The sequence below is a fragment of the Symphodus melops genome, assembly GCF_947650265.1.
Source record: "Symphodus melops genome assembly, chromosome: 3".
In the NCBI taxonomy this organism is placed as follows: domain Eukaryota; kingdom Metazoa; phylum Chordata; class Actinopteri; order Labriformes; family Labridae; genus Symphodus; species Symphodus melops.
The window spans coordinates 12,558,229-12,630,317 of record NC_136693.1 but is presented as its reverse complement, the minus strand read 5'-3'; the positions used below and the strand labels follow the sequence as shown (position 1 = coordinate 12,630,317).

The following is a 72,089-nucleotide window of genomic DNA, read 5'->3' as shown; positions in this document are numbered from 1 at the left end:
TGCTCTGTGAATCTCAGGGTATTGTGTTGTGTTTTTGAATTTACTGTTACGCCAGTTATTCCAACAAAGCCTGGGGTTTCTAAGAAAAGTTTCCTTATAACACAGGATACACAAATAAACCAATGCTACCCTCTAATTCCTCAATAATTAAAAAATAAGCCTGTGTTCACCATGACATGACTCTGTATCCTGCGATGGGTTTCAAGGCCTCTGACGGCTCTCATGGAGGATGGAAACAAAATCTTTTGGGTTTGATGTGTAAAACGTTTCATGATTTTGAGAACAATGCAAGTTGAAAGAGAATCTTATTTAGACCACTAAGTGGTTGGTTTTCCATGCTGTACCTTCTTAAAAACAAAACAAAAAAATACATTAACTGTAAATGTGTACTGATCTGAAACTTCTGCACTTTAATCAAAATCCTTAAAATTATTAGTATAGCTAATAGGAATGTTGTTTTTAGGGTGCGGTCACACTGGCAAGCCGTACCGTGCATGATTGGCCTCCTGCTACACCATTCCCCCACTGGTCAGCATGGTCCACGGTCACATTGCACCAGGATTAACTGTGCCTGAGCACAGCACATGCATGCTTTATGTTATTATGAAGCATGCTTAGTTTAAAAACAGGCGGACTCAAGAAAAAAAGAACCTCTCTGCCGTATCTACCCACATGCCTGTGCTCGTGCATAAAGTGTATCATGCCGAAGCACACCTCTCCAGAGTGTGCCAAAGCCAAGGAGCCGTGCCTGAGTGAGGTGCAGAGTGGTCACACGAGCCAAATGAACTGGACTTTAGGGTTGATGCGTGATTGGGTACGAACTGATTGCAAGTGTGGCCGCACCCTGAGTTGCAACATGCACCAAGTTTGAGTGTTAATGCTTGCAGTTAATAGACAGTGGGTGTAAAGATGAAGGTCCAGCAGGTGGTCAGAAAACTCCAGACTCATGGAAATGTTGTGTCATAACTGCTGAATAAAGTTCTTGGTTATTTGTGGGTATTGTTGAAGTTACATGGGGCGGCTGTACAGTCCGTTGTCTCTCAACTGAAAGCTCAGGGGTTCATTCCACAGCCCCTGCATTCACATGTTGAAGTGTCCATGGGCAAGACACTGAAGTCCAAATGGTTCCCGCTGCTGTGTCAGTGGTGTGTGAATGTGTATGAATGGGATAAGTTAATCTTGATGGTCACTGTAGGTCGCAGGCATCACTCACACATCAGTTTGTGAATGTGGTGAGATTGGATTAATGTGACATGCTGTGTAAAAAGAGCTTTGACTAGTCGGAAGACTAGAAAAGGACTTTACAAGCTCAAGCCCATTTAAGAAGTCAATTTACTTGAGCAAAAAAAAAACGAGTAAACAGACGAAGAATTATAACAGCTCATCAAGTTTTCAACGTTAGCAAACACTTGCCTTTTAGGGAAAGAACAACACGAGCATCCCGTGTTAATTACTGTAGAAATGTGCAACATTATAGCCTTTAATATTCACATGTTAGCCTTGGTTAGCAGAAACTTTGCATTCTTTTTCCATTATTATGATTAGAACAAGTTTAATGTTACTGGGCAGAGAAGATAACTTACATGCCTATATACAGTTCAAAACAATAGGCCACATCCCAATAAATGACACTCCACTGTCGTTGTTTTTGGCACAGAGTGAAAACTGATCGTCAGAAAGACTAACAATGGTACCAACCCATTAGAATTACAGCATTTCTGTTTTGATTCAAACTTAGCTTGATCAATGTTAAGCCTGGTGTGTATAGTTTTGTCAAATAAGGACTGCTGCAGCACAATTAGAATGACAATGATTCAAGATCAAGAAGAGAATGATCCTTCAGAAAGGTGCATCCATAGAAGAGGAGAAATGGTTTTGTTCCAGCTAAAAAAAAAATGAAACCAAGACTTGTTCCCCTTTATAACCTCAATGAACTACATAATTACTTTTTATCTGTGGTAATTACTTCTTGATTATATGATGCATGTCTCTCATGCAGAGTATCATAAGGTAAGTAGCCATGAGTCTAAAAAAAAGCCTATAGAGTAGCCTAGAGTACAGCTACAGTCTGATTTTCACATCTTGTCTCAAGTCTGCATACTTAACTTTCTTTTTCCATAAATGCCCTTTTGTGCACTTTCTGCATGAGCACAGCACTGTCCATTTGTACTGCGATGATGGCCTCCTACGAATACATCATCAAAGTCTATACTAGTACTATTACTCTGAAACTGCCATTAACGTGATTAAGTCATACATAATCTGAAAGCTGAAATTATACTCTGTTACTTAGGCTGCCATTTTTGACAAAATTACTTTAAAAAAAGTGTCAGTTATCAAATGGACAATTAGTTTTCAAGTGAGGTACTAGTGCTCTTTTTTCATTTTCTTATGTCTACAGTCCGACCCTCATCAGCTCGCCCCCCCCCCCCCCCCCCCCATAGAAAGCCTCTTATGGTCACATTAGTGCAACTAATTACCATGTCAATCACAAGTAATGCTTATTAATTGCCCCTCAAAAAGGGGCTATTTCAAACAGTGAGCAGTGCCTTTAAAAGCCCAGCTGAAAGGCTGACTGTAGGGTAGGTTTTCAGAGAGAGAGAGAGCCATGTTTCAGCCCCACTGCTGGCATTAGTCAATCTGCTGTCCAGATGTCTTCCACAGGTGACAGCTGCAATAGCCTAACAAGCAAATTAATCACGGAGCTTTTGTGGCGCTTCATTTTAGGGAAACTCATTTCGTTTCATAAAAGGCTTCATCTCGTGTGAAAAATGACAAATTGCAGCCATGGAGTGATGTGGAGGACCAAGCAGCCGGCTCTCATTTCTGTACCGTGCCTGCAAGGTAGTGAAGAATAGAGAGGGACAGAGAGATAGAGCAAAAGCAGAGAACTGGGCCAGAACCAGCCACGCAGTAATGAAGCCCAGCTCTGCCCCTGTGGGCTCGAGTTCTGACGAGCCTCACAGGTGGCTCGGTCAGATTAAAACCCAGCATTATAAGGACCAGGCTTTGAAGGAGGGGATACACTCTGTAGTCTGTCAGTCATTGTCCACAAATTGCAACATGGAGGACATTTTGAAAAGCTAGCCCAACACGGCTCTGGGGGAAGGGACTTTTCTTTGATTTAAAGCCAGATGGCTTATTTGACTTTAATGTTTGATCTTTTTTTGGGTTTAGATATGATGTTTAATCTCACAATTTAGTGGTGGTTGGGATATTGATGTGTGTCCCTACCAATAACCAAGAAGAATTTGAGGAAAAGGCGACCCCACCTAAAACATAAATTGCTTGCCGTGTAACAAGACTGTCCCCCAAAGTCAAGTGAAGTCACAAAGATTGTGGATGAATTTGATGGACATTTCCCAGCTTTCCCATATCTATTTATGTCTTTTATTGTTGAGACATTACATTGGACATTTGGGAGACTGCTGATGAGTTTCTAGACTTCATTGTTGTTGCTCTTTAACCATGACCACAGTTATAACCTTAACCTACCTACAATAATAATAATCGGTCCATTAACACAGAGTGCAATATTAAAACACACCGTGCAACAATCTTGAAAATGTGTACATTGTCCTCTCTCTCTGCAGTTTTGTACAGCACAAACGTATTGCTTGATATTTTAAATACTTTCTTTTAATATTAATACTTTAATGTATATGACTATATTATACTGCTATTTTGTGTTTTAGAGGAACTGTAACTACCCAATTTCTCTTCAGCATTAATAAAGTATTTCTGATTCTGATTGAAAGTGGATTCTTATCAGATTTATCCAGAGTTGTGGAAAGAAATTGATGACAAATATGTCATGCTCGTTGGATGTTAATTATAATATATACTGTGGAAATATAATGGGCTTTTAACTTGAATACATTTTGAAGCACAAAAGATTGACACCAAGACAAACCGTACGTGCACTCCACTTTTTGATTAAAAGCTGAACATTGTGTCTTTATACTTTGAGAAGCTGCTAAACTGTGGAAATATTTTCTAAGACAGAACATCAAGGAGAATGTCACATATTTAAGGTGTTTCAAACCACAGTATGCAAAATTGAAAACTCACAATGGCCACACAGAAGCAACAAATTAAACTTTTTGGATTTAAAAGCTTCAGAAAGCCATTAATACAAAAAGGAGATAAACCCTTGAAAGCCGTCCAACAAAAACTGTAATTATCATTGTCAGTAGAAAAGAAAAGAGGACAGGAAGGCAAGAGGATTACACTCCTTCACAACACAAGAATGTTCTGTGTTTATTTCTCTTCATTTGCTAAAAGAAAGTCTGGGGTGACAGATGTCAGCAACACTTTATAATTTACCATAATTATCATGTTCACTCTGTTCTACCGGTGCATATTGTATTCCACCTTCTTTTCTTCTACTTCTTACTTCAACTCTGTCTGTGTAGAAACTCATTCTGACCATGGCACATAACAAGAGTCCTTTACGTAGCAACATTAGCTGCTTCATTCATGGAGTTGTTGCAGTAAAGCTTAAGAAGTTGGAATGTAATTTACTATTGTTGAAGCCTTCAGCAAACTTTCTACTGCTGTAGTCTGTGTTTTGTTAAAAGGACCATCCTCTATGACTTTGAGGTCATCAAAATATTCCTCGATAAAGAGCTTCTTTATTAGGATAGTCAAGACATGATTTAGTTTGAAGGCTGTTCACAATTTTATTTGACTGAAACTGCACTTGAGTTGACATGTTTTTGAAATAAGGTGAAATTCAATTATGACGCCTGAACACCCAAAACAGTATGTCTTGTATTCCAGAAAAATGTGATAGACAGAAAGAAAGAGAGAATCATCTTAAATATGCTACATTACACACATTTTGTAAAATGATATATCATTATCGTGAAATTCAAACCAGTGAATCAAAAAGACCTAAGACTCACAGTATGTAAAATCTTCCAAATCTTCCAGGAGTCTCTGAATCTAAACAATAACTTGGTGAAAACAAACTATGTTTTAACCGTCGGCAATACGAACGGGCAAACCAACATGAGAGAATGTCATTTACAAGACATTTTTATCACAGTAGGACATGCAGCAACAGTTCGGCAGCTTTCAATAGCAGCTTCCACTTTTGTATTCCTTGGCAACAATAAACATTTCATGTCTAGCATGGCGGCTGCCGGGACAAGACACATGACGTTACAACTAAAATTATGGAATTTTATGGCTGTAATAACTGTTGGAAATATTTGAGATGACATAAATTTAGTCGATTTTTAATTTAGATTGAGATAATTGAACAGGAACGTTGTCATAAAATTCTACATACTACACCTTCAATTTAGGGAAAATTTTCTGAAGCAACTCACGTCACATCTTAAACAAAATGTGAACGTTTAACTATGGCCACAAATTGAGATTAGGAAGGTAACAGTCAAAGTGATGGCTTGATCTCACCTTGCAGAGTATCTATCGCTATGGGAACCCCAAGCCCTGACGCCAAGATGCGTCACCTTCCCAGGAACGGAGATACGGCAAACCTCTGACTCTTCAACGTGGTCCCACTGGCAGATATGCTCTTATCAGGACAGACTGCAGCATACATCTCCCAACAGTCAAGCACAGCTATAGAGAAAAAAAGGGACCAAAGTAGTGTGATAGGTGAAAACCTACAGGTGACTTGAATGTATGATCCACTGAAGTGCAGCCAGAACAAGATTATAGACTGTGCTGAACAATCTGTTAAAAGCAGATGTATGGTTAATTTTTCGGAAAGGTTTTTTAAGAAGTTTTGTTGAGAGTTCTTAGAAGTGTTGATATAAGTTGCCTTATAAGCTCAGTTTAAGAAGTTTAGAACAAGGAGAAACATCTTGCCTTGCTCTGTAAAATATAAAACACCTAATCCAAAAGAATTAAGTATATTACCGTTACTTCTAATAATGACAATTTTGTGAATTTTGAGTAAAATGAAATAAAAAAGACAGTAGGATGATCATGTTTTGTCTTATCAAGCGATGTCACTGTGAAGAAAAAATAACTTGCATTTGATTTTATTTAAGCAAGCTTGACAGGCTACGAGTGAATAAACGTGAGTGAGGGGAGTGAAGCGAGAGAGAACAGGAAGTGGACTTGTGTCTGTTTGAAGATATGGCAATTTACAGAAACACATACACACACACTTGGACACTCAACACCCCCCTCCCCTGAGGGCCTAGAAGCTAATTAGCTCCTAAAGCATTTATTTATCACAGATAAACTGTCCAGCAATCTTACTGGCACATCCCCAATGGAAATAAGAACTACTCATTAGTTTGTTCAATTAAGCTTTTCTTTTCCCACTTCAGCACGCCCTCCCCACATCACCACCATGATGAGGAAACACTTTTTGGTTCTGCAAAAGTTGCCTTGTTTGAACAGACTTTTCATGCATATGCTGCTGTTAAGGTGGAAGCCTTTGACATTTCTTCGATATGGATGTGACAAAAATTAAGTTTAAACGTTGTAAATCTGTACTAGGAATGTCCTTGAGAGGAGAACTATGATTAGTGATCCTAAAACAAAACAACAAAAGAGGTAGGGGAGGGGATTCATTCTTATTTTACATTTGACTTTAAATAACTGTCTGCTGTTGTCTCGGTTGAATAAACGTATAATGTGAACTCCATTCACATTGAAAACTTTTCCACACCAAGGCCTATGTTGGATTCTTTGGAGCTGGATGAACTGAATTTATCGAAATTCATATTGTTTATGCAGCATGATAAGCGAATACAAAGTAGATCTCACTCAGTGTCATGACAGATTGGGATTCACTGGCCAATTATTCTGTACGCTGAAAGTGAACTTTTTAGCTTCAATATGTTACGTTTTGGGGATTTTAGGATCGATTGTGTTTAATCTGGACAAAAATGTGCATTTAAACCTTTCCGATGCAATACAATCTCTAAATAGAGATGCCTGCAGTCTGCTTGTATTTAAAGTTTAATATGATATCTTATAGTGCCAGTTTCATCTTATTGTACCATCCCCAATAAGTGACATCTTTCTCATGCAATCGGATTAAATATTAATTTACGTGACAACATTTTTGTCTTCCATCATTAAGGTTTTATTCTACTCTTCTATATTATACAGTGAGGTGTCAAGCGATTTAATGAAGTACTGTACCTTTCCTTGTTCTGACTCATTTCATTAATTCATTTAAAGCAAATTGCATTTTAAGCACCATTGGTATTTGAATGTCAGAGGGATAATAGATTTGTTGGCGTAACATTGAAGTTGTTAGAATCTCCTTCATAAGGTCAAACCTTCATCACAGGTAAAGGTTACACATATTTCCACCAATCTCTTTTCTTTTCTTTTACAGCAAAACACTCAGTTGCAAAACAGCCATCAACATTTCATGGAGGTAAACTTCTCTCGCCTTCTGATGAATGTGATGAACTTGGAGAAGGGTTTTACTTTCCACAGGCCTGAGTGTCTATCCCCTGAAGACAGAATTGTCGAGACACTACGAAGGCAATATTTGGCCAGTTCCATCACTCTAATTCACTCCCTGCGCATCCATATTTCATTTGGCCTCGGCTTTAATGAAAGTCAGGGCAACTTCTCCACCACTGGAGTCTCTAAGCGCACACATTAAGCGGAAAAATAAATAAATAAGGACATTGGCCTTCATACAAAACAATATGAGAGAGAATGAGGCCCTAAAGTTGGGAGGAGATAGGGAGGGGAGGTGGTGGTGGTGGTGGTGGGGGGGGGGGGGTTCAGTAGCATTGTAGCTGGGGAGGCCATCTGCCTTACTATCTCTCATCCCAAGTCCCCACTTTTCTCCTCCACACGACCCCCACCCTCTCTCTCTCTCTCTCCCTCCACTGCACAGACAAGTGCCTGTTTATCCCAATGCCCTTCAGAAGACATTTGCACAGGTCTCTTGTGCAATCCTGTTATCTTCCACTGGCCTGAATATGCTCAGATTTTAAGTAGGGTTTGCTGTGTTGAGTTGTGCGTCCACATCCCTCGGAAGCAAACATGACATCCCCACTAAAAGGGTGCTGGGACGCTGGGCTTGGCCCTGAGACTGTTACCTGCATATGCATTGTGTTTACACAGCCCCCCTCCTGCAGGATATACTACACTGCATTATTGAGCAGAGAACTTGGTCATTTCTGAGCTATCTCTTTTAGATGACGTTCAAGTGACACAAGACTTTTGTAGCATAATTTTGTCTCATCTTAGTCATGCTGTCTTTTAAAGAAGCTATTTGGAACTTTGATCTTCAATTGATTTTGGCCGCTTCTGGGATCATAAACAGCACCTAACCCCGCAAAGATATTGATTTCGCAAACAATTGTTTGGGATGCAAATGAGAGAAAGACTTCTTTTCAAAAAAAGTGTTTGGTACATTTTTTTAAAAATCCATATCAAACTACTGTATGTTTTTATAGACTACAGCAGGGGTCTCCAACAGGTAGCTCAGGAGCTACTGCTAGCTCATGGGCAGATTTTCAGTAGCTCGCCCACATGTTGACTGTGTTAAAAAATGTCTGATGACAGTATATGGAACTCTTCCCACTATTCATATATCTGGGCCACAGACAAGTGTACACAAGTGTAAAGTTGTCATGTTTTGATGGGGCGGCAGTAGCTCAGTCTGTAGGGACTTGGGTTGGGAACCGGAGGGTCGCCGGTTCAAGTCCCGGCACGGACCAAGTCCGGAAACTGGTCTGGTAACTGGAGAGGTGCCAGTCCATCTCCTGAGCACTGCCGAGGTGCCCCTGAGCAAGGCACCGAACCCCAAAAAAACTGCTCTGGAGCGCTCGCTGTGGGCAGCCCCCTCACTCTGAGACCTCTCCATTAATGCATGTCACTGGAACCCTGTTTGTGCATGAGTGTGTATCTCGGCCTATGTGTGTGTTAGACAGAGTGTAAAACTGAATTTCCCCTCGTGGGATTAATAAAGTGTAAATTATTATTATTTTCTTGGGAATTGATGAGAATTTTCAGTAACACAGCTCACTGTGTGGCACAATAAGAAGTGTAAAATATTTTGTTTTTTTCTCTGACCTTTTTGTGAATTTAAGATTGATAAGCATTGGCTTATTGCAATTTCACACGTGTAGAAAAATTAGCTTAATTCAGCGAAAAAAGAAAAAAAGAAAATTCCCACCTGTCTTTGAAAACTTGTGAAATTCAGGATCAGTTTCAGACGAGCAAGGCTCGTATTATGACTGTCAATTTTAGATTTCTTGTTCTTCAGTCAGATCTCTACTTTTTTATCTTTCTGCTGATCATGCTTCTTTGTAAAGTACAGTGTTGTACTTTCATCAATAACCTACTATATGAGAAGCTGAAATACAGCTGCATGACTGAAAGCTTTTTTTTTAATGTGCACAAGTTGTTGTCCATTTCATGCTGTGTGATCTTAACACTCCTGCATTATATTTTAGGTTGAAGAACTCCCTCACTGGACATGCTCTCTCCAACTGAGAAGCTTAAGTGATTATCACAGAGTCATCAGATGCCATCATTATTGTTTCCATAATTTGTAAATAATTGCATCAAACGTAGAATTGGAGGATGGAAGCAGCTGGATGTCAGTCTCCATGTTGTTTTTTATGCAATGCACTATCATGGCAGCTTACAAAATGTTTTTAAAGTTCAATCCTCTTCTCCAAAGTATGTATAACAAACAACACAACATTAAAGAATTCATGAACCCATGTTGCAATACATAGACACATTTGGTTTTTAATTCAATGTAATATTCTAACATTTGTCCAGTTGTGCTTTGTTGTGTGTTGCTCAGATCTGTCATGATGGAAATAAAGTGTATCTGTAATTCGCAGTTATAATTCTTTCAACCAGGTTTCAACTCAGTGCTCTAAAAACAAATACAGCTGAGTGTTTTACCCTTTTACAGCCACTCGTAATGGTATGATGCTGAGGGACAGATAAAGTTAAGGCAAGGTCCATTAGAGGACATAAAATAGGGCCAGTTCTGACTTTCTGCTTTTGCACAGGACCAGCAGAGCCGAGGCCGTCTGAGTACAGCAGAACCGGATCACACAAGGCCTGCAAAATTATACAAATAAATTATCACCAAACTTATATGCTGCTGTGTACATATAACAGTGCCCAAATCAAACACAAACAAAGTCTGAGCACTGATAAATTACATTCTGATAATCAAAACAAAAATAATTAAAATGTAAAAGAAGAAAAAATTGGCAGTTATATTCCATGCACCCTATCTCAGCATTTTTGACTATCATGAATCAGTTTCACAATCTTTTTAATTAAGAAAATCCTTATTTAATGTGGAACAATGAGCACAGCTTTGAAACAGCTGTTGTGTCCTACAGGTGAAAGCTGACATTCAATGACCCTATGCTTTCGTTTGAATTGTAGCTGTAAAGAGGATAGTCACAGATGAAAATGAGGAGGGAGAAATGCACATTACAAATATCCCCTGAAGCTGCTTCTCTAAAGAAGCACGCTCAGCATAAGGTAGTCACTTCGCAGATAAAGGCGTTCTTTCCACACATAATCAACGTTTACAGTAATGCATCATTTTCTACCAGATAGCCAGAAAAGAATTAGCTCATATTATTTAAAGTTTTTGTTAATTACTTTTGGGGCCTGAAGCTGTTCGTGTCTCAGAACTGTTGCAAAGTTTACAGCTACTCGGTCACATTAGCTGACTTATAATTCAGGCACTTATCAGCCAACTCTAAAGCAATGCTTTATGAAGCATCCCGCTCTTTATCTGTATGTACACCTCCAATGTGATCACATAGCTAAATGGTATTTCTGCTAACACTCATCCCTTAAATTAAAAAAAGCAGTGGGCGTGCATTTCTCTGAGCATAATCTTACACTCCTGATCTCAATGGGGCATTTATGGAGAGTTTTATAACTCTAATTATCTCAGGCCATTACAGTATATCAACTTTTAGTGGTCCATTGTATACACAATATGCATCAACTGGACTGATGCCTCTATGGCACAGAATATTTATCTTAAATTATAAGGCACAGAGAACAAACTTGGGTTGGACACAGTTCTTAAGGCTGACACAATAATGAACATAGTATACTGTTTTGCTTAAGTATAATAATGTTGCTGTGGGGCATAGTTGCTTTTTAATCAGTCAGACTGAGCTAGAGCAGCATGAGGGTAGCCTTAGTGTCAAAAAGTGACATCAAGGTTTTATCCTCCATCTGTTACTCAGGGGTTACATTTGCATACAGAGTACACAAAGTAGAGCAGATTAATGACACTAATAATATTAGCTAGGTAATATAAACCTAGCATATAAACAGAAAGGCAAATAAGGAGAGAGTTTGGTCAAACAAAAAAAATAAAAGGCTTCAGCATTCTGTGCACTAGTTACATGTATCTAATCTACTCCTAATAACATTTAAATGTAATATGAGCATGTTTGTTAGTTGGCTCGTGTCCATTTTTGTCTTTTTCTTTTATTTATATTCTTGACACTTTGTTCACGAGCTCTTGAAAATATTACTGTAAATTAGCTATCATTAAATGTTTAGTATAAAAATAACTCGGGTTGGAAAAGCGCTTTACCCCTGTCTGTTCACAACCCGCAGACCTGACTTCTTTGTGAAAATTTGTATCTATTTTCACAATAATGGGTAAAATTTACAATTATTATCAATTATTATTCTTTCTTTTTGGAAGGCCTCTCGAAAACCCTTTTTGGTGGTTTGGGATACCCTTTCTTTATCAGGTGCATTGAGCCCCCACTCTGCAGCCGCTAGCTCCGGCCCTGACAAAGCTGTTAATGTTCTGAAAAGAATGTGCAAATTGCAGAAACAATTCCAAGTGTGGGCAGAAAACACTTCTGGTACTTAGAACCAGTGATGGAACAAATTTGGTCAAATTGGTAAAGTGCCCAAAGGGAGGAGGGAGATGTTCCACGGAAAACCAATTCCAAGCTTGGGTGAGCTCAGGATTGTTTGGAAACTCTCCAATCTGGGGGCCTGCATTGAATTGCGTGTCAGGCAGAGACTGTTAAATAAGATTAGAATAACGACCAGGAGAGCAGCACAGGTACCTCACAGGATAGCTGTGTAATGTCAAACAAGAGTCACTCTTTAACAGCTGTACATCAGCTGTGTTTTTTTTTTTTTGAGACAAATGTTACATGAGGTGACATTTAAACTCAGTGGACATTTGCAGGCATTTTAATGCATTTAAAGCTGTGTTTGGAACAAGTCCCGCTTTCCTGCTTTGAGTTATTCCTTGTAGTACCAATTAGGCTTGGCCCGCTTCTGGAGGAGTTGAAAGGCAGACGATGGATATGTAATGGGAAGCTACGATCAAAGCAGAAGGCAAAAAAGACAGTGAGAGAAAGGAATCTCAGTCACGTTCAGTTTTGTGAGGCCCTTTAAGAGACTAGTATCACAGCTTGTAAATGCCACTTCCAAAAAAGTGCAGAGGAAATTATGAAATAAGAGACACATAAACGTCTTTTGATGAACACAAATTAGTGCTAAATGTTACAGGGAATTGAAATCTTGAAAACACTGACCAATTTCTGGCTCCTTTCTCTTTAGTGCTGTTTATCATTGGCACAGATAATTATTTGTAAAATATTTAACAAGTGCTCTGTCTGAAAGCGATGCATAACAGAGTTCTTCTGGAACCTGGAACAATAATATATTCTGTCATTTCTCTCATTTTAGTATCCACTTGACAATAAAATATCCAAATAGACATTTTCACAAGCTCATTATGCGACTTTCAGAGCAGATTTTCAGACCAAAAGAATGCTTGCTTCAGAGACTCCTACTTCATTCCTCTGGTCCCCTTTCCATTCTGTCTTCACACTGCCATCCTGTTTCACCTGCAAGTGTTTATAAGCCAACAGACAAGTGCTGACAAACATCTAAAAACAAGATTCACTTATGTTTTAATGATTTGCATCTCAAATTTAATTTGCTTACCTGGTCCTCTTTTTTCGCAGATTTAAAAAAAAAAAAAAAAAAAGTTTGTTTCTAAAGTCTGTCAGTTCTCCTCCAATTGTATTCTTGAGACAAAACAACTAGGAATGGTGATTTACAGTCATCCCTGTACTCGATTACCTAATGAACAAGTGCTGGCAGATTATCATTTTTTTATATTGTTAAAAAAAAAGCACATAAACATCCAATATTTAAAGATTAATATAAATTTATAACAAACAACAGAAAGTGAATGTCATGTCATGGCAGTAGCGTATATGGACTTTGTACTGTGCTGCTTAACACTCTCTAATAACAGCCTTGTAGATGTTGTTCTCTGTAATGGTAGCTTGTACTCTGACTCGACAAACACCCTCACCTCTCTGAAGCCTCCTTACATAAAACTTAATGGGAGCATATCTCAGGCTAATGCTGTTTGCTAACAGGGTTAGCAAATGGCGTGATTCGAGACGGCCTGTTTTCCGTCTTCGCTGTTTTTCAATTGTGTTTTAAACACATGTGGTTAAGCATCAAACCAATATTTCTAACATATGCAATTTTAACCCCACAGATCTTGCACTGAATATTCACTTTATGTTTTTTGTCATCACTTTTCTTTACTTTTTTCAGGTGTAGCAGACAATTCCGTATTTGTTGTGCTTTTGCTTTCTGTCTAATGTGTTCCTTTAGAGTTACCATAGCTACCAATATTGTATTTGCTGACATCTGTTCTCGTGTGTACTAAAGCTGAAGCTGTGGCCAGAGAAACCATACGTTCTTATCCCATTAATTATTTTCCTTGCTAGTATATTCAGTTAGGGGAAAATAAAAAGCTGGGTCACACGAGTAACTCTGTATGAGCCAAAAGCAGTGCTTGCAATGTTACTCAAATAATGGGGTCAGCGGCGAGTACTCATCTCTGCAGCTCTCTGGGCACATAGACAGACAGCTGTCACCAACAAGCCACACTGTCTGGAGAAGAAATACAATAATGTTCAATGAATACCTCAGATAAGGTAGTATGTACAGTTAATTGCACATGACAGCTCAGGGTGTTTTTTTTTTTTTTCAATTAGCCACATCTGTAGGGTCATACTGAATATGGTAGCTCCAGTTCTGAATAATAGATGTCAGTTTTAAAATGCATTTCTAAACAGTGTTTTGTGTGTGCACCTGACCCTTGGACTTCATCACATAACTACAGACTCCATGACTTCAGGGCTTTATGGAAAATAAATATCGTATGATACATGTAAAATATTTCTTTTTCAGGGGTCATGTTCAGCCACATCAGTATATATAAGTCACAGACATTCCTCTAGTTGTCAGAACAGTAACAACCATGAACTGTATGTATTTTAATATTTTTTTTTTTGATGTCTCACATTCATTTCAGTTTAGCTGTAGTTTTATCAACAACAATAAATCTCTGTCTTTATCGTTTAAAAAAAAATAAAAAATATGTAATTACACCCAAGCAATGATTTGTTACACAGTATTTTAAATGTAAAGATTAGCTTTAAATTGGTTCTTCAATTGTATGTCAAAACGAGGCTAATGCTCTGCTCACCCAGTCTAGTAACAGCTGTAAATACTGTAACTAATGATTATAATTGTACAATTGAAAAAAGTGTAGTTGTAAGACTTATGTGGGTTGCAGATAATTTGTTTTAACTTTGTTGTCGAAAAGTTGAATGTTAACTTACTGTTTATAGTATTATCTCCGGATGAGAGGGAGCAGGAAAGCCACAGGGGGTAATGTACAGCAGCCATTAGCTTTACTATGAAGTGGACTGCTAGCTAGCGTCGAGCTGGTTGAGCTAGATCAGCAGAGTTTAATCTCGCCTTAACACTGTTGTTAGGTTGATCCCGCCTTGATCCAAAGTTAGGTTGAGACAACAATTCCAATATGGATGTGGCCATACCCCTGTTACTTGAATAACGGAGTCAGCGGCAAGTACTCGAGTATTCATACCCATCCTTAAAATCAACACCATTGTACATTCACTTCTAGCATCCCTGAGTGAAAACTTTACTCTGATGCATATATTACATAAATTATATTAACAAATGTCAAAAAAATCAACCAACAGAATGTACACAATATTACATATTTATTTTAATACAAAAACTTTATGAAAACTACAGGTGATATGATTGAAAAATTGCTAAATCTGCAATATTTAACAGGCTGGGTCAGTAAAGTCCATGATCAATCTGGCCCTTAAACTACAGAGATAATTGATCCTTCAAAGTGATAACAGATTTTAAGGGTTTTCACCTTTTTAAAAGTGTGCCTTCTTCAAAGTAAATGTAGGTAATTGGAATAATTGTGTAAAGAGGATATACAGTGTTGGTTGATGTGTAGTGAATTCACTGTTAAATACAAGGAGGCGAAATTAAGGGGCCACCTTTCTTCCTTTTATCTTCAACTTAGTGCTGTTTGACGGAGACAGATGGGGAAGGTAAATCAAGGCAGCTGAGTGGAGAGCACTGCTGACAGCACATTAGAGCCTCTCTCAATGAACTGTCACAAGTGCACACTGAAAGTAAAGTTTGATCATACGTGGCTGCTGTCCTGTCAGACATCCTTAAAAGCAAATGGGGCCTAAGTGCTACGGAGCTTTGAATGAGCCTGAGATGACAGTTGTCGTCAGTGCAAAGAGAGGGCACAGGCACTTCATTCTCCCTGCTGTAAAAGGACAATGAGGTGAGTAGGAATCCAGCAGCATTTCTTGCCCTCCACCCTCACCCTAGCAGTAAAAGCATCTGACAAAGTGTCGGTCTTCCAGATCATCATTCGTGCCATTAAGGGCCTCTACTAAACTTTTATGCAGCTTGTGCAAAAAGGTTGTGAATCTGTGAACGTATCAACATCCCTGCCCAGCATGCAGATTTCTCACTGAAATGTTTTTGTTTTTTTTAATTATCAAACAATCATAAACCATTAATCTGTGAAACATTGAAAAAAACTTGATTTCCTAGTCTTGGCCAAGAGTTTTATTTTATTAGTCGAAAGTCAAGATCAGACAACCTTCTGGGACTTTAACAGTTAATAATTATTGTCATGTGAGCTTATAACACGTTTGCTTCAGATAACACGTCATGTACAACTATGCCATCAAACACTGATTATGCATCCTGAATGATCTGCACAAAGAGAAATACTTTTAACTACAGCATATTTTTATTTTCAGATAAAATCCGGCGAACTTGGCTTGATTAAAAGCTGCTAAATTTGTCTACAAAAAAGCTCCTCCCACAATACAGATATATGGAAAGTTGCTGAAACCTTTTTAGGTAAAAGTTATTTTTTACCCAATCCAATAATCTTTTGCAAAGTGTAGATAAATTTCAGATTACTGATTAGATTAGATATTAGATAACGCTGATAGCAGTCTTTGAAAAGCACCATATGTATTGAGGCCAAGGCTTAACTTGTATGATTGGAGGGCTGACCACCTTAAATTACTGAAAACACAATGGGATGATTTCATGGGAATAGGCAAAGTGGTGTGTGCTGATGTACCTTTAATGAATAACTTACAGGCCTTTGGACCAGCAGCATTTCGAGCCTTGTTTACCTCAGCCCGAACCTGCACTCCAACACTGTACGTTACTTCACTCTTCCATTAGGGTGTGTGTCAAGGCCTGTACCCACTGTTTAGCCTGGCGCAGAGGTGCTTCTAGCTGTAGGAATTTGGTCTCCCACATATTCTTAAACCCACTTTCATTTACTTCCCAGTGGGCCAGCATACCTTATCTCTGATGCAAAAGAACATGCTCATAAGTGCCCTGCTGGAGAGGGAAAACACACAAACAAAGAAATATTCAGACATAGATTGAACTTTGTTGTTCACAACCAATTTGTTTGGTAGGTGGTAGTCGGCGAATGGGCTGTTTTTCCAAATGGAATGTTTTACACACTTAAAAAATTTACAAGACGGGTGAGTAAAACATAGACATTGAATGTGGGATCATCATTATGGCATTAAAAATGTAAACATTTCTCGAGGCCTTTCAGACCCCCTGTGTGAGTGCATTGCTTCTACGCGCATGCTTTCAGTGTTGACCATTTAACACTTAAGTCATAACTGTCCTCAGGGGAGTTTCTCCGAACAAAGAGGATAACCTAGTTCAAAGACATCGAACAAAGGACAACAGCAGAGCAGAAATGGTCCATAAGTCCACCTTATTCTAGTTCAATGCTTTTTAGTCACTGTTCCTGAGACAGACATCACCCCGAGTCTAAAAGTGGGTCTGTACCAGGAGAAACAGCCATTAGGAGCAATTCGACTGCATGAAAGTAGTGTCTGACAGGTCCACTCTCAGTGACAGAGGCCTTTATAACCCTTAAAATGTGATACTGTCACTTTAAGGTTATACCATTTTACCCTTCAACTCTGGCAGCCCATCCACTCCATAATAAGGTCATACTCCTCTGTCCAAGTTCATACAGCTAACATGTTCCAAGTGTTAATTTTGACTATATGTTAAAATCTCCTTTACAGTTAGCTATCAAAGAACATTTTAGTATTTCCGTCAGTATGACTTACTTGATGGCACTAATGCATCTTTACAGTTTTATGTTATTATCCTCTTACACCAAAACAAAATGTACTTGCCCCTGTTTCTGAGAGTAGTGTAGTTTCTAAAGCTTTAAATCAAGACTCAATTTCTTGTGCCCCTCCAAACATGAAGCTCTGAAATAGCACATTTTCATCGTCACCACAGTTCAGATGACAATTACGACAGCCCAGGTTTAATCATAGAATCGGGTAGTTCATTTTCTCAATGTCAACATGAAACCTTGTCAAAAAATGAATTCTGTCTTTCTCTCGGGAGATAAGCAGGCTCCAGTGCACCGGGCTCATTCAGAGGAAAAAAAACTTGCAGGTCACAAGGCAGCGACTTGCATGTTTTCTTATTTTTTTCACCCTCTCGCTCTATCCTCCCCCTCTCCTTTTTTTTTTTTTTCTGAAAACCACCCAAGAAGAGATTAATCATGAAGGGAAAACTCAACTTCACCCTCTAGCTGCAGGTCACAGTTCTTATTTCGTGTGGAATTGGCTTTCGGAAAGCAGAAGGCCTGCCCGGGGGGCAGGGACCTGATATGAGAGGAATTTGAGAATGAAGCAGAGGGGATTGATTAGCCCACTTCATATCCCACACTCCGTAAGCACAGTCCAGCTGCAATCTAACACACCGCTGAGCTGAATAGACAAGAGAAATTGGATTCCTTCCTAATATTTAACCTTCAAGTCAGCTCTAACAGCTGTTGATGGGTTGCTCTACCAGGTAGTTACAAGAGGACTTTTTACACGTTACATAGAGAGGGAATAGCAAAGTGGGAATGTGATGACTTTTCTGTAGGTTATTCAATTACAATGGTGCAAAGAGCAGCTAGGCCGTTCAAGCACATCATCTGTATGCAACTGTACTGAGGGATTTAATTTTACACCTCTACTTGTCTGAACAGGCTGTGTGAGTGTGTGTGGGCACACACATATGCAGCACTCACATATATGTGGGACATGTGCACACATGCACAAACACACATGCACACATATTCACACATAAAGAGCGATTAATGCAGCGGAAGAGGAGTGCAGCTAATGGTTGGATCATATACAGCCATAATGAGTTACTTTGATGTTGGTTGTCAAAGTAGACCTATTTTAGACTCAGAGCAAAAGCCACTTGAAAATACTCTGTAATGCTTCCATTCTTTTTATCTCTTTTCATAAGCAGATGTTAGAACAAAGAGCAATGGCATCACTTCCTTTCCATTAGATCTGAGGAGTGACTACCATTTAGATTTCTGGTTTTGCTTGTTCTCTACTTGTATTCACATCAATGTGCAAAAAAACTGAAGAGTTGACTGATAAATGGTGCATCTCAGTGACTCTGTGACCACATTAGACACCAATGAACACGGAGTTGCTTAATTTACAGGGCAGTCTGATCATATCCACCCACCATCTACTTGTGCAAGCCTTTGGGAAGTGTTGATAAGAGAGCAGGATGTCATCAGGCTCTTTTCTCAACTCATTAAATTGTACAGTTTATTCCAAGCAAAGTGTTGCCCATTTGAATGAGCACATTAGCAAATGTCTTATGATAATTAAGAGCTCCAGTTGCAGAATTGCAAAATCGGATTCATTAGTAGAGTCACACATTTTTTATTAACACCTTATTCTGTTCCAGGGCTGCAGCAATGCCTGACAGTATATGCAGCTTCCCCCCCACCACACAATGACTACAAGTTCCATGGTTAGAGGGGATGTATTATAAAACTTCACAGCATGGATTTTAAAAGAAGTGTATTTAAAGTAAATTTAGCCGATTTTAATGTTCCCTGTGAGAATTTAGGTCAATTTGCCAAGGGATATTTCAGGCGCTGGAAAGCAATCCAATAAAGTAGTCTGGTACAAATCTATAGATAAATGATGCTTCGCATTCAATTACAGTGAGGATTTTATCTTTACCTTTTAATGATTTTGTCAATTAGTCAGAACAGTGTTTCTCAGTTCATAAAGCAGGGTTTGTCAGGGTTCGAGCATTTAGTACATGGGGGAGAGGGGTGACAGAGTAAACACATGAGATGTCTTTTAATACAAATACATTTGGTAATAATTAGACATTCAATATTGAAGTGAGTTTTCTGTTATGTGGGAATCATCTGTGCTTCAGTTCATAGGGGTAAACAAAACAAAGCTGCTAACCAGTCCCCTTTTTCTTTGAGTTTTGACACATTTACTTTAAAACACGCACAGCACACTAAACCAATCCACAAGGGAGCCTGTGCAGAAGCCATGAAACTATACTTACAACACAAATTAATTGGTGAAAAAAATAACTAATTCTGACATTCCCTGAAGAGGGTCTTTCATCTTATAAATAGTGGCTGCAGACTTGAGTTGTTGTTGGGTTTTTATGCTTAAATAACACAACACTGCAGATGATAGGATTTGTTTGGCTCAACCCCAGGGGCAGAGAATGACAAAGAAACACTTGTTTAGAAACTGCATAACCCGGTCCCAACACGGGCCTGTGACTGCACCCCAACCTCACCTAGAAACCTGCTCCATTTGCATGGTGCCTCTCCAGACAGCAGGCGACACAGTCTTAAGGGAGGCAGAGTCCCAGCGATGGTATTGGAAGCTCACACATAAATTAGTCTTTATTCCCCAATCTCTATTTCCACCCCTGCTTCTTTTCCCTCCCCCATATTTGTCCCTTGGCTTTTCCAAATCACAGTTCATGTAAAGGAGAGAGTAAAAGACAGCATTACAGTTTCTCCTTCTAATTACAATCTGTATTTACTTTCCTGGGGCTGTTGTGTCGGCCAGCATATTGGCTTTTTAAGTCTAGAAACCAAAGTTTAATTCAAAATTGAATATGTGCTTTCGAACTACAAAAACACAGTACAAACTAAAGTTTACTCTACAACTAAACACTTTACCAAGCTCCTCTAATTTGTCATCCATCTGTAGTGATATGCTCAACATTCCTAGCTAGTATCTTTTAAAGCAGTTGGTTTATTAGCAGCTAGTAAGGTGTTAACAGTGCAGGCACTTCCTCCAATCTGTCCGTCTAATGAGAAAAAGGGAAGATAGAAGACCCCAGTGTGTTGACTCTTTCAAATGCTGCCCCAACCCGGCCCCTGCCTCTCCAGACAGTCACACGCTGCGTTGGCACATCATTTATATTGCCGCAAATGCAATCATTAATTTACCCTTCCCAGTGAAACTTCATATGCCCATGACACATTTTTTTCTTTGTCTAATTAAATATAATTTTGAAGCTCTTTAAATCCAACTTCATCCAAATGCACAATCTAATTTTTCATTTGCTTTGGTACATGATATAAGACATCAAGTCAATAATTTATTAAATTACTTTCCCCATTCATTTTCTTTTATCTATAATTGATCTCTCCAGTTGAAATTCTGTTGTTCCTCTTACTCAGCCGGTCTGCAGAGAGGCTGCGTGACATCACTATGAACGGAGCATGTCACCCCCCCCCCCCCCCCCCCCCCCCCCCACCCGTTCTCCCACTAGAAAACACACACACACACACACACACACACAGCATACACACACACACACACACACACTCATTTGGAGCTGCCTGGGACATCCTTACAGTATATAACAACAGAACTTTTAAAACTCCATGTTGACCCATTATAACCTTAACACTCCTCCCAAAACATAGAAGTCCTTCATAATTTTTGATATGATGCAACTATTGCACATTTATGATCGAACCTGGGATGTCCGCACGAGCCTCAATACATGGGGACAGGCACATTGCCACTGTGCCACCAGCGCTCCAAAATGTCTATCATTTAGGATATTGTACAAATGACATAACATTAGTTGATTTGTAATTATCAATCATTGGCCATAGTTGTAGGCAACACTGTGAGAATAAAAAATGGTAATTTTCCTGATAAATGAATGAGTCATACTATTTGTAATACTACACTCGTTATCATCAATTTCTTCATTGTTGTTTTGGCTTTTGCCTTTATTGATAGGATGGCTGAACAGAGGCAGGGAAGACAGGTGGGGATGACATGCACCAATTTTGCTCATTACATAAGATGCCTGCTCTACCGACTGAGCTACACCAGTGCCTCTGAGTATAAAGTATACATGTAGTGATTATTTTGACATTCCCTTTCATCCTCCATTGAGTCATTTTTATAGAGAAATGATAATGCTACAAGATTATATGACACATGTCTTGCGAATTCATAGCAGATCTTGCCACAAAAAGTGGGTCCCTCAAAATTTTGAAATGTAAAGGAGTGCAGCAAGTGAAGAAAATATATTCATATTTGAAAAGGATTCACTGCCAATCACCTTTTATGTTTCAATGGAGAACAGGGAGAAAGGATGTTTATCTACCTTTTTCAAGAAAAATGTATAGATGAAGCGCGCCATTTCGCTTACTCACATTAAAACAGCTAGCAGAGCTGGTAAAGTGTGGAGGTCCACATCTAAAGACCTCAACGATGTTTTTCTGTTTCAGAGGTGCCCTGAGATAAAACGTTCCCCTGAAGAGCTTTCTAGGGAACAGCAAATCCAACATACTGTTTCTGGCTTTGAGTTGTGAGTTTTGTCTGCGATGATGTTCCATGCTGCACCTTACCAGGTAAGAAAAAGGAGAGCTAGTCAACCTGCCTTTCAATGACAGCTTACACTGTCATGGATCTTTTAGGTTAACTGACAGAAGTTCGCTCAATGGTTCTCTTTGGTCTCCTGTATATGAGGTGCATATGATGTGATGTTCTTTCAGCCTTTAGGTTGGATGACTAACATCTCACTGCTACTGACAGTTATTGTGCTACTGACAGTTATTTGTAATGTCATGTTTTAATCCTGTGTGCACCTGCCCGGGGACAGCAGATGGAAACTAGCATTCGCTAAATCTGGTACAAAGCATATTTTCGAAAGATTAATGTATTTTGTACATTGTCCCTGACAAATAAACTAATAAACTAAAACTAAACTCATGTATAACAGCTTAACCAAGTCTGGTCAATGGGGAGAGTGTCCATTTACAGTGTACAAGCACATTCATTAATGAGCTCTCTTAGCCTTGCATGATGGGAAAATACTAAAACAGTTGCTTTGCCAGAAATACACAAAGTGTTTAGCACAACGAGAACAGGGAGGAACCTGTTATTGTGTATCTCAGCCAGGTCATGCTAATGCTACTAGATGTTCTGCTGTACCTGGTGAGGTAACAAAAGAATGGTCTCCTCCTGATCCTGCCTAAAATTATTATTATTATTGTTCGTTGCAGCTTGTAAACACAACTTTTCAAATTGGCCCCCTCCTCCTGGAATCATCCCCACCAGCAGCACAATCCCACTGCAGGGCTAAAAGCTTGTAGATCATCTGAATACCTCCATTTTTCTGTGGCTGTCAATTGATGTCAACATCCATCATTTTAAAGACAAGGAAACTTAACAAGCCCTTGCTGAATGTTCAATAGTAGCTGCCACTCCCCTAAGCACTTTTTTCTCTCCAGGTCTCTACACTGGTCATGTGACTGAAAGCTAGGAATAGAGGTGGGAAAACTATCCTTGTGCACCTGGTATGCAAGATTTACTGTGTATTGTACTCTTACTGTACTGTTCTAACAGTTTCCAACAGATCAACAATATTCAGGCACGCTGTCCAGGTATATCTACAGCCGACCAAATATTTTTGCCAACCATTTTTATGTTTATTATCTCCAGCCGCGAGAAAAAGATAGACTTCTGCGCTGATACATCCTTCCTGTAAATGCACCCATTGTGGTTCAATGTCTCATGTTTAAACTGAGACTATTTAAACCTATTTTCACATCGTTCTACAGCTGGTTACTGACCATATACTTATGCTACATCATCAACAATAAGCCTCCAAACGTGTGAATCACCAGTGGTTAGCACATGGGTCTTCATAAAATGTACTGCTTATGAATATTGTTAAAAGGGCAGAAACGACCCAAAATATAAATCTATGGCCTGAGGCAGGGCGGGGCAACCTAAACCCCCACCACCACCCACCACTTTTGTAGTAGTTGCAGGTACATAGCACTTGTTGATGCAACCTTCCTGACTAAGAAGACACACTTAAAACCTCATTCAAACCCATATCAAAACATTGTTCACCATAAAGAGGAAGGTAATTTCCTCCTCCCTTAAGTTTTTGGTTGAAATTGTCTTTATGTCTTGACGGTAATTAAGATCTTATGTGCTCTGACGAAGGAACAAAGAAAATCTGTAGCAGCTGTAAGCCTGAAAAAACTTTGACAAATGTTGGTTATTGGTTTGTTTTTTATAAACCAATCAAGCCTCTCTCCCCTTAGCATGCACAAGTCCACACTCAAAGCATGAGCTGAAATCTTCCTCTGGACCAATGGCGCTAGTGCATGTTTTTGAGGGCACACAGAGGGGAGAGGGTGGGTGAAGACGGAGAAGAGAGATAATGCTACTTTCAAAATCATGCTAGTTTTCAAAAATTACCAACCCTGTCTTTGTCTGCCATGACTTTAAATTTGGAAAGGAAAACACCAGATCCATAGTTAGTTAATTAAAAAAAAAGCCTGCAAAATAACACCAACAACGGTTGTTAAATTTGATATTACCATTTGTTATCTGGCCTTATAATGTATTTCATAGGTAAAGTTGTACATTTCATAGTTAAAATGTTTTTCATAGTTAAAGTGTTTTTCATTGATCGGTCAAGTGTATACAGAGTCAAAGAAAGAATCACATATGTAGGATAATTACCCTGTATGTCACCAAAATCATTACTTCATGTTTTCTACCTGAACAATTCAAAGGCTCCGGTGATGATTAGAGAACAAAGGTCTGACAACAAAGAAAGATGAGGAGCAGTCTTGGTAAAAATGGTCTATAATTAAATGTTTACATAATTCAATGGTTCATTTTGGTTCATTTTAAAATTGAAGTGCTTCACAGAGACAATTTCCTCTCCCTAATTACAATTTCCTTTTAGACTGACATTTACAAAGCAATCTTCAGATCTCTGGAAATGTGCTTCTGATTCATTATTTCTGCCTTCATCACAGTCCTTAGTGACAAGTAATGAGTTTATAAAATAAGATCTCATATTATTAGCGCCTTTGACCTGTGCAACTAACTCATTATAGCATGTTAGAGAAAAACTGAACATTTCTGACAACCATGTACAGGAGAGGAAGATCACAGGGAGAAATGGGTTTTTTCAATTCTCCCAAAATGCCTCTCTGCTATTGAAATGAACTGCAGGGACATCAAACATTTGAGGCTGCATAGCTCTCAGAGGAAAGACAGACTAAATTATTTGATGCCATCTGAGGCTCACATGTGCTGTGGATCACAATACAGCTGGTTGACACACTGGTAATTATTCATGGCACTCACGCTTATTATCCCAGAGAGACTGAACAATGGTTTTCTGTTGTGGGAAGTGAACAGTTAGAAGTTCTAACCTCTCCCAGAACAAAAGCCTGATGCATTTCTCTCAAAAGAACTAAGGACTGGAGGGATGCAGACATCTTCGTCTCCCTTGGGTGTAATCTGACTTAGATAAATATTTGCCATGCAGTCTGAACATCGCACAGAACCACTGTGATGCTCTTGTGAGGCTGGCGATTGCTTTACTTCACAGCAGAAAGCGATCAAGCCCTTCAAGTGATTTAAAATTAAATATTCCTGTGTCACTTAAATATCTAAAACAAAATGTGACATGCAGCTAAAAGTTGACTTAAATCTAAATAAAATGTATGAGAAATTAAGGCTAACCATCTTGAATAATTCACTGTCATATCATTCTTGATATGTAAATATTGTAAGAGTTTTTAACTGTTGGAACACGAATAATTAAAAAAGGCGTTTTCCTAACATCTCAGAGCTTCATTATAACAAGGCAAGAACATCTGGGTTTAGCACTGGCAGTGTTTGAAGGGCTACGGTAAAGTTGTTGCCTGATTTTCTGCTTACCCTACAGCACGCCAGCCCATGTAGCTCGTGTTTTAACATCACACACATCCATCACTTTGTCAAGAATCATATCAATACTTGCCCATTTCCCCATTTGGGGAGAGCTGAGTAGATCAATTCATTTAAAAGGAACCACAGCCAGACATCCGTTTTAGAGATTAGAGCATATATTGGCTAGTCATCGGATGGAGGGTTTAAGGTTCATTAAGTCAATGGAATCCTTAATCAATAGGCAAACTTTAAGTCAAGGCTTTTATGGCGGACTTTCTACTGCAGATCTAGTTACATACTGATGAAGCACAAAGTACCATACAACCTTGTGTTCATGTTGGGTTTTTTTTCTTTCTTCCAAATATTTTATCCTTGGAGATAAGCTTATCTGAAAGAACATTTCGAAAGGCAGATAATGGAATTTAAGCATTGTGATTTTTAGTGAAAAGTTTTTACAAATCTATTTCATAAAAGTAATGATACGTAACATAAAAACAAATGATTACACTGTCATATCCTCACAGTATGGTCTAGATGACAATGGGTGAACTCTCCTCAGTCAAGTCCTCAGTCACTGGGTTTATGTAAATCCCTCAACTCAAGTTTCTTCCTACAGTCTAGCATATCTCTCGGGCTAAATCATGGGGGCATACTCTGGCCGTGATTCTTAAGTGTCACTTGTGTCCACCTGAATTATTGTTTGTGTGTAATGCAGGGGAAGAAGAAGCATGCAATAAGGAGTGGTTGTGCCCTCTGATTGATTGTTAAGTGTTGTCCAGGAGCCCATTGCCAGACTCCACTTAACGGCCTGCACGGCAGAAAGCAATCAGTGGCTGTTACTAAGGGTCTCGTGGGGACGGGTCCGGTCATGATTGATCTTCAATGGATCTCTGAAGATGTCTGAGAGAACTGGGTTTCGCCAGAGTCGAGTTCAGGTCAGAGAGAGTGGATTGGACTTAGGTGTGTGGAATCGAATCATGTGAAACTCTGGTCAGCTAAATACAAAAACTTGGAACCATTTTAACTGATCGAACCTTGTGTTTTTGGAGAACATGAGATGTAGCAGTGTGTATAATCACAAGTGATGTTGCCCGGTGGGGCAGGAAAATTCGCATGACAAATTGTGTGTATTTGTGTCTATTATTCTTACAATATGTTAACTGAAAATTACCGCATGAAGTAATGAATTTTAGCCGTGAAGTAAATTCCAGGCAATATATAGCATATTTGAATGAAAGGCTATACCTGAGGACACACACACACACACACACACACAGCCACTAGTATCAGGCAGAAGAGCTGTCGGCTCTCCAGTGGTGTGTCAATGTGTTCAGTGACCACAACGCCTGGTGTTAGTCTCATTACAGAGGGATCAAAGGGACATGAGCTTCATCGCAGCAGGGACTCTCTTCAGCCCCCTGAGAAGCAACTCCTCCTGTAATCTCAAAGGTCACATTTAGTCATTCAAATACAAAACAGCTTCCCATCCCTCGCACACACGAGGCCTGCTGGAGACTTCTCCAGAGCAGAGGAAAAAGGGGGATAAAAGACAGTGCTGCTCAATAAGGGAACTCAAGTGTTTGCATGTGGAGCAAACTGCAGTTTGTCCTTCTGCAATCATCAGCCTCCTTGGGGTCCCTAAAATGATGGTGATGGCCCTGTTGACATTTCATCTAAACTAATACACAATATAAATATTCAATTAATAATCTGAGGCCCTGTAATACACATCAAAAATAATTAAGATACTAAATTTGGCTTCATCCTGGATTGTGTTCTGATTGAATATAACTGGCATACATTGTGCAACACCAACATCTTTATATTCTGAAATGTGCACTTACTGTTTTGACACGCAGCTGTATCAGGGGACACATCCTAGTATACAAAGCTATAAATATATGCCTATTTAACCCATTTGTTTTGCTTTTCTCCCAGTTACATTTCTTGCAAAATGTGTTGGGTTTTTTTTGTTATTCACCACATTTTTTTAGTAAATAAATCTAACATTGGTTGTACTGCTGTAGTTAAAGGTACAAACACAATGTTCACAATTATAATCACCCCAGTGATTTTTGTCATGGAATTTAGTTTTTACTCTTTGAATGACACAGTGAGTGGACAATGATGGTGGCAGCTAATAACATTGCAGTGCCAACAGCAGTTCCTGAGCAGCTGTTCTGCAGTCTATATTGGCCTGTTCCTCAAGTGGAGAAAAAAAGAGCAACCTAGATGAGAATTTTGTGCTTCAGTGGCTATTGAAAGATGAGGCAATAAACTGCTAAACTTGAGTAATCACACACTCCCTGAGGAATTTCTCAAATGGGGATGGTCAAAAAGCTTGAAATTTGAGCCTCCTCGCACACGGCCTAGGCTTTAACATTTGATGAGATTCATTATTGTCGGGAGCTGAATACAAGTGTCTTCTGATTACAAGGCCAACCATTAAAAGTTCCCAGCAGTGTGTATTTCCATGCAAGGACGTCAATGGGATTAAAATCTCAATTCACTCCAGTCAATTCTCCAGTAACAAGATTTCATTAAAAGCAGACAGGGAAGAAAATGGACTCGAAAGCACTGAAACAGCTGGACTATAAATTATAAAAATGTGCTTTCTGCTAACTGAACACACCTTCAGCTTGCAGATGCATTATTATTTAATGTTCAGAGGAGCTGCTTTTATGTAAATTGAAGTCTTCTATTCTCTCCAGTCCCCTTCTCAATGCCAGGTACTTCCAAACCAAGCAAAGGGAGAGATTATGCAAACCAATTAACATATGAAAATAACGTATTAATATACTGTCTGTGAACTGTATCCAATCAGTTCCTTTCCACTGGCGTGTGTACAAAACAATTAAAATTAAATTTATACTGCTCTTCCTTAACATATTCTGCAGCAAATGGAGTCAGTGAGCAAATGCTGACAAAAGTTTTACAGGCCTGTGTTCTTCCTTAAAGGCACACTGACTTTAAGAATATTTATAAGAAGCCATGCTAATAAATTCCAGTCTTTGTTTCTCCCTAATGATGTGTGCATCTGAGACAAAGCAGTGAAATCCATAGCGGTAGCCAGGTGCTAATGAATGGCTTACATTATGCTGTCCGCTAATTACTACTGCACCATAAATAAAACACAAGACAATCAATTAGTGGTAGACGTGTGTTTGTTAGTCATGGCCAGCAAGTTCCTCCAGGCCAGGGCTTTGCAGCAGACCCTCCTATCCATCGTCTCATTTTGAAATAGATATGTTCAAAAAAAAATCACACGTTGAATGTTCCTGAATGTACATAAGGCAAACTATTTCTACTCTTACACATTACAAGTAACCTTCAACAGAACTGTGAGTAAAATGATAAATTCACATGAAGCAGAGAGTCCTTTACACCGAATTAGACAAAAGAAATCCAACAGGCGGCTATCATCCATCTGCCTTTTGATGGAGCTTTGCAAAAAGGCTTTCTCCTCCACTTTATATGAAGCTCCTCCAGTTTCCCAGACACCAACTGGCTGACGTATCACACTTGATTTGAACCAGGGCAAGGGAAATCAGAGTGCATTAACACTGCATGTAGAAGGCACTAACCGAATGATCCCAGCATTATGCGGCCTCTGGCCTGGCCTATCTACGTAGTTTGATGCATAATTTGAGCATTAATGTAATTTACATTTTAACACAGTCCCAAAAGTAAACTGATTAGTTGATAGTTATCTCCTAATGTGCCAAGAGGACCCACATGTCACTTGCATGCAGGGGGAGGGACAGGATTACACATGACAAGGTTGGCCTTGCAGGAAAACAGACAAAGGGACAAAGGCTGCCAGAACCAGAGACACACACAAACACACATACAGAAATCTTGTGAGGTGAATGGTGGTCGTTCAGGTTTGCTAGTGTAGCATTTCTGTCTCGCAGGATCAATCTTTCTTTTTTATTTTCAAGGACGTTTAAACCGAATATACCAATAAAAAGGAGAATGTAACAATAGATCTGAAGGACAGAACAATAGGTGTTTAGTTGTGTTTGCAGTCTTTAGACCACTTTGAAACATTGGCAGATTAATGTTTATGCAAAGTTTGAAGTCTGCCTGCCAGATATCTTATTAATCTAAAATTCTAATTTAAAAACGTATTAAAAGTACTGTATATCTGGGCCATCAAATGTCTTTTATCTCTGTTCCCTCTTTATCATGGGACAAATTAGTGCCCCTATAGATGACAGAAGTGTTTTTATTTAAAGTGCAACAGAGTTGCAGTCCCATGATGCATCGCTCCCAGCGGTTACATCTGCTCCATTCTTTCATCTTTCTCCATTGTCAGGTGGGAGCTGTCACATTAGGAGGAGAATCGTGGCTTCCTCCCACCCCCAAGTACCCCCTTTTTTTCCCCCATTCCAGCAGTTGGCAGGGTGGCAGGCCCATACAAAGGAGCGTGCACCAGGAGCACAGAGGGGAGCACCGTTAGAGGAAAAACAGTTTGGGAATTAAGGTCATTAATTTTCCACTTTCAAGGGCTGCCACACAGACGGAGATAAAGTCAGCATAAATATTCCGCCGAAGTTTCTCCTGTTTTTCTCCTCTCCCCATTTTCATCGGCAGCCCATTTATCTCCATGCTGTCAATTAGAGGCAAAAGCAAAGAACTAATTAGGAACTGTGCAATTTTAATTAGCTGTTTTGATAATTAAACTAATTGGTTCCCTTGTGTTTCTGCAATGTGTGCTGAGAACTTTTTTGATATCTGGGCAGCAGATTTCCCATCCGCTGGTTAATTAGTCACTTTTGCATTAAAAAGGAGCCTTCCTTAATAGCCTTAATTTGCAGTTGAAAAGAGAATCTACCATCAATAATTTGTGTAATTGGTAACCGTTTGATTGTAATTTAGAGGCACGGCCGGACAGCTCGGCATGTCTAATTCCTAATGACTAGGATTAAAGTTGGATTAACTGTTTGGGAAAGGGATTCACTCTCTCCTCTTCCCTATCCACCAAATGACACCTTGTCTGCAGTTGTTGGTCATGAAATTCAAATTGACTTAGTGAACAGCAGTTCCTATGCCCATTACTTTCTATATGGTGAGCCTGTCAGGATACATCAAAAAGATTCCAATAATTCCTACTTTCCACTCACTGCCTGAGGAGCTCCACCAGTAAGAGAATAAAAATGGTTACATTATATTGTGTGATGTGTTAAACCCCTGCTATCAAACCCATTTGTGTACTACAATTTGAGGAAAACATGGCTGAGCTCAGCCACTAGGAGGAGCACAACCATAAATCTCTGAGAAAGCCAGTAAAGGAGGTCTTAGTGTTCACTGAAACATTCAAGTGCCAGGAAATACTTTTTCCCCTCTCTGAGCATCAAATTGAATATTAAGAAGTCTGCACATTTACACAGTGCAACTGATGTCTCTTAATAAATAGCAGGCATAAAGTCAATGCAAAATGGTTGCATTACTAGGAATTGTTTGTTTTCTACAGTAGCAGAAACACCCTGTAATCACAGTGATGTTCACAGGTGTTAGCTTAATGCAAGAATGCAATTGAATATTGCCAGAAGCCGGAAAAAACCTGGTCTGAAAGCATATCATTCAGCAACTCACCTATCAGGCACCATCTCTATACTTTCACTACACAGAGCCCTGTCAGTAGTCTGATTAAAAAGCACCATTCATCCCACTTAGCCAGAATACAATTAAGGGACATGGCTTTAAAAGCCCAGCCCCGGAGCCTCTCCCCATCCCACATAAAAGGAGCACTCTCCACTGAGCCTTGCCTGTAAATATCATGTTTGATATGAGGTTTTAATCTGCTTAGCCATTCTGAACTATAGAATGGGCTCATCCTCTCTGCGAAGCCCCCGTCCAATGGCTGTGTGCCTGAGGACGAAAAGGAACACAACACTAGTGTGCTATCTGATTAGGTGGGGTTAATTACAGAGCACTGTTTTGTAGTGGCTGCATTTGAGAGCCGCCCATAAATAGATGGGCATGGCTAATGCATGTTCAGAAATGAATTTTAATTAACTGTGTATCAGAGAGGCCCACTCAGGGGTTTGTTTCTAGTATGTACTGACCCCACTGTTGGATGTGGAGTGGGAAGGGGTTTCCACCCAAGACACTGTGAGAGGGGCTGATGAGAAACCATGGCCTACATGAGCCACAGATCACAGGCACACAAAATGTTGTATCCTTACACAAAGGTTATACTGGTAATTAATATTGAAGAAAAGTTGACTTAGAATTGCAACCTGCTCAAGGAGGAACTGGACTTATTGTCTCTCCAGCCATATCTCATCCAATCAAAGTTGTTCTGATACCAACACTATCGTTGTTACAATACAGGGGCTGGTATATCTGGACATCTAAAACAAGAGTTTTTTCAAAACAGATAATAATCCAATTTCGGGATCAGTATTGGACTCTGATAGTTAGTGCAGTACAGATATTATACATACTGCAATATCTGTGTGAGAATGGAACAATCCAATGCCACAACTGATGAGTCCCCAAAAATGAATAAAAAAATATATATATTTGAGGTTCAAAGGTGACAGTAACAAAAAACAACGATGTAGTATAAACAGCACAGTATTATGTTTAGTCAACATTGGGAAAATGTCAGCAACCAGTATGTTTCAATCAATATCATATTGTTCTTTAAAAAAAACATTTGTACCAAAAGGGTACTTGGTATCGAAACATATCTATCGAGTTCAAGAAATGATCAACTATCAGTGACCTTTTTTTAGATGCACTCTTGGGCTTTATGTAGATAGTACAGTGAATAGAGTAGGAAATTGAAAGAGTGTAGGGAATGGCATACAAGAAAGAAGCCATGGGTCAAACCTTAAAAGGGGCTGCATGCTTGGAGCTTTATAACCTGTACATGGGGCACGACCTCACCACTAGGCCATCAGCACCCAATATCAGTGACCTTTTAAACACACAGCCCCTTTATATAATTTGTCAAACATGTAGGCTTCAAAACCTGGCCTACTATAAGCAATTAAGGTTACTCCATTGGTCATTACCCAACGACTACACACTATTTTGGTTCCCTCTCTGTAAGTATTGATATTGTATTTTTTTGCATTCAAATGTCAAGATGGATATTTGAAGTCTAGCTCCAATGTTTCCAAACCATTATTTCTTTCCTTTCTCTTTCCGTTTTCTGTGTGATTGGTTTAATTATGTGTCACTCACTTTGCTAGAGGTCAGCAAACATACATTCTCGGTCATAAGTCATCAATCTATGCAACCGTGGTGATGAAAAGTCAAGCATGTCAGCCAGGAAGCTGGACAGAGAGGGATCAGCCCATTGATTTCAGGGCCAACCCAATCTCACCACAGCACGCTGCCCTGAGAACTGAAATTACCCCTATGGGCTATGTACATTGAGCTTTATACCTTAGGTTTGTGGTGCATGATCACATTAGTGGGACCTATAAAAAAGGTTATTTCAAATGCAGAGAATGATGTGATTAAGAAATAGGAGAGCATGCTTAGGGCATACTGTACAGTGATAATCTATAATAAAAAAAAAACTGTGCAATGTGGTTAAACTAAAAATAAAGCATGGCAACAGGGATGTGATATTTTTAACTTACAGCTTCTACTTCTATTCCAGTTCATACACATTTTGTTATTTACGTGCCGTTGTCTGTGGTGTAAAGGAGAAGAAAGTCTGTTTATTCCTCTCTGTTAGTAATCTGTTCAACCTGTAAGTTGTATTTACTAACTAATGACGAATGGCGACTGCAGTACTGCCATAACACTCCACCCTGATGTAAACCAGCACACTGGACAGATGACATCTTAAAGTGCAGATTGGTTTGGCAATAATTTGATGTAGAAAATAGAGTTAAAGTTGTAGGCTGTGTCTGCTTAAACTGGCATATAACCAACTGATCGAACTGACTTTAGCAATGTGTAAAAGTCAAAGAGCGGACATCCCGGGAGGATCGAAAGCTAGCTGTGCTAGCACTTAACATCATCCCAACTCAGCCGTACAGAGAAATTCGACTGTATGTACCCATGTTGATCCTTTGTTTAGCTGTACTAGATGAATTGTGCTCCATTTCGAATGTTGTCTAAATGTTTTCTTAGACTAGTCTCGTATTTTATGTTTTAATTTACGTTTTATCTGCAAGGAAATAAGTCGCTATACACCTAGCGCATACCCAAGTAAGCTACAGTGTTTTATCCCCAGAAATGTCCTGATCAACATCTACTCATTATTCTGCCAAAGCATGGGCTTGCAGGGGCCACAGGCTCAATTACCATTATTTTATTTTATTTGATAGCACATATTCACTTAAAATACACCACTTTTAACAAAATCTTCAAGAAGTTTAGTCTTCTGTTAAGAGGCCCTTAATCATTTTTTCTATAATTATTATGACAACAAGTTATCCTGATAATCATTTGATGACAGAACAGCTAATGATAAAGAGCCTAGAGCAGGGTTGTAATTTCTGGTGTAAAAAGTAACAGAAGGCAAGGACAGACTGAGTGTGCTCACACCACAGACAGCCTGCTGGCTGCTGACGAACCAGCATCATTGTAGCTATACTCCACTCCACTCTCCTAAATGGCTAATCTTTGTTGGATCTCACCCTTAATTGGTTAACAGTCTCCGCAGGGCAAGTGAAAGTGGTGCTATTTAAGGCTCCACCATGAAACAGTAACACTTTCATCTTGGCAATAACAGGCAACAATTATATTACCAGATTCGAAACTGAACCTTCTATCTACCCACTAATCAAAAACGCAGCCCATCTGTTGTGCTTTCTTTTTTTAAAACGACGCTTTATCTGTCGCCTGTATGATAACTATGTCTGGACACCAATTAACTGCTAAATAGACCACAATGAAATGGTATTTCTGTTAAAATCTGCAGAGAATAAAGTCAGTAAATATAAAAACAATAAGCACATTTTAGGTTTGCTCCAACTGTACCAGAAAACGATGGATGAGCATATCTCTCTCTCTCTCTCTCTCTCTCTCTCTCTCTCTCTCTCTCTCCCCTCTCTCGCTCGGTCGCTCGCTCGCTGTGACACGCGCATCCGCGTCCGTGCGCACGTGCATCAATACAACCTGACGTGCATGCGCGCTCTCCTCTGCTCCCTCTCTATCATGCACATTCAGACTGGCAGGCAGACCAGTCCAACACATACGCACGCACACACACACACACGGGCACGAACAGGCACGCTCACACACACTAAAACACTTTCCCTTAGCTGTGCTTTTGTGTTTTGTCAGAATTAATGAGAAAAGTTCCCTTGCCCTAGGGGTAATTAGTGTCCTTGGAGTTAAATAAGCTAATACTTAGACACCTCTGGCACAAGCAATTATGTTTGTGTATTGAATAATTGATTCAAAGAGGGGGGAAGGGCTGCTAATCAGATCTGAGCATAATGAATTGATTTAATTAACAGGGGAATCCGAGGGTCTCTGGAAACTGCGCGCATTTATTCAGTAGCAGCCGAGGCGAGCGCGGCACATAAACTGGGAGCGAGGCGGCGCGAGTTTGCTTTTAGCACTTGTCACATTTGCAATTGGATTTGTTTGAATATAGTTGCTGTTTGGGAGCAAATGAGAGCGAGAAAGCGAGCATATTAACAACGAGAGGAGCTCAGCAGTTGAGTCTGAGCGTCTGATCCGTCCGTGTGCGCACAGTTATTACACATACGCGACACCAGATTTATATCGCTTTTCATTGTTTTGCCTTTTTTTTTTGACTCGCATGGAATTTATCAAGAGCAAGAAACGCTGTTTGATCGCTATTTATTTACGTCGCTGTTCAGTCCGGATAGTGGGGATCTCGCCGCGTTTATAACCGTGTATTTCGTGTTTGAATTATTATAGATAGTAGGGAGGGAGAGAGAGAGAGAGAGAGAGAGAGAGAAAAAACGTGCAGACCATAATACATCTTTCCAGGTTTTTTTGATTTATCGAGGCGTAGTCTAGTCAACCGCGCGTTTAAAGCCATTACCAGGAGCAGCAGCTGTGAGCAGACCGAGCCGTGCAGCCTGCTGGAGCCGAGGACGGATCGCCCGGGGAAGGACTCATCGTTCCTCAGGACGATGGTGTTGGACAAGGAAGAGGGTGAGTAACATCTCCGGATTATAGGGTGCAATAACCTGGGGACCACAACACGGCAAACTAGTGACATTCTGTGTGTTTACCCTGTGCACCCACACCTTCAGCATTGTATCGCCTCCGTTAACCTCATTACCCGAGACAAGGTCCGTATTTTCCGCGAAGCAAACCCTGCTCACTGTCTGCTTTCTGCACCGTGAAGTTACACAAAGAGCGTGCCACTACCGACAAAACTGCCGTAAGGAGTGGGAGAGTTGCATGTTTATTTGGAGCAGGTTTTGTCTGATGTGTAACCCGGAGTTTTGAAGAGACTCCACCGACGCTGCAGTGCATGTGGCTCCCCTTTTTTCCCTTCCCTCCTCTCTTAAGTGCTTTTTGCGTCTGTGAAGTTAGCGAGGCAGCCTTTGACATCAGCACGGGATGGGAGATGACAGCAGAGTGCTTTTAACTTGATTGCAAATTATGGATAGCGCCGTGCAACGCTCGCTCACTCACTTTCCATCCAAATAGGCCTCCTTGCATTACTTATCTATTTCAATGTATTTAGGTTAATGGGTGAGGCAATCTAATTAAATTTAATTTAAATCAAACTCGCCTCTAATGACGTCCCCATTTTGGATTAAACTGATGGAAAAATGTGCAGTGCGTTTATGCCTTTCAGGTCGAGAGTGTGCACAGTGTACATATGCATTTTAATACATTTATGAAACACGACGATATTCAAATGGAGACTTGATGTATTTTAAGTGCTTTAGGTGTTTGTTTTTCTTCTGTCACTTCTTTTACACTAATATGAGGGGGTTTTGCAGACCACCTGCTGAGATACACAATAACAACCTTCTCTGACTTAAAAACACATTCTTTGAGAGTTCTATTTCCTAAAGTGCAGCATCCAGTGTATGCACATTTGAGTTTACCTGGAGCTCCCCCTCCTCCAAAAGTAATGGATGCATTTGCAACCCATTATTTATGTTTGAAAATGGATATTTCAAATCTCTCAGCAGCGCATCCTTTCACTTACACATCTAAAAACCAATAAAAGGTCTACGGCAGAGACATAAATTGGTCTGTCTGGATGAATCAGTGTTGTGCTGCAAATGTATCTAAATTAATTCAACTGTAAATTGTCTCCTTTGGATGTCTGTCCAGCTAAAAGTTCCCTATATGACTCATGATTCAGATTGCTTTTAACAGTTATTGGCTAAGCAATATGGTAAATGTACAAGGTGATGCAAATGGCATTAGTGGGAAAGGATGCACAGGAGCATGTAATGCAGTCAATACTACATTAACTACTGATGCCCAATTACAGAAGCAGGGAGAGTGGCTTTTAGGAGCATTAGGACTTGCAGAAAAGCTGAGATCACCTGCTGCTCATTGCCTAAAAGCTTCACCCTTTATTTGCTGGTCCCGAGCAGCAGCAGCATTTTGGCCAGGTTGTCAACAGAGCTGTGTGGATCTGCTCTCTTTCATTGTGGTTCCTCTTAGCGTTTATTGGCTCTCAAGTTATAGGCTTGTCAATTCAACCTTCCCGTCTAATACATCCACTTACAGCCTGTACAAATGACGTGTGTTTATGCAGAGAGATGGAGGTGTGGGTCTGTGTTTTGGATGCATGTGTCTGTTTCAGTTGATTGATTCACGATAGTGTGTTTGTTTATGTGTGTGTGTGTGTGTGTGTGTGTGTGTGTGTGTGTGTGTGTGTGTGTGTGTGTGTGTGTGTGACTCTTTCTGATGTGTTCATATTTCAGTCCTTATGAGTCGTATAAAGCAGATCATCAGTGTGTCTGGTCTTGGGTTCAAAGCCTTGGATTATTTTTTGTCAGCAAAGCTTATGACTGTTTAACAGACTGGTGTTGAATTCTAACTCCTTTTTTTAATAGTTTGCAATGTTAGTGAAAAAAGCAATGAAATTAATAATTATGCCTCAGCTTATCAAAACGCCATTTGATTTTGATCCCTGAAGAGTCATTTAGTTTCAATTTAATCAGACTGCAGTAACTTGTAACCTTTATCATGTAATATTTCTAATACTTATCTTATAGCTATACCTGGCTGTACTGTCCTTTGTCTCTGTCACTAACTATAATAGATAATAAAGTGCAAATATTGTCATTTTTGCAGATAGCACAGTTATTAAATTGTTTCTGTACAGTACAGAGTTCAAGAGCCCAGAGTTCGACTGAAAAAAGCAAACAGGCACTCCTCTGTTGAATGACTTCGTATTTAGAGCATCCAAATGCAAAGAAGCTCATGTTTAAACTCCCTGGCAACATCTTACTTCACCTTCTGGTATAAAGGCTTAGATTTGTGTCTAATTTAAGAGTTAAAAAAGCAACTCAGACATCTCCCCCCCCCCCCCCCCCCCCCCCCCCCCCCCCCAAACCAGCCCCGGGAGAAGAAACTGAACTGAAGGCAGGTTTTTGCTGAACATTAACACAACTACAGTACACTACAGACCTCAGCAAGCAAGGGAAAATAATCTTTCAGCTACTGATAAATGCCTGGTTACCTTTTTTTCTTGTTAATTTATGACCCTGTTATCATCCTGTCCGGTGAAATTCGCACATTCATAAAGCATGTGATTGAAAAGCTATGCTTTAGATGAATACAGACTGCTAACTGTCGGCTTCTGTAATAAAACCTAGGCTTCAGGCTCCGATTTTTATTTTGAAATAATAAGAATTGCTTCATTCTTTACCGCTGTTACCATGGTAATACTGTCTTGTAGCTATGTTATATTGATTTAGAAAGTGGACAGTAATATTTCTTTTCTGTTATTTGGTTTCTGAGGGTTGATTTCTAATTTCCAGCTGGAGATTACTTTTATATGTTCTTTAAGACTTTTTCACTCCTCCAAAGGAATGCAATTTGCTCTCCTGTATTTGCTATTTTCTCAGCTTATTGGCTTGCTCTGACTTCAAAATTAAACTTGCCCATTTCAAATATTGAAATTATGTCGGGTTTTTTTGCTCTGGGCCCAGAACAATATTACAAACACAGTGCTTCATTTGATATTTTCTTAAGTCACCACTGTTTTTCTTAAGCCTTATTATTACAGGCACCTTGGTCGCCTTTGCAGCACTTTTCCAATTTAGTCTTTTACATAGTTGTTTGTCTAGTTATGAATGTAACCTGTTGTTCACATAGAAAGGCAGGAACATCTCCCTATTTATGTGCACGTAGGCCACACAAGATTATCAAAACAGTACAGTATTTATCCATCTTGAAACAGTCAAGATGAAACAAAAAAGGATTTACTTTGCATGGACACATAATGTTGTTTTATTTCCCTGGCTGCTTTGACCATCAACTTTATATAAAAGCTCTTGTTATTATTCTGTCGGGCTAAATGAACACATTATCACACTTTTATAATTTTTGGTGAGTGTTTCCGTCTAATCTATCTGATTTTCAAATGCGGTATTCTGTCTGGAGATAATTTTGCCTGTCACCACTAAACCTCTAGATGCCTATCTGTGCTGATTGTTTCACATCTTTGAGTGCTGGAGATGTGTATCATTTTCCATAATTTCAGTGCAATTCAAAGGAACTGAATTGAGCCTTACAAGACTCATGCCAGTGAGCGCGCACACCTGCCTTCCATGTAAATGGATGCACTCATCAGTGTGCCTCGCAAACTCAATTATGCACTCTTGAGCTGTAAGAGCATCCCTTTCATTATAGCCAGGGGCCACATGTTACTGTTATCATACAAATTCTCACAAGATCTCGCTACCACACGCATCACAGGGAACAGGTCGATCCTTGCTGTGCTGTACAGACTCTTTCTTCTGTAGTCATTTAGTTTAAATGTTTTATTTTTCAATGTCAAGTGGAGATTCAGGTACATTCCAGAATATGGAAGGCAGCAGAGACACAAGTGCAACATTGAAAATAGGACGAACAATTAAGAAACTTTCAGCCGCAAGGGCAAAAACATGACAGACTGAATGTTACAAAAAAAAAAACACTTTTACAAAATCCACAAATGTGCTGACAAGTTGAGACGAATCGATACTTTAAACCACATTTTACACTACCTTGGAGAAACTCGATGTCTTATTGCAAGGTTTGAGACAAATGCAGACATATACTCAGGTACTGCTGACACCCGCTGTTCTCCTACTATTCTTGTCTGCAGAGAATAAACCCCACTAATCTTACACCGATGATTCCGTTTTAAAAGTATAAGTGTGCTTATCATAAATGCAGTTAAAATGATGAGAACCAACATAAGCATTAATGTAGTATTCATGTGTCTGCACCTGTTGGTAGCAGGTTTCATTGCTAAGCTATACCCGTAAAGCAGCTGTTTATATAGATCTGGAAAAAAGTATTCTTGCATATACTGTATGTCTCTGCAAACAGACACATGCACACTTCTGCTGCATCTCGTATTTCTTTTTCAAGTTATTCATTCACCTGTTTACCTCTTGTGCGCTCTCTGATCTTGTTTGTCATTCTGATGCACTCTGTAAAGCTTATTCTTTGCTCCCTCTGGAAAATCAACTGTCCTTTATTCTGTCATCATAGGCTTAGTGAAGACGACAGGAATGATGGTAACGTGGCATGACATGCAGCAAAGTTCTTGAGATGAGCAGATGTCAAAACTACAATGGCACCAGCTTTGGTTTCTTTCGCAGCTAAGTACAAGTGTCAAAAGACCCAGGAACTGTAACTGAGGAAAAACTACCTGCAGCGATCAAACCACATGACACCTGTTACACTTTTGACAATAAGAGCACTTTGTCTACATCTCGTTGAAAATCTATAACTTACGCAGCAAAGTCAATGTCAGGCTTTATAGTGCAGAAGTGTAGAGAGCGATGATGTTGTGCTACAAAAATGTAACTTCTTAATCATTTGTTGTGATGTAATGATTGAAGTGTATGTGTTTTAAAAACGTATAAGTGTGGCGTGAACAACACTGTCACAGATGGCCACTGTATGTAGCATACATTCTGTTCTTAGAAAAACTCAACTATTAGCTTGTCAGTGTAGGTGGAGACGTTATTTGAAGGAGAAAGTTGTTCAAAATAAAATCTTTCTTTGAATTTTCTCCACTGAGGGCCAACAAATCTGCAATAAGCTAATATGACATTTATCATATCTAGTGTGTATGTGTGTATTGTGCAGGCTTTTGGGGTCTGGACATGGATTAGTGGGTTTTATGAAAACTGCAATGTTCTGTCATCTTTTTTTGTAAAAGTCAGACGTGCACAATTTGAAACACACAGAGGAAGCAGCAGCTAACAACTTGCTCATTTATCCTTGTGTTTGTTAGTCATGTACATCAGTTGTTGATTGGGTTAGGACTGGTCTCTGCTAAATATTAAGAGACACATGCATAAAAACTATACAACGACTGTTACATTGGTTCTAAAATTAGCTAAATGAACTGGCCCGCCGGATTCTCTCCTTAATGCGCACATCACAGTGCCAGCAGGAATTCTTGCTGATGCCATGTTTTCCATTTGCAAAAGCTCTGATCATTGTTGTTGAGGATTTTTTTTGTGTGTTCTCAGCACTGCTGGTGTGATTCCAGTGTTGACTGGTCAGTAAAAGGCACTTTGTTCTTGTTAGTGTAGGGAGCAGAACCACCTCTAGGGGCTGCTAATGGGACTTTTAGTCTTTCAGTTTGTTGCACTGTAAATTACTTTGAAACACCAGTATATTGTAATGTTTGCTTCTCAAAAAAAAAAGAAGCATTGGCCGTAGTTTGGAGAAAACAGAACTTTGTTGCATCTTAAATAGGGGAGAATACAAAAGTTGAACTACTCGTTGGGTAAATGTAGAGAACTAAACAAGTAGGCAATTACTTTCAGGTATTTTTTTTTGCACACACATTATCATCTTAAAATTACATTTATTTCTCTTTTATTCCATTAAAATATCTAATGCATGTTTCCTAAGGCCAAACACAACAAATGGAAACCTCCTCAGAGCTTCTTTTTTTGTTAATAAATCCAGATAAATGAAAAACGTTATAGCGATTCTGTTGGTAAATAGAAGAGCCTGGGATGCCTGCGCTTAAATAGGAGCCAACTTGCTGAGAACTAATCTCTAATTGGATGACCTTCAGTAAATCAAATCTTTAATAGCTAATTAAAGTCTGTGAGTAAAGGGGTAGTTATTTCTCCTATTAAAGCAAGTAGATTAGCTTTTGGATATTGAAGTCTGTGTTTCTGTCGCCGCTTAATTAGGATGTTTGCAACAACAAATTCATGCACAAACAACAGTTGCCATCCAAAGACATTCCCACTGAACTAGATAAAATGTTTATGAACACCTTAGACCCTTCTGTACTCCAAACAAAACTAATACATTTTACAGGTTTCTATTTACTACCTGGTCATTTCTGTTTGAATTGGCAATGGATTTAAATCAGAGAGAAGAATTCGTCCTTCAGGAAAGGAGTTCAGAAATAGGAGGAATTTGTGAAGAAAGATAATACTAAATGTCTTCTACAGTTTTCCTGTCCTGTGAAACCCAACTCAAGAGACAATTAAGTTAAACATCCCACGTGACATTACACACAATCTTAAGAAGCTTGCTTTCCAAACTTCACCAAACCACACCTCCCTCATTATTTACCCCATCAGGTGCAGTAGTAGAATGACATTAGAAGCCTGTGCTGCCAAATAACTGCCCCCCTGTGGGGAATTTGCATTATTCAAGATTAAAGAGCTTCACACAGTGTGCCTCAGTATGTTGTTCCTTCTTCCCTTCCATTTTCCACACACTGAGGACCTTGAATGGCACACCTGTCTCCTGGCATATCCTTTGAAATAATAAGTGTGCGGTAATTGCTGCAGAGTGGGGAGGATTTTGGACATCCCTTCCTGACCTCGTGAGTGACACAAACTTTAGAGGGCTACATTTATTCCTCTGCAAATGCATTTTTAATGCAGACTAAAAGTGTTTGTGCATTATTCTGTTCTGGGCGGCGGAAGGTGGCTATGACAGGTCTAATGGTTGGATTTTTTTATTTTGTCAGGATTCACAAAGTGGCAGATAAGATTGCCTTGTCTATCAAAAGTTTAAAAGTATATAGTTTGAGAGTAGATAGATTTTTTTCGTTATTCAATCTCAAATGCAGACTAAAAAATGATCTTGCACCTTGTGTATAGAGAGTGAAGATGAAGATGCATGCACCCTCTCTGTTAGTGACAGCTTGCACTTCAATGAAAAATGGTAAAATGGCAGCTTTTAAGAACTACTGTAAACACCTCAGACCCACAACAGATAAAGCCTGACATCAAGCCCACATGTGATTGGCTTGATGCAAAACAAAATGTTCTCTTTACTCTGTCAACATTTTGACAGTCCCCCCTCTTTAAGAGCTCTCACCGGTTTATTTGGGGTTACCCTGCATAATAAAAACCATCAGTGTTTGTGTCTTTTCTCCTCCTCCTTATTCATCTTATCCCCTCACTATCATTTTCTCCCCCCATCTCTCTCTTTTTCTCTTTCTGCTGTTGACAGCTTACCTTGCAGAGCTCCAATCTCCCCCTACTACTGAGCGACCAAGTGTTGGAACAAGTCTCCTTCTGTAATAATTTGGAAACTCTGCCAGTTTCATGTCTTAAAAAAAAAAGCAGCAATGAATTTAATTAGAAAGCTGTTGCATATCTCTGTGATACATTTCTTTTAATTAACCCCATGTGAATAAATTAAAAATAATAGGGGGCTGAAAAGTGTGGAAAAACACCCTAATGAAGTTTTCCGTTAATTGGGATGGAGTCTGCTGCCAAACCACAGTGAGAAGTGAGCACCAGGAGCTAACAATGCCTTCTGTAAGCCTCAGAAAAGGGCCCAAGGCCTTCGTTCTGACTTCAAGTGTAAGAAATGCACCTCTGACGTGATGGAAATGACCGTGGGCCGGGAGAAAAGGCAGTCCTGTTCCAGGCTGCTCTGCTGAGACTCCCCATGCCGCGCTTGAAGCTGGGCCAGTGTTATTGCAGCCCTAATGCGGCTGACTCATTTGGAGCGGATCAGGAGTAATTATGGTAGGGAAAGTGGCTGCCGACCGTGGGGGTCAGGACACTTGTAACATGTGAAAAGAGCAATTATTCCAGGAGACAAAACCCTCCCTTATCCCGGGCAGTGCCAGGGTCAATGCAAGGGACGGCTGGGCTCCGTTTCACCGGGGCTTATTAGCCGCAGCAAGCTGCAAAGTTTGAGAGAGTGCATCTTGTTAATGAACAGTCCCCTTCTCATCTGCACCAGCCCTGTCTGCTCTCTCTCTCTCTCTCTCTCTCTCTCTCTCTCTCTCTCTCTCTCTCTCTCGCCTTGCCGCTTACTGTGGGTGTTAATTATGTCATAATCATAGCATGCATACAGTCCCAGAAAGCACCTGACAAACCCCTGCATTCATACACAACCATCTGGAAATGTAGAGTACAGTGCAGTAACAGAAGGCTCTCACAGCAAATTAAAGGAAAAACAGTATCAAATGTTATATAGACTTGAGCCTTGTAAGAAAACTAGCTTATTTGAGAAGGGAGTGTGTGTCTGTGTTTTCTCTCCGTAGGCGTGTGTAAGTGTTTGCATATGCTTCAACTAAGGACAGGAACATGAATCACAAAGATGAATCAGTGGTCTTCATTTTGCTCGTACACTCATCAGTCTTCTTTCAAACTGACATTTGTATTCTAGCTGATTTTTATTACCACCAGATGTCTGGTGTTTTTGTCTTTTGGTAACAGGGAAACACGTCCGTCTGTGGGCTCAATTACAGGGATGACAGAAGCTGAATGAAAGGGGCTGAGTCATGCAAACAATGGGGAAGACATCTGCATGAGATCCCTATTGACCTTAGTGGCAGATACCCTGCATTAAAGACACATTTGTTATCATTTTTTTAGGGATTGCCACAGCCCCTGTGCATAAAGAGGTGGCTGAAAAATAAAGAAATGAAACTAATGAAAACAAATTTCAAGTTTTATTTTCCTTTTTTTCCCTCAAATATATAAACATTATCTAAAGATGACTTGTTGAGTCTTGTAGGGTTGATGATGTGGTAACCTTGTGCAGCAGTTGGTGCATTGAATTGAGTGATGGTAATGACAAATGTAGCTATTTCGGATAAATGTGGTAATTTGGTGCGATAATGTCTAATTTTTTCTGACAGTGTGTATATATGCACCCTGCTGGTGGCTAACCCCGTCTTATTTGCTGCAGCTGGGAGTTGAGATTATAGGGGCCCCTGAGAGGAGGCCCACCCAGGGCCAGCTTCCACCTTCCTGAAATCCCACCTCCCTCCCCATGTGTCAGGAAGGCTGAGTGAGTCTCATCAAGATCCTTTGCCTCCCAGTGAACAAGCAAAGTCTGCATCACACCATGGTGTCAGTGCTTTTAATTGATCAAAAGACATAAAAAAATACAGAGAATCAGATGTTACTGTCCCCTGTGCCATTAAGGCTGAGTGCCTGAGAGAGCAGCTGCTCCTCTGGGAGCGTGTGTTGTAGTGTAGTGAAGAATACTGGGGATTTGTGAGTCTGTTTCTTACAGTTTTGTCTTCTGCAGCACATTAAGTAGAAATGAAATGAGCAGTTGTTGAGTCACCTATGATCGATCAACATAAAAAAATATTTGGAAATAACTCAAATCTGCAACTCTTGTTATAACAGATTAATAATCTAATTCACTTTAAAAACCACTTTCTCAAATGTTTTCATTTCTGTCCTTAGTAAGTTTCTCTTTGACGTCTTTGGATCAAACAAAATAAGAGAACTGATGCCTCACAATTAGTCAAACCATTCAAAGTTATGGTTATTTAATCTTTTTTTTATGGTCCACGAATTGAGAACTAACCAATAATACATACCTTTTTTGGGGGGGAAGACATCAAACATTACGAAGATCCAAAAGATCTTATTTCAGGATTTTACACTTTTTATAATCATATATGGCAGTAAACTGAATGTTTTGGGTTTTGAACAAGCCAGTTGCAGAACCTACAAATTATCATCTGATTCATAAGTAATCTACCTGCAAGCTGCAGCCTTACATGTACAAACTATGTAGCTATACAGACATGGTAACTTTGGCTGTGTACTTAACTTATTGTGAACTATTCTTTTGTTTTGTCCAATAATTTCTTAATTCTTATCCACATCAGGTAATGCCAAGAAACCAATCTTCTATTAGTCTCCATGACATGACACAGCAATAGCACAGGGACTCACAGGAAACATGTACATGAAGGTATGCTGCACTTCATCCCAGCATCTGTTTCCTTCATAAAATCAACATGACATTTCAGTAATAATGATAAAAAAAAGAACTAGTATGGAGAACATCTTCAGTCTTTTTACACCCCTAACCCTTCCTCCAGCCTGAGGAGATGTGGGCCTGGCTGCATTGTAATTGTATTTCTCTTACTGCAACACTTCCTGGAGTGCTCCAAACAGCAAATGTTCTCTTAAAACCTTAAATATATCAAAAAAGGTTAGCAGACTGATGTGATTTTTCTGATAGAGGTAACGACAGAAGTATAAATGGGGTAACATAGAAATCGGATGCTATCTCTATAATGGAAAATACATGCTCTGACAGACTGCTTGGGCTGAGAAAAACTAACTGTACATATTCTTCAAAAGATACAATCTTAAAGAAAGTAGATGGATGGAAAAGGGGAGAAATGACAGGCCTTTACACACAGTACTAATGGCAAATTAAATTCCTGCTCAGGATGGATTTTTGGCAGGGAGAGTGCTGTCTCTCCACTTTGAGGGCTAAAATGCATCCCTAGTTGGAGAATGAATTGTGATGTTGAGAGGCATGCTTTTGGTGACATCAAATGACACTGGAAGGTCAGTGGCACTTGTATCTGTTAAATGGATTGGATTAAGTGGAGGCTGCCTCCTAGTCTGCTGCTTCCTTTCATAATGCAGCTTTTCTTTTCAGGGAAGCTGCGAGCATGGGAGGTGCTGTTCTCCTCCACAGTTTCACAAGGCGCCAGGAGTGGTGACAGGTGCAGGAAAATGTCTCGTGGCATTAAGGGAATTGAAAAGACATTTACTTTACACACTCGTGTTTTTTTTTTCTGTCACTGCTCTTTGTTTAGGAAGTTGGGGCTAGTGCTTGGTACACCACTATTAAAGCTGTTTTCCAGAGGCTGCTATGGTTGAAGACATCAAACCAATGTTTGTTCCCTGCAATGTCGCCTTGAAAACGGCGTCAGTTCAATGTGCAAACTGCTTTTTTTCTGGCAGACATAAAACATTCCTCCACTGAGAAATCTAACCCTTAAAGCCAGGCTCAAACAACCGGGACATAGACATGAAGACAAGAATGTCAGATTAAGTGCTAAAACAGAACCCGGGTTTCACAAGAGACACAGATAGAACAAAACAAAATGTGCATCTAACAGAGGAGGCAAGCAGCAAACGGCTATTTCAGGAAAAGTTGAGCTTCGTCCCTTCCAAACCTGATGTAAAACACACCAAGAAATGTTTAAGACGTCTGAGAGCTGGTGTTGGTCTCAACCAGTTAGGAGTATTTCTCTTGAGGTGGGGGAACGACCTTTTTGTATAATTAGTTCTCTTATTTAAAGCAAAGATTTTGAGTAGAATAACTAATTAGGTGTCATAAAAGGCAAATTAAAGATTTTGGTGATCTCCAGGGGATTGCAGCAACTCCTTTCTTTGTCTTTGCACAGGCTTTAACGCACACACACACACACACACACACACACACACACACACATACACACACACACACACACACACACACACACACACACACACACGAACACACACACACACACACACACACGAAGGCATTTTCCCTCTCCTCATTAAGACTGTTTTTAGTTCTGTAGAATTCTGTCAGGCCAGCACTGTTGGCATACCTGCAGAGAGCTCTCCTAACAAGCCGTGAAATGCAGGTAGGAGTCCACCTTTAGCCAGTGTAGCTTGAATGTGAAGCTTTTTAGCTTCATTTACACTGAACATTGGTATTTATAGCAGGTTTTCTGATCCTAATGTGCCAGCTTCAAGGGGCCTGGTATGGGAAGGGGGAGCAGAACACTAATTGATGGGTCCCATCGCCAGCAATGAACCAATAAGCCTCTCACTTTCACTTCTGATAAAGAAATAAGATGGCTCAACACCACCAAAGCACTTACTGACACATAAACCAAAGCCATAAATTCAACTAACAAGCTCTCCTGTTTCTTTCACCTCTTTTTTTTTTTTTTTTAAAGGAATCGCTAATTATATTACATTAGTAGCTTTATTGATGTGTGGATGGCCGGATTGTAGAGCAAATCTGGATCCAATAAGGCACTTTGTGAGTCAATTTAAGTGTGCAAATATGAGTGTGGGACAGAAAGAGAGAGAGAGAGAGAGAGAGAGAGAGAAAATATGCTTTTCTATTCCAAATAGTTCTTTGAAAAGTGGTGGAAGGTTTTTATGAAAGATAACGAACCTGACAGGCTTAGCAGAGAAAAAGCTGTGCACTGTGAAGCAGTCCCCTGTTGCCAGCTAAAGTTGTGTTTATCACTGAGTAAACCATGGAGGTTACTATTAAAAAAAAAAAAAACAGCTCTAACTACACAATGACCCGATTCACACTCAACATTACACTGTCGCAATCCTGCATAAAGGAATGAAAACCTAATCTCGTCTGGACAAAATGTACCTGCACACATCTCCAAAGTGCAACAGCTAACAAGTGACATTTGGTATAAAACTCTGTATAACGAGTCGGTAAAACAAGCCTTTATAGATATCCACAGACACATACTAAATGCTTGCCTAACCCCTGTCATGCAGAGTGTCCAGCCTTTTTTTGTGAGAGAGCGAAATGTGTTTTGAAAGTGGAGTGGCAAGTGGCGTCCACTGTGTGTTCTTTTAGACGGATCAATAGCTCAGTGTGTGAGAGAGTGTCTTAAGAGCTGTTGTCTTGTGCTTTCAGCTGTGGCAGACCTGTTAGTGCTACAGAGGGGAGCTGCACACCCCTGCCTCTGTACCACCAGTGGCCTGAGGGGGGCTTTTAGTCCAAACACAAATGTCAACCACACATACACTATTAGTGTTTAGTGCAGTTATTAAATGGACTTTATTTGTCCTTTAGGAGGCTAAAAGGCGTGCTTAAAGGGGACCTGCGTGACAGCAGGGCAATTTGCGAGTTTGGTAACTTAGGCTTGCTCGTTGCAGACACATGAGTACAGATAAGTGTAAAAGGAGGAAAAGGCTGTAATGCTCTGAGTACTGTGTGTGTGTTTGTGGTTTGCCTGTGCTAATGTGTGTGAGGCTGTGTAAGTGTACCGCTGTGTGTGTGTGTGTGTATGAAACAGAAAGCGAGTGTATGCTAAAAGGCACTTAGGCCATAACATATCTCACTGGGGTCTGGTAGCAGCATTTTTGTGGTCACAGGCTTTTTAAAAGGTTAATGTTAATCTATACCAAACAAAGCCCATGAGGAGCTTTTACAGCTGTGAACAGTTGAGTGAAATGGGCTTTGATGAAATGGTAGGTAACAAACGTGCTACGCAGCTTGCTGTAAATACCACAGTAAGCTAAATAAACATAGTGTCTATTATCCTGAGGAACACACACAACATGCCCCTTACTCCGAAACCTGCTGCAAGTGATCTTGTAACTTCTGTACTACACCATGTTCCTGGTGGAACAAGTAAGTCAGGGCTTTGTAGTCCAATGTGACCTGTGTGCCTATCTACATGGAAGAATGTTTTCTTTAATGCATATGAAGCAGGTAGGCAGTGTGCTGTGGCCGCTCGCGCGCGAGGCCAGGCTTAGACGCCTCAAGAAGCAGCCGGCTTATCAAAAAGAGAACATGAAAAGTCACTCGTGTTCCCGGGCCGTAAATCACGCGTGGCTGTTTGTCTCCTTATCACTTACAGGTGTGCCGATGCTCTCCGTCCAGCCCAAAGGGAAACAGAAGGGGTGTGCCGGCTGCAATCGCAAGATTAAAGACCGCTACCTGCTCAAGGCCCTGGACAAATACTGGCATGAGGACTGTCTCAAATGTGCCTGCTGCGACTGCCGCCTGGGGGAGGTGGGCTCCACCCTCTATACGAAAGCCAACCTCATCCTTTGTCGCAGGGACTACCTGAGGCAAGAAAGACACACACAATCACCTCTTTACACTCACAACAAACACAAAAGCAAAAGAGCTGTGTGACATAAAAGGATCACAAAGGGTTTGTTTTTCTCCTGATACTGTGTGCTTTGGTTTTTCAGTGTTTGTTTCCTGCGGCTCCTATTTACAGTAACAGCTCAAATCAGTTTGACTCATGCGACGATAACACAGTGAAACAACTTCATCACGGCAAAAGTGAAAATGAAGAGAGATGTAGGCAGAATTACAGCATCAATATACTAGGAAGTTTGAACACTGCACACTGCACACGCAGAGACATTTGGGGCGTTTTAGGTGCAGGGCTTCTCGTTTCTGTAACACATCTATATTGCTGCTTATTTTTGTAATACTTCATCTTTGCTCGTTTGAACTAAATTCCTACTCCTTATACACCATGTCTGATATATAGTTAGTTTTCGTCTTTTTTGTATTACCTTTTAAATCTCTTCTGGGTTCAGTTTAGTTTAATTTATTAGCTTGTTTTAATCAGGGACATTGTACAAAAAGAAACATTAGTCTCAGAAGAGAAAATATGCTTTGTATCAGATTTAGCTTACTCGCTAATTTCCATCTGTTGTCCCTGGGCAGGTGATGGTGTCGGTTTTATACAAGCCATATGTAGGTTTCTACCACACTGGCACACATGCTTTCATGATTTCTTCATGTGCTTTGTATTTGTATTCCTGTGTGTAAAGTCAATCAATCGATAAATAGATAAATAAACTGAAGAACTACTACAAAACTTATTCGCTACAATCTAGCAGGTGACCGTTGAATTCACATCATGTATAAAACCAGCACGTAATACAGCTAAAGTCAAATAAAATCACAGTTCAAATAACACGTCTTCAAACTGCTTCACAGCAATATAATACGTTGCTACTTCTGTACGTTCCTACAATAACTTTTACTTAATTGGTAAAATATAGAAAACTTTTCATATTCATCCTTCATATTTTCAGTGAGCTAGGTTTATGTTGACTTTTTTATTGTTCTCTTAATATATTCATCTTTTTCCATGTTTACATGACAACAGAAACTCCTATAAAAGGACTAGCTCTCAGCAGTAGGCTGTAAGACAGCACCCGGCAGGCTTGTTGCTTCATCAGTGTCTTTGGCTCGGTATCTCTCCCTTCAGATGCCCCTGCCATCTGTTTGTTAAATTAAACATGACCATTTCCTGGGCATTAAGTCACATTCCCAATGAGATCGTACCATTTATCTGAGAGAGAATCCCCCGGGGGCCAACTTAGGGATGCCGGTGCCCTAAAACCCCCCACCCTCTCCCTGTCCTGCACTGCTTCCCAACCAGCCCCCCGACCCCCAACCCCCAACCCCACTCTCTGTTTCCTTTCTGCCTGCTTGTCCCCTCATCCCATCTCAGTATCCCAAAGGTTTCTGTCAGTTTATTTTTTTATTTTAAAACACATATTAAAAGCAGCAAATGTCATTTTGTGTTGCTTCTCACTTGCTAATCAAAGACAGCCATAATGAACTTGGTAATTTTCTGACCTCACTCATGGATCTCAATGACATCTCACTCATACTTCAGCTCCTCCTCTGACCTGGAAGAAGCCTGCAGCCCACTTGAGAGGCGCTTAGGGACGTTACGTTGAGATAGGCCATTACCATCCATCAGTTCCCACCCACAGTTAATGCTTTTAAGATGCAGTGAGAGGTCCACTAAGACCTGATGTTGCCCCCAGAAGGGGGCAGATGGTGCAGATGAGGTAATAATAAATGGGCAAACGGCTAAGAGACGGCAAAAATGATGAAGCTCTGAGTTTCACTTGGTAAAATACATCTGCTGAAAGGACAGCAACCCCAACCCCCCTGAGCCATAAGTGCCTAACTGGCACTGTGAAGGGAGAAGGAAAAGCTTTCTCACACATTAAACCAGTAAGATGTAGAGGTCAGAGAAGGGATGAAAAACTGAGAGTGACATATGAAATCAAGAGTTAGGAATAGTGAAATAAGAATAAAAAGGAAGGAGGAGGAGGAGAAGAAGAGAGCTTTCTGTGCTCCTCTGTTGCCCCAGACTGCCTAATGAAATCCATCCCACTCGCCTGCTCTTCAGCCTGCGACAAATGCAGAACACTTAATGGCTAGAGATGCTTGAGATGAATTCTATTATGGAACAAATTAAAAACCTTGCCTTGCGTATAGGGAAGAGGCAGTTTGAGAGTATTTGAAAGAAGGGTTATGCAGTCTACATCCTATTTTCCTTTTCATTCCTTCTTTCCTGTGTGAAAAGATGAAGGCTCCCCTCACCTGCAGTAATGAAGTTAAATCTGTGCGCTGAATTAGCCTCCTGCACTTCATTACAGACAAGCCAGTGGATCAAACACACTGTGGTTATTTCCCAAGGTTTGGAACCCTGCCATGCTCATATTAATTATTATAGGAGCTCCATCTGTGATTGTCCTTCACTGGCATTAGCAACTTATTGAATGTACTCACGCATTCTTGCATCTAACACACCATCACACACAAACCCCATAATGCACACGTACCTTTAACTGCGTCCTCCTGTGCCCTCCAAGCTACTCTACAACAAAAAAAGTACTTCCGTTTTTAATGTCCCTGACATTCACATCTCAGTATCAAGAGTTTTCTTTGCAACTTGGCCACACTCTTTCAGTACAAATGAGAATAATAGATTAATTAGCGATTTATTTTATATCGAGGGCCCAGGATAGTACGACTTCACCAAAGGGGTTGGCAATCTAGTCATGGTGTGATCATCAGGACTTGAAGACTAAAATCATTTCATCTTCTATTTCATATATTAGAGCGAACATAATAGTCATCCACTTATCAAAATGTGGTATAATTAACTGGAAGAGGAAAAACGTTTCAGATAATGAACATTATAAGTTATCCACAAACCAGTGAAATAGCAGGGGGATGATGATAGCTCCATCTGGATGTGACTGTTTTTTTAAATCTGTCCTGTCTGAACTACTTTCATAAGTAAAACAATTTATCCCCTCTTCCTCTTTGGGAAAGATATCACGCTGAACAAAAAGGTTTACACTTTTAAAAGAGACAACTATTCAAAGGGGGGAGGGTCAGAACATGCAATGCATGCATTAACAGCTTTTCCTTTTTATGAAATCTGACAAAACCCTGTGCAGGCTAGGAAGTCTCAAAGAGCTCAGAGAACAGGTAGAGAATCTTCAAGAGCAACAGCGAAATCTGAGGGAGGCAATAAAGAGAGGCAGATGATGCAGTGGAGCAGCTTTAAGGGTTTGAAGTTAGTAAAGCAGAGACTCAAAAGACCTAAAGATGCCCTTCTTTTCTCTACAGACCCCCTGTAATAATTCAGTAAGGCAGGAAGAAGAGCAACGAGCTTCTTTCCATTCCTGCCATCCAGCTCTGCTCCCAACAACCTGCATCTGTACACAAAGTTTAGACTTCAGCTACTAAATCGGAACTCTTCAAAAAGCTAAAAGTTGAGGAAAAAGACATGGGGATACATGTTAACAAATTATATTCATAATTTTGACACCTATGGTTGACCGTTGACCTACCAAACAGAATGTTTTTTATTTAGTGGAAAGTTATATATATAAAAATATATAAACGTGTGAGGTATAAACCTGATGCATTACTTATACTTCCTTTAAAGGTGGAAGAGATTATACAACAACCAAAATAAGCGTGAAACAGTTTTGAGCATAAATCGATTTTGATCAAAAATCTCATTAGAATTTATCACTTAACTGTTGTTGCATTCCTACATACATATTGTTCAATAAAATGGTGAATATAATTCATATCTAACTACAATGCAACAGGCTCCTAAATAAACTCACTCCAAGCCAATAAGCAACTAGCCAGCTCTTACTTTAACTGCAATCCCATTAAAAATCCAAAACTGAACGTCTCAGAGGTTGTGAAAAGCAACCCGAATCTGCACTTCTAACCCTTATATCCATACAAATAAATCATAGAAGCACTTCTTTAAAAAGAGGACTTCTCTGCATAAAACCTTGTTACAATGTTGGTGATTGATCGATAAAACCCGATGGGCTCGTTCTATAAGCAACTCTGAACAAGAAACTCATATTTTCCAGAAACTCACCTTTAACACTTTTATTTAACCCAAAACAGAAGAAAAAGAAACACTTTCCTTTGAGGAATATTGATTTATGTAATCCAAATGACCAGGGAAATTGAGGTGCATGAGCCACTGCACTCCTACAATACAGAACATGTGTCAGAACAATAGTCTATTCAAACAAAAAGTCCATTGTAAATTGAATGAATTCATGTTTTGTTTTTTTTCAAAAGAGGATCTTCTGTTCTGTGAAGGCACTGTTTCAGTGCTGCGAAGCAAAGACTGCAGCAACTGTGTTAACATAGTGTCCTTGTGTGTATAACCATATGTACAGAGTATAAATGATGTCTTAAAGAATCCCTGAGTGAAGTCTGGTTAAACATAAACTGCTCATCCTCCCTGATGACTTGTGTAGATGTCATTAGCTCTATAGATATTTTAGAGTATATCATCCATTCTTTAGCACAAGATAAAGCTGATAGCTGACCTGTGTCCATTCCATTCATGGGCCGCTTCCAACTTTACTTTCAAAATGCTTGAACGGGCCTTATCTTTCCTAATTGATTTCACCTTGTGTCACTTCCAATGTACTTCTCATTTCTGTGGAAATATGTTGCTTTCTCTGACATCAGACCTTTTATACCTTTACATTTGCCTCTTGATTGTGTGTCGGTGTGAAGCCTTCATGGCTCGCTATGCACAGTTCCACCTCAGCTGTTACTCATGAGGCTGCAGCAACGATGTTTCAACTGTGGTTACTTTTAGCTGCATAGAAGCTGGCAGGGAAGACTTTGGTGAAAGTTTGAACTGCAGCTGTAATCTCTGAGCTTGAACAGCACAATTCAACCAAACGCAGATGCCACTTTTTTAACTTAGACACATCAGTTGTTGGCTGAAGATCTAGATGAACAGTAAGCAACAATACCCAAAGCATTCTTTTTACACGCCAACTCCTAATATTAGGGTCAGTGTGGAAGAATATGATTTTTGTTTGATGGTTAATCACAAACAGTAAATGAGTCATATTAGATCAAAATAAATAAATCTCAGAGCTTTTTTCTACAGTTGCTCTATTTTTACCTTTACCTAGAAGGCCCACAGTGTCTTCTACTATAACCAGAATGATTGTGTTTTCTTTCTGACAAGCTATTTAAAAGTACTACAAATGATGTTCTCTAGTTAACAGCCTCGGGGTGTCGAAAAGAAGTGGGTGTTTCCTCAGGATGAACGTCTGCATTGCCAGATATCAACACACCAATTTACAGATTTTAATAAGTCTTGAACCTCCCCGGTCTCTTTCGATTCCTGAGGAGATTTATTAAAGACTGTTATGCTTGCCAAAGTGATTAAAAGGATCAACAATCATTTTGATAAACAATGAGATACTTGGCTACGTAGTTCTTCCCAAAGTCCATTTCATATAGCAACCTTAGGAACACACTACACATCTGTGAACAAAATCTGACTTAGTATAGCCAACGTGTGACAACGTCAATGTGTCTGATGTGGAGGGAGACTGCACGCATCTCGATAGCAAGTAATAATTGTTTTCCAGATCAAGAAATACTTGCAGTCTTTTAAAACAATTTAGCATTTTAGTAATTCTATTTAATTGATATATTAGAATTTAAAGCCTTATAAAAATGACTTGTGAAAATTAATTGAAAAACCTTTTTCTGATGTAAGCTGGGGAAGTTAAAACACAGACTTGTGTAGTTGGGGTTAAATTTCAAGAAGTGGGATTCTTTAAAACAGTTCTTTATAATAACAAAAAAAAAATAGAAACGATGCTCTACCAACTTTTTATTTGGTTATTGGTTTGAACAGGACCAAGACATACCCTGAAAGAATAGAAAAAGAAAAGGTAACAGCCTCAGGAGTCACCCACTGCTTTGACTGAAGGTAGTTCTTAGCGTAGGCAGCCAACTGGGCTCCCCCACTGGGCATTTTCACAACCTGTATGTATCAAGTGAGCACCATGTCCACAGCCCAGCGGGGTGTAATGGAGATGGGTTAGAATAATCCCACGAGCTGTTAGAGGTCTGTGCGTGTCAGACTCTGTAAGTGACCGAGGCTCTCCAAGCTCTTTTATAGGCACAGTTCCCTGAAAGAGAGAAGAAAAAAATCCCTGAGTGACCCCGTGGTTTAGTGTATAGCGCTCAGGTGTGCTGAAACCTGGAGCAGACCCTGCCACTGCACTGTTTTGGATGACTGTGGACAGGTGACGGGGGAGAGTTATATCCAAAGGGACCAGTCCTTTGGGGGTCGGGGTTAGGGGAGGAATCAAAAAGGAATCTAGTAACCTGCAATTTATTTATGCACTGATGCCATTTATTTTAGTTTCAGCTCAATTATAACTAAGAAGGAAATTTATTAGGGCTGGATTGGCATGACACATCTGTATATCTTGTTTCTATTTCAAAATGTTTTACCAGTTTAAATTGCTATGTCTTTTTCTTTTTTTTTTCTTTTTTTTTGGTGGGGGGGGACACTTTGCTTTTGTTAAAAACCTGAGGAACAGAAAAGCAACCCTAACCCTGCACAAGCAGAGCACCTACAGAAAAGAAAAGCTAGAGTTAGCGTCAGCTAGGATAGCAGCCCAATGGACGTGTTGGGTCTGCTAAGGCTTACAGAATATTTCATTAAAGATGAAAGTGCTGAATTAAGGGGAGCTCAGACTTATATTCTCTGCAAGCACTTTACTGTTGTTGCTTGCTATTGTCACGAAATAAATGACCTAAAATGGATTGTCCTTCATATCAGCTACTCGTTGAGCACACAATACAACCATGTGACCTTGAAACAGTTTGTTAGACTACTGTTAGAGTGGTGAGGAACAAAATATATCCAGTGAAATAAGCTGGGTTTTTTTATTGAACACCTTTAACATTAGCGATATCAGAACTCTTGATTTCATCACGTTACTAAAACAAGTAGACAGGCTTACCAGTATGTGTTTGCAAGGAAACCTTTGTTCCGTCATAAAAAAAAACCACTGGCATTTTCAGGCACATTAATATTGAGTCCATTCTGGATCAAAGTGTGAGAATATACTTTGAGAGGAAACGTGTTGTTGTTGTTTTTTTTTAAAGGTCCTTGTAGACAAAAGCAACTTATTTGTTGGTGTTCGTTGGGTGGCAGATGTCGGCTGTATTTACAGAAACAGTAACCAGTTGTAACAATGTCTCTGTTTAACACCATGTGAATCCCTCTCATGGAACATAACAACCTTTCTCCCTCTGTTTCCGTCTCTGGCGCTCCTCTGGGGCAGCAGCTCCTTATTAGAAGCATGGCTGCTGGATAGACGTTTTCTTTAACAAGGTGAAAGCAACTGAATGGGACTAGCATAAACGAGGCGGAATATCAACAGTGTGACTCCTCTGTCTGAGCCCTGCATGTTTGGGGAGAAAAGTGTTTAACATACTGTTGGATTGGCAATCTGCTGTTGCCTTATCCCTTCTTGCAAAGCTGTGAAACGGCCCTTCTCCTTCTGCAGAATATATAAATCTATCTAGGCTTCAGAATCTCCAAATTAAACATAGGGGCAGGCGCTTGGAAAATGAAAATGTAAATCTGACTTAGGAAAAAAAAGCATTTCGGTTCCTTGGCTTTGAGGAGAAAAGAGATCTACACGAGTGCCTCTTTGCTCTGTTTGTGACCTTATCCTATCTAATGCCCCTAAACAAGCAGCAGCCATGTTTAAGCAGGGAGTTGTTCGCGATTAAATCTTTGTTAACTCTCCAAGGTTAAATCTCTTATCATTGTCTCAGTCTCTGAATGAAAGTGCAAATGGAGAAAAGATCCTTGCAACAAATCTTTTGAATTTATGACTACATTACAGAATGTAGCCCCTTGTGTAAGAATCCAGCTGGAGCTGGAAATACGCTCATTAGGTATTTTAGCTTTAAAGAAAACTTTGAACCATTCAAATGCCAGGCATCAGATGTGTTTGTGTTGCTTTTGTTAACGTGCAGGGGGGAGGGCTGTGTTCTTTGAAGAAGGAGATTAAAACCATGTGATCATTTTAATTAGATCATTAGTAAAGAATTAAGATCTATGTTTGTGACTCTTATTTACAAAAACACCATGTGCTGCCAAGAAAGATTTGTGCGGTACATTCAATGTATTTTGCCCTATTTTCCCTTCCATTGCAGCATTTTTTCTTCCTGCTATTGTTCCCGCTGTCAGTACTTCTTTTTCCCCCCACTCTTTTATTGCGTCAAGGTAAAGCAAAGGTGTGTTAATCTCCGTCTGTGCTCTCTCTGTCTTTCAGGCTCTTTGGTACAACAGGGAACTGTGCAGCCTGCAGTAAACTGATCCCAGCCTTTGAAATGGTGATGAGAGCCAGAGATAATGTTTACCATTTGGACTGTTTTGCCTGTCAGCTTTGTAACCAGAGGTAAGAATGAGAGATCATAACTACACTACAACATTGCCTTCTTAAATATCATGAATGAGGTCTTAAAATGGGAAATATCTTAGATATTCAGAGTAGAGATTTTTTGGGGGGGGATTTTTATATCAATACAGACCTCTGAAATAGGAACGTTGTTTATTGTTTTCCTCTGTCGCTAGAATAAAGGTTTCTTTTATGCTCAGCTAATTCTTTTCTTTTGCGACATTCTGCCAGTATTTATCCTTTTTATGACTAGCTCTGTAAATCTTTCAAGACAGATGGATTAAAAATGTGCTCTTGTATATTAGAGGAGATATTAAGGCATCAAAAATGAAGTACTCCAGATGTATGGTGCACAATGGAGGATATACCAGCACAGGTGTGTGGTGGTGTATTTTTTTTTTTTTACAATAGGAACCATTCTAGAAAAACCTTTGGTATGATAAACATTCAATCAGATGTACACAAATATTGCTTTTTCCCATTAACATACTGTCAGTAATGGCAGCACTCTGGGAGCAGAACGTCCTTTGCATGCTTGTCAGGGGTGCTGTGACCCTGTTCCTCCACACAGCACAAGCCCATTAACCTTCTGCAGGCCACATTCAGTTACCATAGTGAACACCTGCTGTAAGGGAATTATGACTGCAGTTTCTCTCCTCAGCTGGCAGACATGAAGCCAGGTCTCATCTGGCACACTATTGCCATGGCTGTTCAACCAGCCTGGCTCATTACTGAAGCCAAGCTACACCCGGCTATACTCTTATCTTCACTCCCCCTTCAGTCACATTATGGAGCAGTCACACAAACAAACCAAATCATAGAGTAGAACATCAGTAGGCCAGGCTGCTGTATGTTATTTTCCCTCTTTAATTCACTGAGACTGAAGAGGAAAAACCTTCTCCAGCACTGGAACTAAACAAGTGTATAAAAAGCGAACCCTGTGACAGAGTTTCTGTGAAAACTCTCATGGTGCCAGTTGCTTTTCTTTCTTTCTTTTTTTTTTTTTTGGCCAGGCCAAGTAGCAGAGTTGACCTGCCTTTCATTGGCTGCCAGTGCTCATGTCTGCTTGCTTTGAAATAATACGGTTGTAATCTACTTTAATTTGAAGCCACACATTTATGATGATCATCAAAACAGGCTTTGAACAGGAAAAGGCACAGTGTCGGGTAAAAACATCTTCAACCAATTGTGTGCAATCATGCAGAATCATCATTACCTGCTGATCTTGAATGCAGCGTTTTCCCTGCCAGACAGCAAACACACACACGAACACACCCCTGTGTCATGAAGCCAACACTCGCGTCTGTGTTCTTAAACGTTTCTCTTCTCTGCATACAGGTTTTGCGTGGGGGACAAGTTTTTCCTTAAGAACAACATGATTTTGTGTCAAATGGACTATGAGGAGGGCCAGCTGAATGGGAGCTTCGAGACGCAGGTTCAATAGTGGGAAACGCTGTGGCAGCAAGGATCAGCTCCACACTTTACACACAAGATGGATGTTCTGCTGCACTTGGAAAAAAAAAAAAAAAGACAAGCGTCTGTCTGCTTGCCTGCAATACTTTTTAAGACCCCTTTATCAGTCTTGAAGGACTGTGTTGTATATGTATAACTTTTTGCCCCTCCCACACCCCAACACTGAGCAGTTACAAATTTTGATGTACAGTTGTGCCTGCTTAGCTGAGCACTGTATTGCTTGTATGTTTTGTGAAATTTGTTTCCGGTTTGTTTGATTTTCCTTTCAGAAATGGTTCATTGGAGGGTATGTACAGTCTGTTTTCTCTGTATATATAAACTGGAACATTTATTTTATGAAATGTAATGCAATTTTATTACTAGTGTGAATTAAAGATTCTTAAATGTTCATAGTGAGTTTTTTCTCTTGGACCAAAACCAAAGTTGTGGAAGGAGGTAAACATGTGTTGATATGTACAGTTATTATGTCTCCTTGAAAAACTGCAACGCGATAAAAAGCCTTGCAAGAGAAAATATATTTGAAGTACCTTCTTTCAAACATGATGCAACAAAACACGTTTTATTACATTTTGCAGGTTCTGATGGAATTAGAAATGCTGTTGAAAATGAACTAAATAAGATTTTATTTGGAATAAAAAGAATGCTTCTCCAAACTGTGTTGTTGTGAGCGTGCAGGTGTCATCAGAATACTGAGTTTTACTGAGCAGCTCTCTGGGATTCATGCTTCACTAATTCCCATCTGATTACGAGGGTGACTTGGTCTGGAAATGAAATGCAACAGCAAATAAACTACAGAGAAAATAAATGCTCATTGAATGTGAGCTGAACTCGTCATTAGTGACAGAGTTGCGGAGCTCTATCAAACAGTCCTTTTCGTCAAAGAATCTGTTAATGGAGGTGTGTGATACTGTTTATCTCATGAGGTTTTATCTCAACCGATATTCAACAATATAGTAAGTTTGATCAAGCTGTCAAATATCTAGCTGATCCTAAAACATATAATTCAAACCAATGATTATGTTTATTATGTACTGCTGTGTGAAAAAAAAATCAACCTATCATATTATTTTGAAAGGAACCTTTTAAAAATAAATATCTACATATCACTTATCTATATATTTATATACATGCGTAATAATATCCCATTAACACATCATATCATTATGTAATTTTACTATTTTCTGCATGAACTATTTCTTATTGAAGTCAGACCACCCAGTGAGAGTCCTTGTTTACTTCCTATGTAATTGCTCTAACTCCCTAGTAGGGGAAGTCCACATGATGATAGATACTAGTATGCATAATGATAAGGCAGCATGATATCTACCAGAATTTAACCGACATCAAATTGTTCAACAGATCTGACATTTTTGGACATTTTCTTTATAAAGATGTGCTCAGTTTTCTTATTCTGCTGGAAATTAACTCTGACAACCTGGTTTATGTTGTGCCAGTGCGATTAGAAGAGAAATAAACAAAAAGTGCGTGGCATAGACAATGCTGTGCGAACCTTTTCAAATATATCCTGACACGAAGTTGAGTGAGGACTTTTGCCTTGACAAGGTCTGTGCTCTCAAAGTGACATTGTTTTGTTCATTGTGACATTTACTCAAGTCGTTAGTCTGCTGGTTAGATTTTGACTTGTCGTTACAAGGTAAAAATGACATCACAATCAAACATAACCAATATCACAACTAGCTATTACAACATTTTAAAAAAAATGTACATGATTCTTATCAGGAGCTAATTTCTTTACTTTAAAGAACCTGAGAAGAAAATAAAATGACATGACTTGAATTCAAAACCTTTTTTTCTACCTTTTTTAGTTTTTGTGACAAGATGAATCCCACCCATCAGTATGGTCTGGGGTCTCTATCTAACCTTTAATTTCACACTGGTACAATGACATCATACGATACCAGACCTTGAATGTGGCATGCAAGACCCTGGAAACCAGCAAGACACACCGTTTGTCATCTGACATCGCTTGCTTTGACATAAAGTGATGTTATATATGTGTATATATATGTGAAGTGTCCCAAAAAAATGTATGAGGCCGTTTTCTCAGTGTGAGTAAAGCAGGCATCAGAGCTCAAATAAGTGGTTGAGGATTAGACCAAGTCTGTGATGAAACACCGTTTAAACATCTTGCCTTCAGCGTAATTCTCAATAAATCGTATATACCTAGCAGTTAATGTAAGTTTGATTCGAGGGCTCTTGGTGATACAAACTGTATACCAGAAGGAGCAAGAAAGGTGAGCCTGTGAGATTACAAAGGCCGTGGAAAGAACAGAAGACAAACCTTCAAATATTTAGTTATAGTCAAAAACATTTATGTTTTCCAACCTCTGCTTCTCTACGTGTTTATAACTAAAGGTCCCTTTTGGTCAAAGAAGGTGAACTTCAGATTTCAACATGTGCATCATTATAGATCTTTCTACTGGCAGGACACAGAGCAGCAATATAATTCACGAACGTATAAATCATGTACACAAAGAACATTAATTAGAAATTCATTAAAAATTCAGACTCAGCGGCAGGTGTGCAAATAAAGGATTAGGTAGACATCAATTATAGCACATAAGAGAACATTTTAATTGCAATTCCTGGATTGATTTACAGAGGGAAACAATCAGGCTCCCTGCAATACGGCTGATTGCTCATTTTCCGGAAAATAATGAGGGAAAACACCTCACCAGGTAACACTGTTCCCAGCTGTAAATTACACACACACACACACATGCACGCATGCACACACACATCGATTCAGAGTTGTGTGCGTAGGTCTCGTCTATGTGCCCATGCACATGCACGACGACATGCAGGATTATATAATGAAGGCTCACAAAGACATTTTTTTAAATTCTAACACTGCAATAAAACACATGCACATGAAGAATAAGCAACACACAAACACACATGCACACACATATACAGAAACACTCAGACATAATCATGAACACACACAGGCATGCCTACACACATAAATACACGCACTGCAGCTTGGCATTCCCATCTGCTGGTGCTGGTGGAGAAGTTCTTAAGCACCAAATGTTGTGCTGTTATGACTCAAGTTTGTGAATTCTCCAACCTCCTCTGTGTTCCTGATTACTGCATTATGGCATCTGCTTAATTAGCTTGGCTTGTGTCATATGTTGCACACGGGGGGGTGTTAAAAAGTGCCCTTCCCTCTTGCTCATTATCTGCCTCGATTCATGTGATGTATAATCTCTCCTGACAGACATTCATATTGACATAGGGACAGCTGTCAGCAGAGCATGGTCATAAAGGATGCACAAAGTATAAAAATCCTCAAGAAAGGCAGATAGTGAAACTAGAGATTCTGTGTTTCCTCCTGGATCCCTGAGCACCGCAAAACTTCTCGTTATACTGAATTTAATTTTATGGATGAGGGTTTTTTGGAAGAAGAAACCGATAGTTAGCCATGCATTTTGATTACTTCAGGTAATATAAAAAGTAACCTCCTGCCAGTGTGTTTTCTAAATTGGGGTGGTGTCTAACTCTTGGCGAGGAATCAATCTCATTACTGCCATGTGGGAAATTCTAATCATTATCAGCCTAACAGCTCTGGACAATCATTTTATTACCACAAAACAGTTCTTTCTTAATGAAACAGAGTGTATGAGATAAGAAAGGTCCCTCCTTTACAAATCCTAGACTCTATGCTACCTTATTTCAAAAAGCAGGATGATTACTATTTCTTATTATTGTCGTTTTACCAAGTGATCTTTACTGAGAAGATTGTCAATGAGCGGCAACTTTCTGTAACATTTAATGTCTAACTGAAAAAGTATACAATATTCGCCCACAACAACTACCGAATATTTGTCACAAAATGACATTTATGGCGTATAAGCGATGGTGTTAAGGCTGTTAAACGATTAATCATCAAATTTCAATCATTGATCATGACGAATCGCATTTTAATAAAAGTTTGATATTACATTACTTCACAATAAGAAATAAAAAATGTTGGGCTTTTATTTTGAATTCTTTGGACGGTCTTAAACGCACAGTATATAAAATCATCCACCAGGGGGCGAAAGCAAAAACAATCGCGGAGAATCGCAAGTGATTCTCTCTGCTACTCCCCGTAGGTGGGTTTTTGAGGCCCATTAATAGCTGCCACCATGCTGGATTGCTGTCTCAACCTAGCACGGGCGAAGAGGTTTTAAGCCTATTGACAAATCTTTACAGTGCTCGCCTGTCAAACAGGTCAGCTACACGCCTTATTGTTTATAACAGTCATCCTTCATAATAATCAAAACAAATGTGGGTTTTTTTAAAAATCACCACCTGTACAACATCGATGGAGACATGGGCATGTCAGACTTATTTAATTTTTTTAACCAGGCTTTAAACATTTTTTTTTTTGCAGTAAAAACAGGCTTTTTACGGTTTGTGTATGGGGCTTTGCAGCCAACTGCAAGTGGATGCTCAACAAACTGCAGAATTATTGCACTTCCGCATCAGCTTCATTTGTCTACACAAATGGTTGCCACTTGGTTTTAGCATGCAAATGTAGGCTCATATTTCTAAAAACAAACTGCAGCTCAAGCTGACAGGCATAATCACTCTTTCAGGCCATAACTGCTAAACTAAAGAATGAACAAATTCTTTTTTAGCCTAGATAATGATAACAACAGACGACACCTTAAACGAGATACTTTGTTGAAAAAACAAGACCAAAACATGAACCTTGTGGTGATGTTGCAGAAAGTGAGAGATCTAGCATCTAATTCAACAGTGTACATCATCTGGAAACCATGAAGATGTGAGAAATGAGTGCAAATTAATCTTCATACATATTAAAGCTTGCATGAAAACTTTGGCCAGCCTGAGACACCCCATGAAAAAGAAAGTGCTCGGGAGTCTTGACAATGAGAACTAATCAGGGTTAACCAACATCGAGGGGATTCTTCCTCTGTGAAACATAATTGTCTTAATCAACTCTAAAAGCAATCCATCACAATGCTGATGAGATATTCAAGGATGGATTATTGGTGAAATCGGTGGTTGGACAGTTGGATAGGAGATGTTCAGAATAATTCACTATGATATTGTATTAAGTGTGTGTATATGGAATTCCTCCTCTTTCCACTTGAAAACAAAAACGGAGCTGACCACAGGTAAAGTGATCCAATGAGAGGTAATGATGGTGACAATGAGGTAGATGTCATTTTGTGTCTGTATGTGTTGTGTTTGTTATATAACAACTTGAATAAATAATCTGTGTTCTCTTCTCGCAAGCCATTATGTCGTCCTTCAAACAGACAGCTGCAACCTTACAGCTGCAGAGACAAAGCTTCAGCATTTGTTTTAAAATGTGGTGAACACAGTCATCTTAAATAAATGGAAATATGAGCAGAAATGGAAACCACGGTCAAGTGACTATTATCCCCCTTGAAACTAAACTGAATTTCACACCCACTCAAAAACTCCAACATATGTTCGATCAATGCCTAATGGGCCTACTCGTGCTATTCGCGAGAGACTGGAGAGGGCAATTAGTCGCATGTGGCTTTGATTAGACTGATTCCAAAACAGTGCTGGAAGGAATATGGAAAACAAAATACTAAATAACTGGTGAAGCCCTTTTTGACAGAATGCAATGGAACGGAAGAAGCTATTAAACTCAATGGTAATAACAGGTAAATGTGAACATGTTAACTTTAGTACTGTGCCTGTGGCTAAGATTATGCATATTCTACCTACAAACAGCCGGTGCAGAGCAATGCATATAAAACTGAAATAAATGGCTACAGATGCATGAACTTGCCCTGAAAGAGGTTTGCTTACTCTGTGATCTCATTCTTAAATGAAACCAATTTGCCTAGAAATTGGTTCTAAGGCCTAATGCTGAACTCTGTACATCAGCTCCACCACACACACTGAAACACACACACACACACACACACACACAGCTTTTCACAAACACACTTTCACAGTCACACTGCTTCCACCCCTTCCCTCGCTGCAAATCATGTTTGACTTTGAAGTGCTAATTTTGGAAGTTTAGCCAATTTTTATTTGCTGCTTTGAAATGTATCCCCTAAGCTGCTGCACCAGCAATGAAATATACAGACCTTTACAATGAGGGATAAGTGACCAAAATGAGAAGCGCCTGGTTTTCTTACTAACATTATATAACTGTGAATAATCTCCACATAGCATTTTCTCCTGTGCCATCACTGCCTCAATTTATATTCAAAAATATTATGCAGACTTTTTACTTTTTTTGCTTAGTCCTCAATCCCTGCCTGAAGTTGGAGCTAATTGAAGACATCTGAAATACAATGCAGTAGACACAAACCCAATACATTTTGACATTATTACTGTTTAAGTGTTTATGAATACAAATAATAAAATAAGGAGAGTATAACAGAATGTGAAAATATTATATTCTATTATATGGCTATTTATTCAAACCAATTTGTAAATAGTTACTGTATGTATTCCCTTCAAAAAAAAAAAAAAAAAAGAAGTCCCATTCATCTCTTTGCTGTATGAAGAACAAATAGGCCAAACATGGAAAGAAATTACTTGATAGTATATGAAGCAGTGTTTACCACTTCGATGGTGCAAGGATGACCTCATTCACAATCCCTTTTTAACTGCTTTCAGTGGGACCCGGGGCATTATATAGTAAAATAAGTTGATCAGATTGACTGCTCACCAAACAGCCCAGCTAATAACATGGAAAGCAAAGAGCTTGAGGGAGAGAAGATTTGGAATGTGGACCCCTCCACTTTCCAGTGCTGCTCTCCTTTAACACAGTCCTGGACTTGGCAATAAATTGCTTTGGTAATCAGCTTTTTGAAAAGCTTATTTACTGCTTGTTTTGTGTTTATTGTAGTTCTCAGAATGAAATACAAAATTGGATTTTATTACATGTGCAATTTTCTCCTCTTGTGAAGAAGAGCGAGCAAGAGAGAGAGCGAGAGAGAGAGCGAGAGAGAGAGAGAGAGAGAGAGAGAGAGAGAGAGAGAGAGAGAGAGAGAGAGAGAGAGAGAGAGAGAGAGAAAGAGCACCACCTTGTTGAGTATAGATGATCCAGAGAGGATGTATACTGTATATTATTTTTGATTATCTATCTGGTTGGCTGCAGCCTCTTTTTGCTCCAAATGATACAAACTATTGGATTGGAAAAAAAAAATCATGGATGAAAGGTCCAAAAATATGATGGATCAAAATGTATACAGCATTGTGTAGGCTGCATATCTACATGTATGGGCTTGTGAGTAATTGTGAGAGATAATAAAGAAGGTATATTGGAATGTATCAGGCAAATGAAGGAGTATTTAGCCACGTGTAATCATGTTATAATCAACATATTTCATATACAATGTTTTCATGTTTGAAGACTCAGTCATATTGAGCACAGACATTTTGGAGAATACAGTACATTGAGACAATTTGCTCTGGTGGCCTTGAATCATACATTTTAATGAAGATTTATTCAGTCAGCCTACACCCCGATGATCAGTCCATGTTGTCAGCAAGCAGAACTCTATTGGTGTTGAAGTTGTCTCATTTCATTTGGTGTCATCCTTTCACTACATTCTCTGACATAAAACACAGTCATCTTCAACTTAATAAATCTTTGCACTATTAAAAATGTTCAATTCTTATAATATTGGCATGACTGAGAATTTTTCTTATAAAATACTTCTCCTAGGAAGCCTTGTAATTCACCACATTATATAGATACATACAATACCTTTACATTTACCACATTAGCACATTCATACACTTAGATTAGGAATCACTTTAATCCTTAACTGCAACTACATGAACTGTAGCTTGGGCTTTCCTTTCACCATTATTCACCAAGATCTTTCCAACAATTACATGACACATGCTGCACTTAACGAGCTTTGCTAGGTTACTTTAAATCTCTTTAGGGGTATCATTCTTGTGTTTTGAACCAGCCTATAGAATCATGTGCTTTTTGCCTTTTCATCTTATTTGCTGGTTTCTCGTTAATGACGTTTTTTCATTCACCAATCAGTGTGAAGTAATATTTTATGGATGTGTTTTTCAGGTAACGCAGATGCTAGGCTGCAAGTAGCAATCAACATTGTTCATATTCCCCACATCAAGGAAAAATTTGAAATGTTGCTTTAATGATGCCAGCTGCATACATGCAGTCAAAGATAACTAGCTTAGTAGCTCTATAAGACTATAACACAAAGCCCTGAATACTCCATTATTAAGTAATGAAGTAACATAACATCAAACATGATAATGGCATCGGAATAAAAAAATAAAAAAAACATCCTGCACTAATAAAAGTCAAAGTAGCATCACAGGAAAAGGAGAATTGGCTTCCTAATATTCCTGTCAATAACAACAAGCTGACCTTTATCTTGCTACAATAAAGCAGAAGTACACTTTACACAAAGGGAGAGCCGTAGCTCATATTCAATACATTATTTCAGCATACTTCCAAAGCTAGTTCATTCAAATTCAGCAATTACTTTGGTAGCACAAAGAAACAATGAAATCCAAATGAGATCTCTGTAGCACTGACATACTTTCTACGAGCAGGTACAGGATGCCTCATATATGATTAATTAATTGCGGCAGCCTGCCATCTGTGTTTTAACTGATTAAATAGCTCACAAAGTGGGATGCACCTTTTGATGTGAACCTTTGGGGATCTGGTTCTGTCTTTGTATTTCTACCTTGATTAAGCACAATACTCCACTACTTCCTCCAGCCCTCTATTTCAAAGTCTCTAAAATTTGGGAGGAAAGGACACAGAGGCATTTGGGGTACTTTAAAATCTTTCCCATTTCCAGCAATCGGGGTGCTGTGTCTCTCTTTCCGTCTTTGTTTTTTTTTTTACAAAGTGAATGTTTTATACAGGGCTGGGCCGGTGAGCAAGCATCGAGCTTCAGATAAAAATTGATTCCAGTAAATTCTCACCTGAGATCCATCACGGTGAAAGGCTTTAAAAGGTCACACATGTAATAAGTTCCTATGGTCTCAGTCCCTCCAATAATAGGCCTTTAGTCTGCCATGGAAGCTGGTATATAGAAATAATTGAGTAATCTGTGGACCATTCAATTCAATCGTGGGACTCAGTGACAGTGCAAGGCCTGCTGGGCTGTGAAGAGGTTGTTCTGAAGAGTCTGTCTGTCGGCAGGGAAATGGTTTGTCCCCAAAAGCCATGCACCTCCATCTTTGCAACGGCACAGTGGATCACTGACATTTCAGAGGTTCTTCCAGGCCTAAATTGTATAGGATCGTGTCAGCATTTCCTGGTGCAATGAGAAAAGATTATGACATGATATAAAATGTGTTGCTCAGAGCACTCATTAAAGTAGAAGCCTTCTTTATCTTGAATCGAACATCCTTCTTCAATCCACATATAGCCTAACATATTAATGTCCAAGTGATGTTAAAAAAACTGGAGCTGGAGCTTTTCTGTATAAACTGTAAATAATAGTGGAGAAAGCCTGAGTGATGTCACACATTGGTGTCTAAAAGGCTGTTTTGGAAGCCACATTGTAAATTTTAACTATGAATTTTATTGGTAACTGAACAACAAGCCAATAGTTGGAGTTGATGCAGGCCTTAAGCCTCCTGACACACTGCTAAGACACCGCCCCTTGCAGTCAGATCTGTCTCACCCCTTAACTATGTATTACTGATAGCATTCATATGTTTTGTACCAGGCTGTAAACATGTATATTTCAGCTGTGAAGATAGACATTTATACAGGGTGTATATATAACTTCAGGGTCTTCAGGATCCAGCCTCAAGTGGACACTTGAGAAACTGCAGTTTTTTGCACTTCCACATTAGGCTTTATTTTTCAACACCGGACGCTGCAGCTTGGTTTTATATTCAGGGCTAAAGGCTCACATCTAAGTATTATTCTGTTGGCCTTCATGAAAATTAAAGTAAAGACAATAAAACATTACAAAAAAGGGCCCATTGAGCAGTTTCAGACAGTCTCGCATTACTGAGACATTTAGTTTGAAAGCCTTTGCTCATGCTAGAGTGCGAGAGATATGGGGACGTTTAGGGAACTGGAATTATGCAAAGGCAATATTTGTTGTTACCTTGGAAGTAAGCATTGGTCTGTATGCTGTTTAAAAAAATCCCTAGCTGTATACTGGCATTTCCAAAGACTGACCACAGTTGTGTCATTATTACAACCTTATGTTAATCCATTATATCTGTTGAGCAAGGCAAAGCTAAAAAGGCCTGCTCTGGCCAGTTAGGGTTGCTGAGATATGACTAGAAATTCATTGTTAGGGGGGAGGGTTTAGTAAAATAGTCCATTGCATGCTTCCATAAAAGCTAACATTTGTCAAGTTCAATCGTTTAAAATCCTTTCACAAAACAGTTAAACATCATTGCTGTGAAATCTCAGTTTGTTCTGAATCTGTCACTTGAGCAGTCTTTTCATATTGAAATTCAATTATCTGCTTAACACTATGGCCTACAAGTGAACCACGTTACACATCAGTGCATCTCTTTCTTTGTCTGCATATTTACAAAGTAACCTTATTCATCTGCATGCTTCTAATCTAAAAAGAAAAGATAGACGTCCCTTTGTTATTTAGATAAATTCCAATAAATGGAATGGCTAAACTACTACATATGGATATATTTCTGAGTACATGTAGTTGTCAGTAAAACCAAATGAACATACAAGTGACGCCAGGCAATGTTAAACCTTCTGTCTTGAAATGTCTGCAAACTACAACAGCATTTCCAGTCACAATAGTCTTCAAACATAATTTTATTTTCAGCACGAAAATTTTTTTTCCAACCCATCAAAGAAGCGTTCTCCACACATACACATACACAGAACATGACAGATTTGGAAATATGACTTAAACCAGAACAGATGGCCCTTAAAAGTAAAACACAGTAATTCAATCTGGCTAATGGGAGGAAAGCCACAAACTGCCTCCATTCTCATTTCTCTGACTAAGAAACTCGGCTGAATTGCTTCTCCAGCTTTGATGCTTAACTCCTCTCTCATAGTGTGTTTCTGTGTTCCCCATGCATATTATAAGACATTTAAAAGGAAAACAGTGTATATTTACTCGACATGCCTCACCATGTGCACAGACAGGAGCTATTAGTGCCTCGACAGAGGAGGAAATGCATTGTAATTGATTGTTACAAAAGATCACCCTCTTCAAGAAGCATCAAGCTATTTCAGAACTGTATTCTGAAGCGTTCAGGGCCACGCAAAGAAAATCTCCGACAGCAGCACGCATTTACACTGACCTGCAGTTTTCAGGTTGTAAAACAATTACCATGTACTGTTGTTTGATTTTTGTCCCCATGTTGGTACTTTAAGTGTCAATTCAAACTCTTCAAAGTTAATGCATTTTTCCAACACCATAAACTGCAATTAGACCATGACAACAATTAAGCACTGTAAAGCTGCGGCTGCATATGTTCTTAGAGCTATTATTTAAAATCTCATCATGACTTTTCATGTATTTGAATACTGCATACATTAAATGCTAAAGGGGTTCCAAAACAGACAGGAGATTTCGTGTGGGAATGATTACAAAAGCCTACTAAATGGACATGCAGAGTCCAACTGCAGAAAATAAGTTGCTAACGTCTTAGCCTGATCAGCAAAGAATGATGTGATTTAATTTTACTCACACTCAGTATGTTTATGGAAAAATCTCCAGTTACTGAGCAGCTGTATTCCCTAATGGGCTTTGGGCTGCCCAGTGAAAAGGACTCTGCAATTCAAGTTTAAAAGCAAATCAACTGGGGCGCCAGTGTCCTCATGGTTTCACATGTACCCCATGTAAAGAGATTGCAAGGGTTCAAGTCTGACCTGTGGCTCCTTTCTAAGATGTCATTCCTCAGTTTGTCCCTCCCCAATTTCTGACTATCCATTTTCCTGTGTATCTGTATGATTCAACTTTTAAAACACATCAACTGAGGTTTGGGTATCCTAATGGTTTCAAATGTGACCCGTGACCCCAAGCCACTTCCTCCAAGCAGGAGACAGTGTACATAAAATAAAATCTACAAACAACAACTCATCAACTCTATTGTCTGTTGAGAAATGAAGAATTAAAAGTGAACTTAAAGGAGAAAAAACTGTGTTGATTAAGAATAAAAAGTGTTTCCAAATGAGCGAATGGATATTGAATCTGGAATTCCCAACTAGCAGAAAACATAGTCTTTGAATATAAACAGTATAGCCTGGAAACTTTGAGTCAGTATTTGGAGGAAATATATTAACCTACTGGGCCATGGGCACAAACTTTCCAACCTTATTGTTGACAGGTTTTATGAGCCTAATGCACTTTGTGATGTATAGCATAATAACACAGTCCATGACTGTAGGGCCTTTCTCTTAATATTGGCTGCCGAGCAGATCAGGCAAAATTATTGTAATGAGACAAAATTTCCATACAACAGCAAAATGAGTTCATTACTCTAAGTTATATTGGTGGAGTCACCAAAAGAAATTGATGGT

General features: G+C 39.4%; 1 protein-coding gene across 1 annotated transcript; it reads left to right on the top strand.

Moving 5' to 3' along the window:
- Window positions 1–34,620: 34,620 nt before the first annotated feature.
- On the top strand, window positions 34,621–60,243 carry lmo1 (LIM domain only 1). The gene is made up of 4 exons (XM_079339201.1): window positions 34,621–35,546; window positions 49,417–49,630; window positions 57,992–58,117; window positions 59,456–60,243. The coding sequence occupies exons 1-4, from the start codon at window positions 35,525–35,527 to the stop codon at window positions 59,559–59,561; spliced, it is 468 nt and encodes a 155-aa protein (XP_079195327.1). The 5' UTR covers window positions 34,621–35,524; the 3' UTR covers window positions 59,562–60,243.
- Window positions 60,244–72,089: the final 11,846 nt, after the last annotated feature.

Bases quoted from the DNA above. Each gene is read 5' to 3' on its own strand.
- lmo1 (XM_079339201.1), top strand. From the start codon at position 35,525: ATGGTGTTGGACAAGGAAGAGG. The intron at 35,547-49,416 runs GTGAGTAACATC...TATCACTTACAG, and splicing joins GGTGTTGGACAAGGAAGAGG to GTGTGCCGATGCTCTCCGTC. The intron at 49,631-57,991 runs GCAAGAAAGACA...TCTGTCTTTCAG, and splicing joins TGTCGCAGGGACTACCTGAG to GCTCTTTGGTACAACAGGGA.